Source organism: Saccostrea echinata, unplaced genomic scaffold, assembly GCF_033153115.1.
Source record: "Saccostrea echinata isolate AGI-Se365-2 ecotype Australia unplaced genomic scaffold, CSIRO_AGI_Sech_v1 ptg000055l, whole genome shotgun sequence".
NCBI lineage: Eukaryota > Metazoa > Mollusca > Bivalvia > Ostreida > Ostreidae > Saccostrea > Saccostrea echinata.
The window spans coordinates 925,714-997,802 of record NW_026889804.1 but is presented as its reverse complement, the minus strand read 5'-3'; the positions used below and the strand labels follow the sequence as shown (position 1 = coordinate 997,802).

The 72,089-nt window shown below is 34.1% G+C and overlaps 1 long non-coding RNA gene across 4 annotated transcripts; it reads right to left on the bottom strand.

The window, feature by feature from the left end:
* Nucleotides 1–42,628: 42,628 nt before the first annotated feature.
* LOC133172872 (uncharacterized) lies at nucleotides 42,629–70,632 on the bottom strand. Of its 4 annotated transcripts, none has more exons than XR_009718973.1 (7): nucleotides 70,384–70,632; nucleotides 50,650–50,757; nucleotides 45,860–46,143; nucleotides 45,281–45,482; nucleotides 44,643–45,004; nucleotides 43,617–43,765; nucleotides 42,629–42,994 (listed from the first exon to the last, which is right to left on the bottom strand). It is a non-coding gene; the product is annotated as an uncharacterized LOC133172872 (long non-coding RNA). The 4 variants fall into 4 exon arrangements; XR_009718975.1 differs by having other exon boundaries at nucleotides 45,281–45,479; XR_009718974.1 differs by lacking the exons at nucleotides 50,650–50,757; nucleotides 70,384–70,632 and adding an exon at nucleotides 49,026–49,570.
* Between the last annotated feature and the right edge of the window lie 1,457 nt (nucleotides 70,633–72,089).

The window sequence follows — 72,089 nt, the reverse complement described above, 5'->3', positions numbered from 1 at the left end:
CTGATCATATTTTATGTAATAAGGGGTCATAAGGGGCCAGAATACTAAATTTTTGATGTTTTTTATCTCGAAAGGGGGGAATATTTTGAAAAGCAATACTGAACAAAATATGGTCAGAATAATGTTCTAAACAATATGCACCCTTTCAATTTCTGTCAATCGGCCCCATTAAGGACTTGGAGGGTTGGCCCCTAAATATTTCCATTCAGCATATTTCAACAACGAAAAGAAATCTCTGAATAGTTGTTGAACAAAAAGTCTTCAAAATCATAAGACCTTTCAATTGATATCAAGAAAAAGGGGCTGACCCCTCAAACTAGGGGTTCAGAGGGGCCAAAAGCAATCCATCGATAGCTCTTTGATAATGTATATAAATCAAAAGATTGAAATTTAATTAGGGAAGTCTCTATACATTATTATCTTTTAACAAAGATCATACTCAAAATCATATCTCATCTTATCGAAAAATCGGACGGAAGACCTACTCGTTGCTCGCAACGAGATCTCATCTAGTTATTATTCTTTTTTTCTGCACAAATTTTTTGCAGACGATTTCTCGGAGATGGATCGATGGATTTGCTTCAGATTTTAAGGATTGCTGCTATGTTATCTGAAGTTAATTCCGGCTTAACAATTTTTAGAAATTCACTTCCGGTCCGGAGTTATCGCCCTTTTATTAAAATTTAGAGGACCTCCTTGTCTGCGATGGAACTCAAAAACGGCTTAAGCTAGAGCGCTGAAATTTTCAGTGATGATAGAGGACATGTTGCCATTTTGCACCTGGGTTTAGATATTTTCCGGAAGTGCCTAGTATGGAAGCTCGGTAGGGGTCGAAATTTAGGACACGAATCATGAATGAATTTTTGAGACATTTTGTGTCATATATTTTAAAGTATAATTATTTTGTAAAAACATACTGAACAATATTTGTGCAGAATGACAAAATCTTTAATATGATATCAAGAAAAAAGGTCTTACCTATCATATTAGGGGCCGAGAGGGGCCGAAATTATTAAATCAATAACTCTTTAACGATCAATATTTTGGTTTACATTACTGAAGCAAAAATGTTTATCTTAACAATTTACAACCATATATTATGATATGTACATCATATGTTACATAATTAAGGTCCATAAGGGGCCAGAATGGGAAATCTTTGGCACTCTGTATCTCGAAAGTGGGAAATATTTTGATAAGCAATATTGAATAAAAGATGTTCAAAATAATGTTTTAAACAATATCTAACCTTTCGATTTTTGCTAAGCGTCCCCATTAAGGAGTTAAAGGGCTGGCCCCTAAATATATCTTTTGCATATATCTCGGAAACGAAAAAGAATTTCTGAAAAGTTGTTGAACAAAAAGTGTTCAAAATCATAAGAGCTTTAAAGTGGTATGGAGAAAAGGGGCTGGCCCCTCAAAATAGGGTCCGAGAGGGGCCAAACGTCTTTAATCAATAACTTTTTAACGATCAATATTTTGCAATTCATTACTGAAGCAAAAATGTTTATCTGAACAATTTACAACTATATATTATGATATTCATATCACATGTTATATAATTAGGGGCCCTAAGGGGCCAGAAGGCCAAATATTTGGCACTTTATATCTCGAAAGTGGGAAATGTTTTGATAAGCAATATAGAATAAAAGATGTTCAAAATAATGTTCTACACAGTAAATAACCTTTCGAGTTTTGCTAAACGTCCCCATTTAGGAGTTGAAGGGCTGGCCCCTAAATATATCTTTTGCATATATCTCGGAAACGAAAAAGAATTTCTGAATAGCTGTTGAACAAAAAGTGTTCAAAACCATAAGAGCTTTAAAGTGGTATGAAAAAAAGGGGCTGGCACCTCAAAATAGGGGCCGAGAGGGGCCGAAAGTCTTAAATCAATAACTATTTAATGATCAATATTTTGTAATATATTACTGAAGCGAAATAGTTCATCTTCACACTCTTTAACTATATAACATGGTGTTTACATCATATCTTATGCAATAAGGGATAATTAGGGGTCAGATTGTATAATCTTTGGCGCAATAAATCTTGAAAAGGAAGAATATTTTGATAACCAATATTTTAACAAAAGACGTTCAAAATAATATTCTTAACTAGATGTGATCTCGTTGCGAGCAACGAGTGGGTCTTCCGTCCGATTTTTGATTAGATGAGATAAGAATTTGACTGAGACTTTCATTCAAATATAATGATATAAATAAATTGTTAAGACGAACAATTTTGCTTCAGTAATCTATAACAAAATGTTGATCATTAAAGATTATAGATTAAAGACGTTCGGCCCGTCTTGGTCCCTATTTTGAGGGGCCAGCCCTATTTTCTTGCTATCTTCTTACAGCTCTCATGATTTTGAACACTTTTTGTTCAACAACTATTCTACTTTTTTTTTTCGTTTCCGAAATATCTGCAAAAGAAATAATAGGGGCCGGCCCTTCAACTCCTTAATGGGAACGTTCAGCAAAAATTGATATGTAACATATTGTTCGGAACGTTATTGTGAACATCTTTTATTCAATATTGCTTATCAAGATATTTCCCACTTTCGAGATATGAAGCGTCAAAGATTTAGCATTCTGGCCCCTAATGTCCCTTTTTAACGTCAAAGATTTAGCATTCTGGCCCCTATTGTCCCCTTATAACGAAACATATGATGCCAACAACGTTATATAGTTAAGGAGTGTGAAGATGATCTATTCTGCCTTAGTAATGTATTACAAAATATTGATCGTTTAAGAGTTATTGATGAAAGACTTTCGGCCCCTATCAGACCTTATTTTGAGGGGCAAGTCCCTTTTTCTTGATATCACCTTAAAGCTCTTATGATTTTGAACACGTTTTGTTCAACAACTATTCAGAAATTCTTTTTCGTTTCCGATATATGTGCAAAAGAAATATTTAGGGGCCGGCCCTTCAACTCCTTAATGGGGACGTTTAGCAAAAATTGAAAGGTTACATATTGTTCAGAACATTATTGTGAACATCTTTTATTTAATATGCTTAGCAAAATATTTCCCACTTTCTAGATATAAAGCGTCAAAGATTTAGTATTTCTGCCCCTCATGACCCCTAATTATGTAACATGTGATTTGAATAACATAATATATAGTTGTAGTTTGCTCAGATAAACATTTTTGCTGCAGTAATATTTTACAAAATATTGATCGTTAAAGAGTTATTGATGAAAGACTTTTTGCCCCTTTTGGCCCCGATTTTGAGGGGCCAGCCCCTTTTTCTTGATTTCACCTTAAAGCTCTTATGATTTTGAACACATTTTGTTCAACAACTATTCAGAAATTCTTTTTCGTTACTGAGATATATGCAAAAGAAATATTTAGGGGCCGGCCCTTCAACTCCTTAATGGGGACGTTTAGCAAATATTGAAAGGTTGCATATTGTTTAGAACATTATTTTGAACATCTTTTGTTCAATATTGCTTATCAAAATATTTCCCACTTTCGAGATATAAAGCGTCAAAGATTTAGCATTCTGGCCCCTTATGGCCCTTAATTATGTAACATATGAGATTTTTATTATAATATATAGTTGTAGATTGTTCAGATAAACGTTTTTGCTTCAGTAATGTATAACAAAATATTGATCGTTAAAGAGTTATGGATTTAAGACTTTTTGCCCCTTTTGGCCCCTAATGTGATGAGTCAGTCCTTTTTTCTTGATATCATATAAAAGATCTAGTAATTCTGCACAATTTCTGTTCAATGTGTTTTAAGAAAATATTCATAGTTTTGAAGATATGATAAAAAAATGTCTCGAAAATTCACTCCTGATTCATGTCCTAAATTTTGACCCCTACCGAGCTTCCATACTAGGCACTTCCAGAAAATTTGAAAACTGAGGTGCACAACTAGAACATGTCCTCTATTAACACTGAAAATTTCAGCACTCTAGCTTTTGTCGTTTTTGAGTTTTTGTGTAGACAAAATGGTCACTAAAAATTCGATTAAAGGGCGATAACTTCCGACCGGAATTGAATTTCCAAAATTTAGAAAAAATGAATAAGGTTTAGATCATGATACATCATCTCTGAAAATTTCAAGTGAATCCATCCAACCATCTCTGAGAAATCGTCTGCACAAAATTTGGACAGAAAAAAAAAATAATAATAATAATAAAAGTGAAAAAGAAACAATAGAATAATAGAAGGGTCTTCCGTTGGAGACGGAAGACCCTAATAATATGCAATCATTCAATCTTTGATAGATCCCCATTTAGGACTTAAAGGGCCAGCCCTTAATATTTCTTTTGCATATATGTCTGAAACGAAAAAGAATTTCTGAATAGTTGTTGAACAAAAAGTGTTTAAAATCATGAGAGCTTTAAGATGATATCAAGGAAAATGAGCTGATCACTCATATAAGGGGCAAAGACGGGCCGAAATTTTTTAATCTATAACCTTTTAATGATCAACATTTTGTTAGATATTACTGAAGGAAAACTGTTTGTCTCAACAATTTATTTATATAACTATTTTTTAAACGAAAATCTCAGTCAAATTCTTATCTCATCTTATCGAAAATCGAACGGAAGACCCACTCGTTGCTTGCAACGAGATCGCATCTAGTTAGGGTCTTCCGTCTTCTGCGGAAGACCCTTCTATTATTCTATTGTTGATATTTCACTTTTCTTATTATTAGGGTGTTCCGTCTTCTGCGGAAGACCCTTCTATTATTCTATTGTTGATTTTTCACTTTTCTTTTTATTATTATTATTCTTTTTTTTCCTTACCGATTTTGTGCAGAAGATTTCTCGGATATCGCTCGATCGATTTGCTTCAAATTTTCAGGGTTAATGTGTTGCTATCTGAAGTTTATAACGGCATGTCCGTTTTTTAAAAATCACTTCCGGTCAGAAGTTATCGCCCTTTGATCGATTTTTAGATAGACCTTGTGTCTGCACAAAAACTCAAGAACGACAAATGCTAGAGTGTTGAATCTTTCAGTGGTGATAGAGGACATGTTCTAGATGTGCACCTTGGTTTTCAAATTTTCCGGAAGTGCAAAGTATGGAAGCTCGGTAGGGGTCGAAATTTAGGACGTGATTTATGAGTGAATTTTAGAGACATTTCTTATAATAACATTTTAAATAGAAGTATTTTGTTAAAACATATTGAACAAAAAGTATTTAAAATCACAAGGCCTTTTATTTGATATCAAGAAAAAGAGGCTGACCCCTTAAATTAGGGGCTCAGAAGGGCCAAAAATCTTTCATCTATAACTCTTTAATGATCAATATTTTGTTATAAATTATTGAAGCAAAAATGTTCATCTTAACATTTTGCAACTATATATTATAAAATTTTGATCATATGTTACGTAATAAGGGGTCATAAGGGGCCAGAATGCTAAATCTTTGACACATTATATCTCGAAAAGGGGAAAAATTTTGATAAGCAATATTGAACAAAAGATGTTCAGAGTAATTTTCTAAACAATATGCACCCTTTTAATTTTTGCAAGACATCCCCATTAAGGACGTGCTGGGCTGGCCCCTAAATATTGTTATTCTATATATCTCTTAAACGAAAGGAAATTGCTGAATAGTTGTTGAACAAAAAGTCTTCAAAATCACAAGACCTTTTATTTGATATCAAGAAAAAGGGGCTGACCCCTCAAATTAGGGGCTCAGAAGGGCCAAAAGTCTTTCATCTATAACTCTTTAATGATCAATATTTTGTTAAAAATTATTGAAGCAAAAATGTTTATCTTAACATTGTGCAACTATATATTATAAAATTTTGATCATATGTTACGTAATAAGGGGCCGTAAGGGGCCAGAATGCTAAATCTTTGACACATTATATCTCGAAAAGGGGAAATATTTTGATAAGCAATATTGAACAAAAGATGTTCAGAGTAATGTTCTAAACAATATACACCCTTTTAAGTTTTGCAAGACATCCCCATTAAGGACTTGTAGGGCTGGCCCCTAAATATTGTTATTCTATATATCTCTTAAACGAAAGGAAATTTCTGAATAGTTGTTGAACAAAAAGTCTTCAAAATCACAAGACCTTTTATTTGATATCAAGAAAAAGGGGCTGACCCCTTAAATTAGGGGCTCAGAAGGGCCAAAAGTCTTTCATCTATAATTCTTTAATGATCAATATATTGTTATAAATTATTGAAGCAAAAATGTTTATCTTAACATTGTGCAACTATATATTATAAAATTTGGATCATATGTTACGTAATAAGGGGCCATAAGGGGCTAGAATGCTAAATCTTTGACACCTCGAACAAGGGGAATTATTTTGATAAGGAATATTGAACAAAAGATGCTCAGAATAATGTTTTAAATAATTTGCATCCTTTCACTTTTTTATAGACGAATATCTCTGTCAAGATCTTGACTAATCTTATCCAAAATCAGACGGAAGACCCACTCGTTCCTCGCAACGAGAACCATCTAGTTAAGGTCTGCCGTCTCAACGGAAGACCTTCTTATTATTCTGTTGTTTCTTTTCAACTTTTTTTATTATTATTATTCTTACCGATTTTGTGCAGGCGATTTCTCGTAAATGCATCAATGGATTTTCATGAATCTTTCAGCAATGATGGCAAATTACATGAACTTAAGGCTTTTTTTTATTTTGATGATGTCGCTTCCGGTCGCGAGTTATACTTGATTTTCTCTTTTTAGATTGAAATTTTGTCTGTGCCTCTTCTCAAAAACGGTTGATGATGGAGTCAAGAAACTTTTTGGGATAATAGATTATGACCTGTACATTTGTCTCCGGTGTTTTTTATTTTCCGGCGTCACTTCCGTTGTCCACCGGAAGTAGCTTAAATATATGCAAATTTTGATTTTTTTTATTTTTAAATGTTTATAACATTGACACATATAGGGTTTAAAGTCATTTCATTTTCCACCGGAAGTTGTACTTTTAAACCGGAAGTTGTCCAAAAAATAAATATTTTTCATCCAAACTTTCAGGAAAGATTTGTACACACTCACTGTGGAGTTTTAAGGCGTTTTGAGCACTTCTTGCCATACCGGAAGTGAATTTAAAGAACCGGAAATGGATTGAAATTAAAAGATATCACTCTTTCATGTGTTTCTAAACCTATTTGAATAATTCAAGCGCCTATTTTATTCAATTATACTTGTTCTTCCTTCTTTTTGCTTTTTTTTTTGAGTAAATTTTTCACAGTCAACATCGTTAATCGGACGGAAGACCTACCCGTTGCTTTGCAACGAGCTTTGCTCTAGTTATTGTTATTATTCTTTTTTTTCCTTACCGATTTTGTGCAGAAGAATTCTCGGATATCGCTCGATCGATTTGCTTCAAATTTTTTAGGGTTAATGCGTTGCTATCTGAAGTTTATAACGCCCTGTCAGTTTTTGAAAAATCACTTCCGGTCAGAAGTTATAGCCCTTTGATCGATTTTTAGATAGACCTTGTGTCTGCACAAAAACTCAGGAAAGACAAATGCTAGAGTGTTGAAACTTTCAGTGGTGATAGAGGACATGTTCTAGATGTGCACCTTGGTTTACATATTTTCCGCAAGTGCAAAGTATGGAAGCTCAGTAGGGGTCAAAATTTAGGACGTGATTTATGAGTGAATTTTAGAGACATTTCTGATAATAACATTTTAAATAGAAGTATTTTGTTAAAACATATTGAACAAAAAGTCTTCAAAATCACAAGACCTTTTATTTGATATAAAGAAAAAGGGGCTGACCCCTCAAATTAGGGGCTCAGAAGGGCCAAAAGTTTTTCATCTATAACTTTTTAATGATGAATAATTTGTTATAAATTATTGAAGCAAAAATGTTTATCTTAACATTCTGTAGTTATATATTATAAAATTTGGATCATATGTTAAGTAATAAGGGGTCATAAGGGACAAGAATGCAAAATCTTTGACACTTTATATCTCGAAAAGAGGAAATATTTTTATAAACAATATTAAACAAAAGTTGTTCAGAATAATGTTCTAAACAATATACACCCTTTAAATTTTTGCAAGATATCCCCATTAAGGACTTGGAGGGCTGGCACCTAAATACTGTTATTTTATATATCTCTTAAACGAAAGGAAATTTCTGAATAGTTGTTGAACAAAAAATCTTCAAAATCACAAGATCTTTCATTTGATATCAAGAAAAGGGGGGGGGGGGGCTGACTCCTCATATTAGGGGCTAAGAAGGGCCAAAAGTCTTTCATCTATAATTCTTTAATGATCAATATATTGTTATAAATTATTGAAGCAAAAATGTTTATCTCAAAGTGATATGAAGAAAAAGGGGCTGGAACCTCAAATTAGGGCTGAGAAGGGCAGAAATTCTTCAATCAATAACTCTTTAACGATCAATATTTTGTAATGTATTACTGAAGCAAAAATGTTTATCTCATATATTAACAACTATATATTATGATATTCACATCATTTGTTACATAATTAGGGGCCATAAGGGGCCAGAATGCTAAATCTTTGACGCTCTATATCTCAAAAGTGGGAAATATTTTGATAAGCAATATTGAACAAAAGATGTCCAAAATAATGTTCTAAACAGGATGCAACCTTTCATTTTTTGCTAAACGTCCCCATTAAGGAGTTGAAGGGCCGCGAATATCTCAGAAACGAAAAAGTATTTCTGACTAGTTTTTGAACAAAAAGTGTAAAAGATCATGAGAGCTTTAAGGTGATATCAAGGAAAAGGGTCTGATCTCTTAAATAAGGGGCCGAGAGGGGCCGAAAGTATACAATTAATAACTCTTTGATGATCAATATTTTGTAACATATTACTGAGGCGAAATAGTTCTTCTTCACACACTTTATCTAAATAACATGATGTTGATATCATATATTACGCAATAAGGGGTCTTTAGGGGTCGAGATTGTATAATCTTTGGCGCAATATGTCTCGAAAAGGAAGAATATTTTGATAAATAGTATTGAACAAAAGAAGTTCAAAATAATATTCTGAACAATATGCACTCTTTGAATTTTTGCTAGACGTCCCCATTCAGGACTTGAAGGGGCGGCCCTTAATATTTCTTTTGCATATATCCCGAAAACAAAAAAGAATTTCTGAATAGCTGTTGAACAAAAAGGGTTCAAAATCATGAGAGCTTTAAGATGATATCAAGAAAAAGAGGCTGACCTCTCACATTAGGGGCCAAGAAGAACCGAAAGTCTTTAATCTATAACCCTTTAATGATCAATATTTTGTAAAATATTATTAAAGCAAAATTGTTCGTCTTAACAATTTATTTATATCATTATATTCGAAAATCTCAGTCAAATTCTTATCTCATCTAATCAAAAATCGGATGGAAGACCCACTCGTTACTCGCAACGAGATCTCATCTAGTTATTATTAAGGTCTGCTGTCTTCATGGAAGACCTTATAGTGATTCTACTGTTTCTTATTATTATTATTAAGGTCTTTCGACTTCCTTCGAAAGACCTTATTGTTTTCCGTCTGTTTTCTATTATTATTAGGGTCTTTCGTCTTCAGCGGAAGACCCTTCTATTATTCTTATGGTTCTTTTTCAAGCTTCTTCTTATTAGGGTCTTCCGTCTTCAGCGGAAGACCCTTCTATTATATTGTGAAATTGCAGGCAGGTGTCCAAATTTCTCTAGCGCAAAAGGCGCCAAAGCTCGGTAGGGCTCAAAAAATGTCTCAGAAACATCTCACAAAATTTTACACCTTTTCTTTCATATGATATCAAGAAAAAGGGGCTGACCATTCAAATTAGGGGCTGAGAGGGGCCATAAGTCTTTCTTCTTTAACTCATTAACGGTCAATAATTTGTAATACATTATTGAAGCAAATATGTTTATCTTAATAATTTACAACAATATATGATAAGATTTTGATCATATCTTACGTAATAAGGGGTCACAAGGGGCCAGAATGCTTAATTTTTGACGCTTTATATCTCGAAAAGGGAGAATATTTGGATAAGCAATACTGAACAAAAGATGGTCAGAATAATATTCTTAACAATATGCATCCTTTCAATTTTTGTCAAACGGCCCCATTAAGGACCTGGAGGGGTGGCCCCTAAATATTTCCAATCAGCATATCTCCACAACGAAAAGAAATCTCTGAATAGTTGTTGAACAAAAAGTCTTCAGAATTACAAGACCTTTCATTTGATGTCAAGAAAAAAGGGGCTGACCCCTCAAACTAGGGGCTCAGAGGGGCCAAATGTCTTTCATCTATTACTCTTTAACGATCAATAATTTGTAATACATTACTGAAGCAAAGATGTTTATCTTAATGATTTACAACAATATATGATAAGATTTTGATTATATGTTACGTAATAAGGGGTCACAAGGGGCCAGAATGCTAAATCTGTGACGCTTTATATCTTGAAAAGGGAGAATATTTTGATAAGCAATACTGAACAAAAGATGGTCAGAATAATGTTCTAAACAATATGCACTCTTTCAATTTTTGTCAAACGGGCCCCATTAAGGACTTGGAGGGGTGGCCCCTAAATATTTCCATTCAGTATATCTCCACAACGAAAGGAAATCTGAATATTTCTTGAACAAAACGTTTTCAAAATCACAAGATCTTTCAATTGATATCAAGAAAAAGGGGCTGACCCCTCAAACTAGGGGCTCAGAGGGGCCAAAAGCATGTCATCTATAGCTCTTTGATAATGTTATATAAATCAAAAGAATGAAATCTAATTAGGGAAGTCTATATATTATTATCTTTTAACAAAGATCATAGTCAAAATCATATCTCATCTTATCGAAAAATCGGACGGAAGACCTACTAGTTGCTCGCAACGAGATCTCATCTAGTTATTATTATTCTTTTTTCTAATTACAAAATTTGTGCAGAGGATTTCTCGGAGATGCCTGGTTCGATTTTATTCAAATTTTCAAGGTAGATGCGTTGACATCTGAAGTTAATTCCGGCAAGTCTGCTAAGGGATATTTACTTCCGGTCGAGTTATCGCCCTTTTATTAAAATTCAGAGGACCTCCTTGTCTGCGATGGAACTCAAAAACGGCTTTAGCTAGAGCGCTGAAATTTTCAGTGATGACAAAGGACATGTTGCCATTTTGCACCTGGGTTTGGATATTTTCCGGAAGTGCCTAGTATGGAAGCTCGGAAGGGGTCCAAATTTAGGACACGAATCATGAGCGAATTTCTGAGACATTTTGTATCATATCTTTTAAAGTATAATTATTTTGTAAAAGCATACTGAACAATATTTGTGCAGAATGACAAGATCTTTAATATGTTATCAAGAAAAAAGGGCTGACTCGTCATATTTGGGGCCGAGAGGGGCCAAAAGTATTAAATCAATAACTCTTTAACGATCAATATTTTATTATACATTACTGAAACAGAAATGTTCATCTTAACAATTTACAACTATATATTATAATATTTATGTCATATGTTACATAATAAGGGGCCATAAGGGGCCAGAATGCCAAATCTTTGGCACTTTATATCTCGAAAGTGAGAAATATTTTGATAAGCAATATTGAATAAAAGATGTTCAAAATTATGTTTTAAACAAGATTTAACCTTTCGATTTTTGCTACACGTCCCCATTAAGGAGCTAAAGGGCTGGCCCCTAAATATATCTTTTGCATATAGCTCGGAAAGGAAAAAGAATTTCTGAATCGTTGTTGAACAAAAAGTGTTCAAAATCATTAAAGTTTTAAAGTGGTATGAAGAAAAAGGGGCTGGCCCCTCAAAATAGGAGCTGAGAGGGGCCGAAATTCTTTAATCAATAACTCTTTAACGATCAATATTTTGCGATTCATTACTGAAGCAAAAATGTTTATCTTGACAATTTCCAACTATATATTATGATATTCACATCACATATTACATAATTAGGGGCCATAAGGGGCCAGAATGCTAAATCTTTGATGCTTTATATCTCGAGGATGGGAAATATTTTGATAAGAAATATTGAACAAAAGATGATCAAAATAATGCTCTGAACGATATGCAACCTTTTAATTTTTGTTAAATATCCCCATTGAGGAGTTGAAGGGCTGGCCCCTTAATATATCTTTTGCATATATCTCGGAAGCGAAAAAGAATTTCTGAATAGTTGTTGAACAAAAAGTGTTCAAAATCATAAGAGCTTTGAAGAGGTATGAAGAAAAATGGGCTGGCCAAACAAAATAGGGGCCAGAGGGGCCGAAAGTCTTTAATCAATAACTCTTTAACGATCAATATTTTGCGATTCATTACTGAAGCAAAAATGTTTAACTGGACAATTTCCAACTATATATTATGATATTCACATCACATGTTACATAATTAAGGGCCATAAGGGGCCAGAATGCCAAATCTTTGGCACTTTATATCTCGAAAGTGGGAAATGTTTTGATAAGCAATATTGAATAAAAGATGTTCAAAATAATGATCTGATCAATATGTTACCTTTCGATTTTTGCTAAAGGTCCCCATTAAGGAGTTGAAGGACTGGCCCCTAAGTATATCTTTTGCATATATCTCAAAAACGAAAAAGAATTTCTGACTAGTTGTTGAAGAAAAATTGTTCAAAATCATAAGGGCTTTTAAGTGGTATGAAGAAAAAGGGGCTGGCACCTCAAAATAGGGGCCGAGAGGGGCCAAAGTCTTTAATTAATAACTATTTAATGATCAATATTTTGTAATGTGTTACTGAAGCGAAATAGTTCATCTTCACACTCTTTAACTATATAACATGGTGTTTACATCATATCTTATGCAATAAGGGGTAATTAGGGATCAGATTGTATAATCTTTGGCGCAATAAATCTTGAAAAGGAAGAATATTTTGATAACCAATATTTTAACAAAAGACGTTCAAAATAATATTCTTAATAATATGCAATCATTCAATTTTTGCTAGACGTCCACATTTAAGGCCACCCCTTAATATATCTTTTGCATATATCTTGGAAACGAAAAAGAATTTCTAAATAGTTTTGTTGAATAAAAAGTGTTCAAAATCATGAGAGCTTTAAGATGATATCAAGAGAAAGGGGCTGACCACTCATATAAGGGGCCAAGACGGGCCGGAAGTGTTTAATCTATAACTTTTTAATGATCAATATTTTGGTACACATTACTGAAGGAAAATTGTTTGTCTCAACAATTTATTTATATAACTATTTTAAACGAAAATCTCAGTCAAATTCTTATCTCATCTTATCGAAAATTGGACGGAAGACCCACTCGTTGCTCGCAACAAGATCGCATCTAGTTATTAGGGTCTTCCGTCTTCAGCGGAAGACCCTTCTATTATTCTTATGTTTCTTTTTCAAGCTTCTTCTTCTTATTATTAGGGTCTTTCGTCTCCAACGGAAGACCCTTCTATTATTGTATTGTTTCTTTTTCACTTTTATTAGGGTCTGTCGTCTCCAACGGAAGACCCTTCTATTATTGTATTGTTTCTTTTTCACTTTTATTAGGGTCTTCCGTCTTCAGCGGAAGACCCTTCTATTATTCTTAGGTTTCTTTTTTACCTTTATTAGGGTCTTCTGTCTTCAGCGGAAGACCCTTCTATTATTCTTCGGTTTCTTTTTCACCTTTATTAGGGTCTTTCGTCTTCAGCGGAAGACCCTTCTATTATTCTTCGGTTTCTTTTTCACTTTTATTAGGGTCTTCCGTCTTCAGCGGAAGACCCTTCTATTATTCTATTGTTCCTTTTTCACTTTTTTATTCTTCTTCTTCTTTTTTTTTTCTTTACAAATTTTGTGCAGAAGATTTCTTGGAGACGGTTCGATCGATTTTATTCAAATTTTCAGCATTAACACCTTTTTATCTGAAGTTAATTCCGGCAATTCCGTTTCTAGAAAATAACTTCCGGTCGGAAGTTATCGCCCTTTTATCAAAATTCAGAGGACCTCCTTGTCTGCGATGGAACTCAAAACGGCTTAAGCTAGAGTGCTGAAATTTTCAGCGATGATAGAGGACATATTGCCATTGTGCACCTCGGTTTAGATATTTTCCGGAAGTACCTAGTATGGAAGCTCGGTAGAGGTCGAAATTTAGGACACGAATCATGAGTGAATTTTAGAGACATTTCTTAAGATAACTTTTTAACTATGAGTATTTTGTTAAAACATATTGAACAGAAATTGTGTAGAATTACAAGATCTGTTATATGATATCAAAGAAAAAGGGCTGCCTCATCAAATAAGGGGCCGAGAAGGGCCGAAAGTTTTTAATCAATAAATCTTTAACGATCAATATTTTGTAATGCATTACTGAAGCAAAAATGTTTTACTTAACAATTTACAACTATATATTATGATATTCACATTATATGTTACATAATTAGGGGCCATAAGGGGCCAGAATGCTAAATCTTTGACGCTTTATATCTCAAAAAGTGGGAAATATTTTGATAAGCAATATTGAACAAAAGATGTTCAAAATAATGTTCTAAACAATATGCAACCTTTCAATTTTTGCTAAACGTCCCTATTAAGGAGTTGAAGTGCCGGCCTCTTAATACTTCTTTTGCAAATATCTCAGAAACGAAAAAGAATTTTTGACTAGTTGTTGAACAAAAAGTGTACAAAATCATGAGAGCTTTAAGGTGATATGAAGGAAAAGGGGCTGGCCCCTCAAAATAGGGGCTGAGAGGGGCCAAAAGTCTTTGAACAATAACTCTTTAACGATCAATATTTTGTAATGCATTACTGAAGCAAAAATGTTTATCTCAACAATTTACAACTATATATTATGATATTCACATCATATGTTACATATTAGGGGCCATAAGGGGCCAGAATGCAAAAATTCTCACGCTTTATATCTCAAAAGTGGGAAATATTTTGATAAGCAATATTGAACAAAAGATGTTCAAAATAATGTTCTGAACAATATGCAACCTTTTATTTTTTGCTAAACGTCCCCATTAAGGAGTTGAAGGGCCAGCCCCTAAATATTTCTTACTTAAATATCTCAAAAACGAAGAAGAATTTGTAAATAGTTGTTGAAAAAAAAATGTTCAAAATCAAGAGAGCTTTGAAGTGGTATGAAGAAAAAGGGACTGGCCCCTTTAAATACGGGGTGAGAGGGGCCAAAAGTCTTTAATCAATAACTCTTTAACGATTAATATTTTGTAATGCATTACTGAAGCAAAAATGTTTATCTCAACAATTTACAACAATATATTATGATATTCATATCATATGTTACATATTAGGGGCCATAAGGGGCCAGAATGCTAAATCTCTCACGCTTTATATCTCAAAAGTGGGAAATATTTTGAGAAGCAATATTGAATAAAAGATGTTCAAAATAATGTTTTGAACAATATGTGAACTTTCAATTTTTGATAAATATCCCTATTTAGGTGTTGAAGGACCAGCCCCTAAATGTTTCTTTTGAATATATCTCGGAAATGAAGAAGACTTTCTCAATAGTTGTTGAATAAAAAGTTTTTAAAATCACGAGAGGTTTAAGCTTAAATAAAAAAGGGATTTAAAAAAACCCAAAATCTCTGTCAAATTCTTATCTCATCTGATCAAAAATCGGACGGAAGACCCACTCGTTGCTCGCAACGAGATCGCATCTAGTTATTATTATTTTTATTCTTTTTTCTTCTTACAAATTTTGTGCAGACGATTTCTAGGAGATGGCTGGAACAATTTCATTCAAATTTTCATGGTAGATGTGTTGACATCTGAAGTTAATTCCGGCAATTCCGTTAAGGGATATTAACTTCCGGTCGGAAGTTATCGCCCTTTTATCAAAATTTAGAGGACCTCCTTGTCTGCGATGGAACTCAAAAATGGCTTAAGCTAGAGCGCTGAAATTTTCAGTGATGATAGAAGACATGTTGCCATTTTGCACCTGGGTTTAGATATTTTCCGGAAGTGCCTAGTATGGAAGCTCGGTAGGGGTCAAAATTTAGGACACGAATCAAGAGTGAATTTTTCAGACATTTTGTATCATATCTTTTAAAATATAATTATTTTGTTAAAACATACTGAACATAATGTATGCAGTATGACAAGATCTTTGATATGATATCAAGAAAAAAGGCCTGACTTATCATATTAAGGGCCGAGAGGCGCCAAAAGTCTTTAATCAATAACTCTTTAACGATCAATATTTTGGTATACATTACTGAAGCAAAAATGTTTATCTCAACAATTAACAACTATATATTATGATATTCACATCATATGTTATATAATTAGGGGCTATAAGGGACCAGAATGCTAAATCTTTGACGCTTTATATCTCAAAAGTGGGAAATATTTTGATAAGGAATATTGAACAAAAGATGTTCAAAATAATGTTCTAAACAATATGCAACCTTCATATTCTGTTAAGCGTCCCCATTAAGGAGTTGAAGGGCCGGCCCCTAAATACTTCCTTTGCAAATATCTCAGAAACGAAGAAAAATTTCTGAGTAGTTGTTGAACAAAAGGTGTTCAAAATCATGAGAGCGTTAAAGTGATATGAAGAAAAAGGGGCTGGCCCCTCAAAATAGTGGCTGAGAGGGGCCGAAAGTCTTTGAACAATAACACTTTAACGATCAATATTTTGTAATGCATTACTGAAGCAAAAATGTTCATCTCAACAATTTACAACTATATATTATGATATTCACATCATATGTTACATAATTAGGGGCCATAAGAGGGAAAGAATGCTAAATCTTTGACGCTTTATATCTCAAAAGTGGTAAATATTTTGATAAGCAATATTGAACAAAAGATGTTCAAAATAATGTTCTAAACAATATGCAACTTTTCATATTCTGTTCAGCGTCCCCATTAAGGAGTTGAAGGGCCGGCCCCTAAATACTTCCTTTGCAAATATCTCAGAAACGAAGAAAAATTTCTGAGTAGTTGTTGAACAAAAGGTGTTCAAAATCATGAGAGCTTTAAAGTGATATGAAGAAAAAGGGGCTGGACCCTCAAAATAGTGGCTGAGAGGGGCCGAAAGTCTTTGAACAATAACTCTTTAACGATCAATATTTTGTAATGCATTACTGAAGCAAAAATGTTTATCTCAACAATTCACAACTATATATTATGATATTCACATCATATGTTACATAATTAGGGGCCATAAGGGGCCAGAATGCTAAATCTTTGATGCTTTATATCTCAAAAATGAAAAATATTTTGATAAGCAATATTGAACAATAGTTATTCAAAATAATGTTCTAAACAATATGCAACCTTTTGATTTTTGCTAAACGTCCCCATTAAGGAGTTGAAGGGCTGGCCCCTAAATATATCCTTCGGATATATCTCGGAAACGAAAAAGAATTTTTGAATAATTCTTGAACAAAAAGTGTTCAAAATCATGAGAGCTTTAAGGTGATATCAAGGAAAAGGGTCTTACCCCTTAAATTAGGGGCGGAGAGGGGCCGAAAGTATACAATCAATAACATTTTAATGATCAATATTTTGTAATATATTACTGAAGCGAAATAGTACATCTTCAAACACTTTATCTAAATAACATGATGTTGATATCAAATCTTACGCAGTAAGGGGTCTTTAGGGGGCCAGATTGCATAATATATGGCACAATATATCTCGAAAAGGAAGAATATTTTGATAAACAGTATTGAACAAAAGACGATCAAAATGATATCCTGAACAATATGCGCTCTTTCAATTTTTGGTAGACGTCCCCATTTAGGACTTGAAGGGCCGGCCTTTAATATTTCTTTTGCATATATCCCGAAAACAAAAAAGAATTTCTGAATAGTTGTTGAACAAAAAGTGTTCAAAATCATGAGAGCTTTAAAATGATATCAAGAAATAGGGACTGACCCCTCACATTAGGGGAAAAGAAGGGCCGAATGTCTTTAATCTATATTCCTTTAATGATCAATATTTTGTAAAACGTTATAAAAGCAAAATTGTTCGTCTTAACAATTTATTTATATCATTATATTTGAACGAAAATCTCAGTCAAATTCTTATCTCATCTTATCAAAAATCGGACTCAAGACCCACTCGTTGCTCGCAACGAGATCTCATCTAGTTAAGGTCTTCCGTCTCCAACGGAAGACCTTATTGTTTTCGTTCGGTTTCTTTTTCCCTATTATTATTATTATTTTTCTTACCGATTTTGTGCACGCGAATTCTCGGAAATGGCTTGGTCGATTTTCACCAAACTCTTAGATCTGATAGATATTCATCTGAACCTTGTCGGAAATTTTCGTCGTCGATGACGTCACTTCCGGACGTGAAATATGGACGATTTTCTGATTTTCAGAGGGTCGGCTTGTCCTGGCAATCACTCCTAAACGACTCAAGATATTGAGTTGACATTTTCAGTGAAGGTAGAGGAAGTATTGTAGATGTGCTTTTTTGCGTCTATATCTTCCCAGCGCAAAAGCCGCTGAAGCTCGCCAGGGCTCGAAAAATAGGCTCACAAGCATCTCGCAAAATTTGACAAGTTTTCTTTCATACATTTATACCTGTAAATATTTTGTTAAGATATATATAACAAAAGATATGTAAAATCAGAAGACCTTTCATTTGATATCAAGAAAAAGGGGCTGTTCTCTCAACTTAGGGGCTCAACGGGGCCAAAAGTCTTTCATGTGTAACTCTTGACCAATCAATATTTTGTTATCAATTACTGAAGCAAAGATGTTCATCTTAACGATTTGCCACTATATATTATAAGATTAAGATAATATATTGCGTAATAAGGGGCCAAAAGGGGCCAGAATGCTAAATCGTTGACACTTTATATCTCAAAAAGGGGGAATATTTTGATAAGCAATATTGAACAAAAGTTGTTCAAAATAATGTTTTGAACAATATGCACCCTTTCAATTTTTGTCAAACGGCCCCATGAAGGACTTGGAGGATTGGCCCCTAAATATATCTATTCTACATATCTCGAAAACGAGAAGAAACTTCTGAATAGTTGCTGAGCAAAAAATGTTTAAAATCACAAGTCTTTTTATTTGATATCAAGAAAAAGGGGCGGACCCTTCAAATTAGGGGCTCAGAGGGGCCAAAAGTCTTTCATCTATAACTCTTTAACTATCAATATTTTGTTATCAATTACTGAAGCAAAGATGTTCATCTAAATGATTTACCACTATATATTATGAAATAAAGATCATATGTTGCTTAACAAGGGGCCAAAAGGGGCCATAATGCTAAATCTTTGACGCTTTACATCTCGAAAAGGGAGAATATTTTGATAAGCAATACTAAACAAAAGATGTTCAGAATACTGCTCTGAACTATATGCACCCTTTAAATTTTTGTCAAACGGCCCCATTAAGGACTTGAAGGGGTGGCCCCTAATTATTCCATTCGGCATATCTCCACAACAAAAAGAAATCTCTGAATAGGTGTTGAACAAAAAGTCTTCAAAATCACAAGACCTTTCATTTGATATCAAGAAAAAGGGGCCGACCCTCAAATTAGGGGCTCAGTGGGGCCAAAAGTCTTTCATCTATAACTCTTAAAATATCAATATTTTGCATCAATTACTGAAGCAAAAATGCTCATCTTAATGATTTGACACTATATATAGTAAAATTAAGATCATATGTTACGTAATAAGGGGCCAAAAGGGGCCAGAATGCTTAATTTTTAACGCTATATATCTCAACAAGGGGAAATATCTTAATAAGCAATATTGAACAAAAGATGTTCAGAATAATGTTCTAAGCAATGTGCATCCTTTAAATTTTTGCAAAACGGACACATTAAGGACTTGAAGGGTTGGCCCCTAAATATTTCTATTCTACATATCCCGAAAACGAGAAGAAACTTCTGAAAAATTGTTGTTGAACAAAAATTTTTAAAATCACAAATCTTTTCATTTGATATCAAGAAAAAGGAGCTGAACCTTCAAATTAGGGGCTCAGAGGGGCCAAAAGACTAATATGTAACTCTTCAATGATCAAGAATGTGTTATAAATTACTCAAGCAGAAATGCTTAACATAACAATATGCAACAATATGTTGTAAAATTTTGATTCTCTATTGCGTAATTAGGGGTCATAAGTGGCCAGAATGTTAAATCTTTTACGCTTCATATCTCGAAAAGGGGAAACATTTTGAAACGCAATATTGAGCGAAAGATTTTCAAGATATGTTATATAAATCAAAAGAATGAAATCTAAGGAGGGAAATCTATATATCATTATCTTTCAGCGAAAACTTAATCAAAATCACCTCTCTTCTCATCGAAAAATCGGACGGAAGACCTACTCGTTGCTCGCAACGAGATCTCATCTAGTTATTAAGGTTTTCCGTCTCCAACGGAAGACCTTATTGTTTTCGTTCGGTTTCTTTTTCCCTATTATTATTATTATTAAGGTCTTCCGTCTTCAGCGGAAGACCTTCTTGTTATTCTTAGGTTTCTTTTTCACTTTTATTATTATTATTGTTTTTTTTTTCCTTACCGATTTTGTGCACGCGATTTCTCGAAAACGGCTCGATGGATTTCCATGAAACTTTCAGGACATATGTAACATCAGTTGAACCTTATGCGTTTTTTTCTGTTTTGATGACGTCACTTCCGGTCCGGAGATATTGCCGATTTAATGGTTTTCGAAGAGTCGGGTTGTCCGCAGATGTTCTCATTTACGGCTTTAGTTAGAAACATGAAACTTTCAGGTATGGTAGACCTATCTCTGTAGATATGCGGAAGGCGTTTCATTTTTATCGGAAGTGCCGCGCGTCGGCGCTCGCTATGGCCCGAAAAAAGACCTATCGGGATTTTTAAATTTTCTAACACTTTTTCAATAATATCTTTTTACCTGTAAATATTTTGTTAAAACATATAGAACAAAAGTCGTGTAGAATGTTACGATCTTTCAAAGGATACCAACAATAAGGGCCTGGCTCCTAACATTAGGGAGCTAGAGGGGCCAAAAGTGTTTTCCTGATATCTCAAAAAGTTTTGAGAATTTGTATAACATCATAGAAGCAAAGTTGTTCAAAATGATAAGTAGCAGCTAAGGAGACCATTAAAAGTCGTCAAAATGACGTCACTTCCGGTCACACCGAGAGTAATGGTAAATGGCTCATTTTTTGCACATATGACCGTAGAAGTCTCTCGATCTCAATCTCATCTCCTTCAAATTTAGACGGAAGACTTATTTGTTGCTTTGCAACAAGCTCGTCTAGTTACTATTATTATTTTTCTTCCAACCGATTTTGTGCACGCGATTTCTCAGAAACGGCTGGGCCGATTTACATCAAACTTTCAGATGTGAAAGATAGTCAACTGATCTTGATAGATTTTTTTGTTTTTTGATGACGTCACTTCCGGTCGTGAGATATGGACGATTTTCTGATTTTCAGAGGGTCGGCTTGTCCTGGGGTGTTCTCCTAAACGAATAGAGATAAAGGGATAAGATTTTCAGTGAAGATAGAGGAAAGATTGTAGATGTGCCATTTTACATCTATATGTTTCCAGCTCAAAAGGCCCTGAAGCTCGCCTGGGCTCGAAAAATAGGCTCACAAACAACTCGCAAAATTTGACACGTTTTCTTTTATATCTTTTTACCTGTAAATATTTTGTTAAAACATGTAGTACAAAAGATGTGTAAAATGTTAAGACCTTTCATTTGATATAAAAAAAAGGGCTAATCCTTCAAATTAGGGGCTCAGAGGGGCCAAAAGTCTTTTACGTATAACTCTTGAACGATCAATATTTTGTAATAAATTACTGAAGCAAAAATGTTCATCTTATCGATTTGCAACTATAAGTTTTAAAATTTTGATCATATGTTACGTAATAAGGGGCCAAAAGGGTCCAGAATGCTAAATCTTTGACGCTTTATATCTCAAAAAGGGGGAATATTTTGAAAAGCAACATTGAACAAAAGTTGTTCAGAATAATGTTCTAAACGATATGCACTCTTTCAATTTTTGCAAAACGGCCCCATTAAGGACTTGAAGGGCTGGCCCCTAAATATTTCAATTCAGCATATCTCGAAAACGAAAATAGATTTCTGAATAGTTGTTGAACAAAAAGTCTTCCAAATCACAAGATCTTTTATTTGATATCAAGGAAAAAGAGCTGATCCCTTAAATTAGGGGCTCAGAGGGGCCAAAAGTCTTTCATGTATAACTCTTGAACGATCAATATTTTGTAATAAATTACTGAAGCAAAAATGTTCATCTTATCGATTTGCAACTATATGTTTTAAAATATTGATCATATGTTACGCAATAAGGGGCCAAAAGGGGCCAGAATGCTAAATCTTTGACGCTTTATATCTCGAAAAGGGGGAATATTTTGATAAGCAATACTGAACAAAACATGGTCAGAATAATGTTCTAAACAATATGCAACCTTTCAGTTTTTTGTGAAACGGCACCATGAAGGACTTGGAGGGGTGGCCCCTAAATATTTTCAATCAGCATATCTCCACAACGAAAAGAAATCTCTCAATAGTTCTGGAACAAAAAGTCTTCAAAATCACAAGACCTTTCATTTGATATCAAGAGAAAGGGGCTGACCCCTCAAATTAGGGGCTCTGAGGGGCCAGAAGCCTGTCATCTATAGCTCTTTGATAATGTTACATAAATCAAAAGAATGAAATCTAATTAGGGAAGTCTATATTTTATTATCTTTAAACAAAGATCATAGTCAAAATCATATCTCATCTTATCGAAAAATCGGACGGAAGACCTACTCGTTGCTCGCAACGAGATCTCATCTAGTTATTATTATTATTCTTACCGATTTTGTGCACGCAAGTTCTCGGTAACGTCTTGGCCGATTTTCATGAAACTTTCAGATCTGATAGGTATTAATCTGAACCTTATTGGAAATTTTTTTCGTTGATGACGTCACTTTCCATCTCGAGATATTTAGGATTTTCTGATTTTCAGAAGGTCGGCTTGTCCTGGAAACTCCTCCGAAACGACTTAAGATATTGAGTCAAGATTTTCAGTGAAGGTAGGGGAAGGTTTGTAGATTTGCAGGCAGGTGTCCAAATCTCTCTAGCGCAAAAGGCGCCGAAGCTCGGTAGGGCTCAAGAAATGTCTCAGAAATATCTCACAAAATTTTACACCTTTTCTTTCATATCTTCATACATGTTAAGAATTTGTTAAAACATATAGAAGAAAGGTTGTGCAGAATGATACGACCTTTCATTTGATATCAAGAAAAAGGGGCTGACCCTTCAAATTAGGGGATCAGAGGGGCCAAAAGTCTTTCATCTATAACTCTTTAACGATCAATAATTTGTAATACATTACTGAAGCAAAGATGGTTATCTTAACGATTTACATGGTCAGAATAATGTTCTTAACAATATGCAACCTTTCAATTTCTGTCAAACGGCGCCATTAAGGACTTGGATAGGTGGCCCCTAAATATGTCAATTTAGCATATCTCCACAACGAAAAGAAATCTCTGAATAGTTGTTGAACAAAAAGTCTTCAAAATCATAAGACCTTTTATTTGATATCAAGAAAAAGGGGCTGACCCTTCAAATTAGGGGCTGAGAGGGGCCAAAAGTCTTTCATCTTTAACTCTTTAACGATCAATAATTTGTAATACATTACTGAAGCAAAGATGTTTATCTTAACGATTTACAACAATATATGATAAGATTCTGATCATATGTTACGTAATAAGATGTCACAAGGGGCCAGAATGCTAAATCTTTGACGCTTTACATCTCGAAATGGGGGAATATTTTCCTCAGCAATACTGAACAAAAGATGGTCAGAATAATGTTCTAAACAATATGCACCCTTTCAATTTTTGTAAAACGGCCCCATTAAGGACCTGAAGGGGTGGCCCCTAAATATTTCCATTCAGCATATCTCCACAACGAAAAGAAATCTCTGAATAGTTGTTGAACAAAAAGTCTTCAAAATCAAAAGACCTTTCATTTGATATCAAGAAAAAGGGACTGACCCCTCAAATTTGGGGATCAGAGGGGCCAAAAGTCTTTTATTTCTAACTCTTTAACGATCAATAATTCGTAATACATTACTGAAGCAAAGATGTTTATCTTAACGATTTACAACAATATATGATAAGATTCTGATCATATGTTACGTAATAAGGGGTCACAAGGGGCCAGGGGCCCGTTTTACAAAAGAACTTACGACTAAGACCAAAATTTAATTCTGCTAATAACTTTCTTAATTACATTAAATAGAAAATGGTTTTAATATCTTTAAAAAGTATGTAAAAAGATACTTTTACGATTGCAATTTTAAACAGAATCAGTAATTTTGCAAAATTGTACAATCAACTGAAGTTTTTGGTCTTAGTCGTAAGTTCTTTTGTAAAACGGGCCCCTGAATGCTAAATTTTTGACGCCTTATATTTCGAGAAGGGGGGAAATTTTGATAAGCAATACTGAAGAAAAGATGGTCAGAATAATGTTCTAAACAATATGCATCCTTTCAATTTTTGTCAAATGACCCCATTAAGGACTTGGAGGGGTGGCCCCTAAATATTTCCATTCAGCATATCTCCATAACGAAAAGAAATCTCTGAAGAGTTGTTGAACAAAAAGTCTTCAAAATCAAAAGATCTTTTATTTGATATCAAGGAAAAGGGGCTGACCTTTCAAATCAGGGGCTCATAGGGGCCAAAAGTCTTTTATTTTTAACTCTTTAACGATCAGTAATTTGTAATACATTACTGAAGCAAAGATGCTTATCTTTACGATTTACAACAATATATGATAAGATTCTGATCATATGTTACGTAATAAGGGGTCACAAGGGGCCAGAATGCTAAATTTTTGACGCCTTATATTTCGAGAAGGGGGGAAATTTTGATAAGCAATACTGAAGAAAAGATGGTCAGAATAATGTTCTAAACAATATGCATCCTTTCAATTTTTGTCAAATGACCCCATTAAGGACTTGGAGGGGTGGCCCCTAAATATTTCCATTCAGCATATCTCCATAACGAAAAGAAATCTCTGAAGAGTTGTTGAACAAAAAGTCTTCAAAATCAAAAGATCTTTTATTTGATATCAAGGAAAAGGGGCTGACCTTTCAAATCAGGGGCTCATAGGGGCCAAAAGTCTTTCATTCTTAACTCTTTAACGATCAGTAATTTGTAATACATTACTGAAGCAAAGATGCTTATCTTTACGATTTACAACAATATATGATAAGATTCTGATCATATGTTACGTAATAAGATGTCACAAGAGGCCAGAATGCTAAATCTTTGACGCTTTATATCTCGAAAAGAGGGAATATTTTATTAAGCAATACTGAACAAAAGATTGTCAGAATAATGTTCTAAACTATGAGCACCCTTTCAATTTTTGTCAAACGGCCCCATTAAGGATTTGGAGGGGTGGCCCCTAAATATTTCCATTCAGCATATCTTCACAACGAAAGGAAATCTCTGAATAGGTCTTGAACAAAAATCTTCAAAATCACAAGACCTTTCAATTGATATCAAGAAAAAGGGGCTGACCCCTCAAACTAGGGGCTCAGAGGGGCCAGAAGCCTGTCATCTATAGCTCTTTGATAATGTTATATAAATCAAAAGAAAGAAATCTAATTTGGGAAAGTCTATATATTATTATCTTTAAACAAAGATCATAGTCAAAATCATATCTCATCTTATCGAGAAATCGGACGGAAGACCTACTCGTTGCTCGCAACGAGATCTCATCTAGTTATTATTAAGGTCTTCCGTCTTCACGGAAGACCTTATAGTGATTCTACTGTTTCTTATTAAGGTCTTCCGTTCCAGACGGAAGACCTTATAGTGATTGTACTGTTTATTATTAAGTCTTCCGTTCACAACGGAAGACTTTTAGTGATTGTATTGTTTCTTTTTATTATTATTATTATTATTATTATTATTATTATTCCTCCCAAATTTTGTGAGCGCGATTACTCAGAGATGGTTGGATAGATTTTCACAATTTTTCACATGATAGTAGGCTGATATATGAAGTTTATATAAAATTCCGTTTTTTGAAAAATTCACTTCCGGTCCGAAGTTACGGCCGAATTTCCAATTTTTAAATGGACTTTTGTCCGGAATTTTTCTCGGAAACGGTTTGAGGTAAAGATGTGAAATTTACAGGGGTATTAGATCATGACATTCTCTTTGTTTCGAAGTTGTTTTCGTGTGTTTCAGGTACTTCCTGTCCGAACCGGAAGTGAACTTGTGTTTGGTCAATTTTCAACTTTTTTTGTTTTTTAATATTTTTTCAAGATATTATTATGTATAACAGAGGTTATTCTACAAATACTAAATATATAATTTGTTTTGAAATCAGATTCCACATTTTGCAGATTTTCGGTACCCTCATTTTCCCTATTTACCTAGTGTGTAGACAATGGGCAAAGAAAGATAACTCTGACTTGTAAGTGAGAATAGAACTTTCGAGATAAAGGCGGAAACAGTATCGATGACGTTAGAGACACATACACTCTCCATATCAAAATATTTAGACGTTCTATATTCACTCTTCAAAATTTAAGAGGACGTTGGTTACCGCTTCCAGTGCATGTAAAGTTTGAAGTTGCCAGTGTAGTGTAAGTCTGTATTGACAGTTAGTTAATTTACACATGAATATATCTAAAAAAAATTAATATATATATATATGCTAGGTAGCTAATTCAAGTAAATATATTATAAGCACTGAATATACATTTATAGTGATGGACAGGCATGCAGTTTTATCTATTTCGTATATTAAGTTCAGAATACGATAGTTATAAGCCTTCTATAATGCAGACGATTTATTATTCTCTATGATCTGAATGCGAAATTATCCCGATTTCCGAGTTTTACTTTCGATATTAAAAAATATTACATACACTCAAAAAAGGAATTAAGCGATAGAAAATTGTAATACAGTACTGTTTTAAAGCCTTTATAAATAAATTGATATCTGCCACTGAAAAGAAAGAAAATCAATCTATAGATTAGATTTGGTTATTACATATATATTTGATAAAAGGTTAAATTATTTATGACACATGATCTATACTCTATATACCCAAGGAATTATAAAAGATGTGAAAAGGCGATTCTTGGATTCTTGTGAAATACTTGTTAAAGAGTGTGTGAAATAATGGTACGCTATATGTTTCTTTTGAAAAAAAAAAACATGATAAAAAAATTGTACAAGTCTGTTGATATGTGGGATAAGTATATCTGAATGAACACAATTTTATGCAATGATATATAATCATGTACATGCAACTGACGTCCGTACTTTTCCTTGTAATTCATAGAATTATCTAATTCCTTTGAAGCCCCCCCCCCCCCCCCCCCCACCGTCTTGAATTTGAATTATATATTCGTTTTAGATTTAAATCTGGAACATGTGAATAACATTACCATTTACATGTATACAGAATTTCATATTTTATAATTATGAAATGTTCAATTTACATATCTGAGAGAGAGAGGAGAGATTCCCTCTTAATCCCGATCCAGACCAAAAATTAGTTCTTTATCGGTCACACCCATTCTTTATTTGATGTTTTCTGATTTCATAGTCAGTCATGGTCACATCCTGTATATTTTTCAGCTTAAAAAGTATCACACGAAGTGCACGTGTGTTGACCTGTCAATCAAAATCACTTGACGCTGTATGCACTGCAATTAAGTAGCCTGAGTTCGAAATGATCTTGAAGTATGATCTTTAAGTAAATCTGCTGCAACAAACTTGTGAAAAAAATAGAATAAAATAAAAAATAAAATATCTCGGTATTATGAACTTCGACTGTGGGACGTGGAGACCGGTCCTTTGGATGAGATCGTATAAATCGAGGTCCCTTGTCGCAGAAGATGCTGGCATAAAAAAGATTCCCCACTGCTCAATTGCGATAAATGCCAAAGTATAGGACAAAAATTTACAGTCTCCACCGGCGAGTGGTGGCGTCTCCATGTGAGTGAAAAATTCTGGAGAGGGACGTTAAACAACATACGTATAATCAATCAATCAATCAATCAATCAATCAATCGATTGCTGAAGAATTACTGTAATTGAATAATTTGTCTTATAGGTATGTTGTCAAATCTTGATATTATAACTTTACAAAACTCAGTGACTTTACGTTTAATGTGATACTAACTTAATTCATTATATTTTTTTATAACACCATCACAATTATGCCAAAACATACACACAGTGAAGTTTATGATAGTACGGTGTTCGTTCGTCTGTTTGTTTGTCTTAGAAATGATTGCAAACATTTTTTTTTAATTGCTAATGATATACGTATATCTCTTATAGGTGCCAAATGTATTATACAAGATTGATAATGAAAATCAAAGTACCTTAAGTACTGAAAGGACTTTTTTCCAGTTATTTTTTTCTTTCACAGTAAATATGATATGTATGTTTTTTACACAGAAAAAAGCAAATTCTTACAGATTTAGAAGAACGGAAGACTTTTTTGTTGCCATGGCAACAAGAGTCTAGTTATTATTATTATTTTTTTCCCCTTTTTTGTCGGCAGGATTTCTCGAAGATGGCTGGATGGATTTTCCTGAAATTTTCAGGGTTGATAGAGAATAAAAATACCCCGAGGCGTTTTTTTTCATTTTTTCGAAATTCACTTCCGGTCGTCAGATATGTCCGATTTCCGTTTTTTTCAAAAATATTTTTTCCGAGTGAGATCTCAGAAACGGTAAGAGATAAAGATACCAAACTTATATGAGTAATAGATCTTGAGGAGTAGGCAAGCCCATTTGGGTTAAACGCGTCAGCCGTCACTTCCGGTCGTCACAGGAAGTGATCAAAGAAATCGAAAATTTCAACTTTTCTTTTTTGAATCTTTTTTTGCATCACCTTATTGCATCTTATTTGTCGTTTCGAAATATGTTGGTCCCACCGGAAACAAAATCGTCAACTTCCGGCTATAAGCGAAAAACTGCATAATTTGAGTATTTTACTTTCCCATAAATATTTTTTATAGATAAAGTATTTGAAATGATTTTTAGATATGTTATCAAGACTGTAAATGTCTAGAGTAACGTCAAACGTCTTAGTAAAATTCACTTCCGGTCGCGCGTTTGAATGTCCGTAAAATGAGAATTTGTCTGAGCCACATCTCAGAAACGGTAAGAGATTAAGACACCAAACTTTTATGAGTTATAGATCTTGACAAGTAAACAAAACCATTTGGAGAAAGAACGTCAGCCGTCACTTCCGGTCGTCACAGGAAGTGATCAAAGAAATCAAAAATTTAAACTTTTCGTTTTTAAATCTTTTTTTGCATCACTTTATTGCATCTTATTTGTCGTTTCGAAATATGTCAGTCCCACTGGAAACAAAAACGACAACTTCCGGTTATAAGAGAAAAACCACATAATTTGAGTATTATACTTTCCCATAAATATCTTTTATAGATAATTAATTTGAAATGATTTTTAGATATTTTATTCAGACTGCAAATGTCTAGAGCAATTTTAGATATCTTTGTAAAATTCACTTCCGGTCGCGTGTTTTTCTGTCCTGAAAATGAGAAGTTCTCTGAGCGAAATCTCGGAAACAGTAAGAGATTAAGACACCAAACTTATAAGAATAATAGATCTTGAGGAGTAGACAAAACATATATGGTTAAACGCGTCAACCGTCACTTCCGGTCGTCACAGGAAGTGATAAAAAAAAATCAAAAATTTTAAGTTTTCTTTTTAAAATTAAAACTTGCATTACTTTATTGCAACTCTTTTGCTGTTTTCTGATATGTTAGATTCCACCGGAAACAAAAACCTAAGCTTCCGGTTTTATGAGATCAACTATGTTATTTCTACGTTTAACTGTCTCATAAATATCACTTAGAGATAAAGTATTTGAAATGTTTTTTATATATGTTGTAGATACTACAAATGTCTAGAAGAATTTCAGAGATTTTTAAACAATTCATTTCCGGTCGCGTGTTTTCCTGTACTCAAAATTAGAATGTGTTCTCAAAATTACTTCCGATCGTGACAGGAAGTGATACAAAAAAGTGAATTTTTGCAAGTTGTTTTCTTTCTACATTAGTTTTAGGATAATACCGAAGTTAGAAAGGACATGTCCACGCAAATTATTTCCGCTAGAAGTACCGGCCCAAAAAACCGCTAAAACACTGTGTTACATAGGCGACTCCCAACAGGAAGTGGTATAACGGAAGACCTTCTCATTACTAGTAATGAGTTTCTAGTTATTATTAATATTATTATTATTCTTTTTTTTTTTGACAAAATTTTGTGCACGCGATTTCTCGAAAAGTATTCAGTCGTTTTCAATGAAACTTTCAGGAAAAATCAGTCATTGTATGATCTTTGTTCATCACAAGGAAAATTTGGAAAATTCCATTTTGGTTCCAAGTTACGGGCAATTTCCTGATTTTAAAATGAAATTTTGTCGCCCCTTTTTTTCAAGAATGGCTAAAGATATGAACTGGAGACTTATTGGAGAGCATAGAACGTGACTTCTAAATTTGCAGAATCGCCTTTTCGTTCGTCGTCGGCACTTCCGGTCGTTTACGGAAGTGATCAAAGAAATCGTAAAATTTCAACTTTCTTTTTTTAAAACAATACTTACATCACATTATTGCATCTCTTTTGTAGTTTCAAAATATGTTGGTCCCACCGGAAACAAAAACGTCAACTTCCGGTTATAAGAGAAAAACTACATAATTTGAGTATTTTTCTTTCCCATTAATATCCTTTGTAGATAAAGTATTTGAAATGAATTTTAAATATGTTATTTAGACTGCAAATATCTAGAGCAACGTCAAATATCTTTGTAAAATTCACTTCCGGTCGCGTGTTTTCCTGTCCTCAAAATGAGAACTTGTCTGAGCAAGATCTCGGAAACAGTGAAAGATTAAGACACCAAACTTATATGAGCAACAGACCGTAAGATGTAGGCAAAACCATTTGGGTTCAGAGCGTCAGCCGTCACTTCCGGTCGCAACAGGAAGTGATCAAAGAAATTGAAAATTTCAACTTTTCTTTTTTAATTAAAAATTGCATCACTTTATTGCATCTTTATCTCAGATTCGTAAGATGTTGGTCCCACCGGAAATAAAAACGACAACTTCCGGTTATAAGAGAAAAACTACATAATTTGAGTATTTTTCTTTCCCATTAATATCCTTTGTAGATAAAGTATTTGAAATGAATTTTAAATATGTTATTTAGACTGCAAATATCTAGAGCAACGTCAAATATCCTTGTAAAATTCACTTCCGGTCGCGTGTTTTCCTGTCCTCAAAATGAGAACTTGTCTGAGCAAGATCTCGGAAACAGTGAAAGAATAAGACACCAAACTTATATGAGCAACAGACCTTAAGATGTAGGCAAAACCATTTGGATTCAGAGCGTCAGCCGTCACTTCCGGTCGTAACAGGAAGTGATCAAAGAAATCGAAAATTTCAACTTTTCTTTTTTTAATTAAAAATTACATCACTTTATTGCATCTGTTTCTCAGATTCGAAAAATGTTGGTCCCACCGGAAATAAAAACGTCAACTTAAGGTTTTAGGAGATAAACTACGTTATTTTTATATTTAACATTCTCATAAATATTGCTTATCAATAAAGTACTTGAAATAATTTTATGTATGTTGTAGATACTGCAAATGTCTGGAGAAAAGTCAGAGATTTTTATAAAATTTACTTCCGGTCGCGTGTTTACCTATCCTCAAAATTAGAATTTGTTCTAACAATATTGCTCGGCAACAATAAAAGACTGAAGTGTAAAACTTTCAGGACTGATAGTCAGTCATCAGGTTATTTGAATCGTGAGAAAATCTTCTATCGCCGTTACTTCCGATCGTGACAGGAAGTGATGGAAAAAGGTGAATGGTTAATGGTTAGCACGTTGGATTTTCACGCTGACGACCAGGGTTAAATCTCCAGGATGTCTGAATTTCTTTATCACTTTTTAAGCTTGAATTTTCGTTTTTATTTTCAGAATCGGACGGAAGACCTCTCATTGCTCGCAATGAGTTTCTAGTTATTATTATTATTATTATATTTTCTCCTTACAAAATTTGTGCAGAGGATTTCTCGGAGATGGCTAGTTCGATTTTATTCAAATTTTCAAGGTAGATGCGTTGACATCTGAAGTTAATTCCGGCAAGTCTGTTAAGGGATATTGACTTCCGGTCGAGAGTTATCGCCCTTTTATTAAAATTCAGAGGACCTCCTTGTCTGCGATGGAACTCAAAAACGCCTTAAGCTAGAGCGCTGAAATTTTCAGTGATGATAGAGGACATGATGCCATTTTGCACCTGGGTTTGGATATTTTCCGGAAATGCCTAGTATGGAAGCTCGGTAGGGTCGAAATTTAGGACACGAATCATGAGTGAATTTTTGAGACATTTTGTATCATATCTTTTAAAGTATAATTATTTTATAAAAACATATTGAACAATTTTTGTGCAGAATGACAAGATCTTTAATACGATATCAAGAATTAAGGGCTGACTTGTCATGTTAGGGGCCGAGAGGGGCCAAAAGTATTAAATCAATAACTCTTTAACGATCAATATTTTGGTATACATTACTGAAGCAAAAATGTTCATCTCAACAATTTACAACCATATATTATGATATTTACATCATATGTTACATAATTAAGGGCCATAAAGGGCCAGAATGCCAAATCTTTTGCACTCTATATTTCGAAAGTTGGAAATATTTTGATAAGAAATATTGAATAAAAGATCTTCAAAATAATGTTCTAAACAATATTTAACCTTTCAATTTTTGCTAAACTTTCCCATTAAGGAGTTTAAGGGCTGGCACCTAAATATACCTTTCGCATATAGGTCGGAAACGAAAAAGAATTTCTGAATAGTTGTTGAACAAAAAGTGTTGAAAATCATAAGAGCTTTAAAGTGGTATGAAGAAAAAAGGGCTGGCCCCTCAAAATAAGGGCCGAGAGGGACCGAAAGTCTATGAACAATACCTCTTTAACGATAAATATTTTGTAATGCATTACTGAAGCAAAAATGTTCATCTCAACAATTTACAACTATGTATTATGATATTCACATCATATGTTACATAATTAGGGGCCATAAGGGACCAGAATGCTAAATCTTCGACGCCTTATATCTCAAAAGTGGTAAATATTTTGATAAGCAATATTGAACAAAAGATGTTCAAAATAATGTTCTAAACAATATGCAACCTTTCAATTTCTGCTAAACGTCCCCATTAAGGAGTTGAAGGGCCGGCCCCTAAATACTTCCTTTGCAAATATCTCAGAAACGAAGAAAAATTTCTGAGTAATTGTTGAACAAAAAGTGTTCAAAATCATGAGAGCTTTAAAGTGATATGAAGAAAAAGGGGCTGGCCCTTCAAAATAGGGGCTGAGAGTGGCCGAAAGTCTTTAAACAATAACTCTTTAACGATCAATATTTTGTAATGCATTACTGAAGCAAAAATGTTCATCTCAACAATTTACAACTATATATTATTATATTCACATCATATGTTACATAATTAGGGGCCATTAGGGGCCAGGATGCTAAATTTTTGACGCTTTATATCTCAAAAGTGGTAAATATTTTGATAAGCAATATTGAACAAAAAATGTTCAAAATAATGTTCTAAACAATATGCAACCTTTAATATTCTGCTAAACGTCCCCATTAAGGAGTTGAAGGGCAATATGCAACCTTTCATATTTTGCTAAATGTTCACATTTAGGAGTTGAAGGGCTGGCCCCTAAATACTTCCTTTGCAAATATCTCAGAAGCGAAAAAGAATTTCTGAGTAGTTGTTGAACAAAAAGTGTTCAAAATCATGAGAGCTTTAAAGTGATATGAAGAAAAAGGGGCTGGCCCTTCAAAATGGGGACTGAGAGGGGCCGAAAGTCTTTGAACAATAACTCTTTAACGATCAATATTTTGTAACGCATTACTGAAGCAAAAATGTTCATCTCAACAATTTACAACTATATATTATTATATTCACATCATTTGTTACATAATTAGGGGCCATTAGGGGCCAGGATGCTAAATTTTTGACGCTTTATATCTCAAAAGTGGTAAATATTTTGATAAGCAATATTTAACAAAAGATGTTCAAAATAATGTTCTAAACAATATGCATAGTTTCATTTTTCTCTAAACGTCCCCATTAAGGAGTTAAAGGGCCGGCCCCTAAATACTTCTTTTGCTAATATCTCGGAAACGAAAAAGAATTTCTGAATAGTTGTTGAACAAAAAGTGTTGAAAATCATAAGAGCTTTAAAGTGGTATGAAGAAAAAAGGGCTGGCCCCTCAAAATAAGGGCCGAGAGGGACCGAAAGTCTTTAATCAATAACTCGTTAACTATCAATATTTTGTATTGCATTACTGAAGCAAAAATGTTAATATTAACGATTTACAACTACATATTATGATATTCACATTGTATGTTACATAATTAGGGGTCATAAGGGGCCAAAATGCAAAATCTTAAAAACTATATATCTCAAAAGTGTGAAATATTTTGATATGCAATACGGAACAAAAGATGTTCAAAATAATGTTCTGAACAATATGCAACCTTTTATTTTTTGCTTAACGTCCCCAATAAGGAGTTAAAGGGCCGGCCCCTAAATACTTCTTTTGCTAATATCTCGGAAACGAGAAAGAATTTCTGAATAGTTGTTGAACAAAAAATGTTCAAAATCATAGAAGCTTTAAAGTGATATGACGAAAATGGGACTGGCCCCTCAAAATAGGGGCTTAGAGGGACCTATAGTCTTTGATGAATAACTCTTTAATGCTCAACATTTTGTAATTCATTACTGAAGCAAACATGTTTATCTCAACAATTTACAACTATATATTATAATATTCACATCATATGTTACATAATTAGGGGCCACAAGGGGCAAGAATGACAAATCTTTGGCACTCTATATCCCGAAATTGGGAAATATTTTGATAAGCAGTGTTGAATGAAAGATGTTCAAAATAAGGTTTTAAACAATATATAACCTTTTCATTTTTGCTAAATGCCCCCATTAAGGAGTTGAAGGGGCAGCCCCTAAATATTTCTTTTGCATATATCTCGGAAGCGAAAAAGAATTTCGGAATAGTTGTTGAACAAAAATGTTCAAAATCATGAGAGCTATGGGAAGATACCAAGAAAAAAGGACTGGCCCCTCAAAATAGGGGCAGGACGAGCCGAAAGTCTTTAATCTATAACTTTTTAATGATCAATATTTTAATACACAGTACTGAAGCAAAATTTTTCTTAATTTATTTTTATTATTATATTTGAACAAAAATCTCAGTCATATTCTGATCTCGTCTTATCAAAAATCGGACGGAAGACCCACTCGTTGCTCGCAACGAGATCGCATCTAGTTATTATTCTTTTTTTCTGCACAAATTTTGTGCAGACGATTTCTCAGAGATGGATCGATGGATTTGCTTCAGATTTTCAGGATTGTTGCTAGGTTATCTGAAGTTAATTCCGGCTGAAAAATTTTGTGGAATTCACTTCCGGTCTGGAGTAATCGAACTTTTATCAAAATTTAGAGGACCTCCTTGTCTGCGATGGAACTCAAAAACGCCTTAAGCTAGAGTGCTGAAATTTTCAGTGATGATAGAGGACATGTTGCCATTTTGCACCTGGGTTAAGATAATTTCCGGAAGTGCATAGTATGGAAGCTCGGTAGAGGTCGAAATTTAGGACACGAATCATGAGTGAATTTTTGAGACATTTTGTATCATATCTTTTAAAGTATAATTATTTTGTTAAAACATACTGAACAATATTTGTGCAGAATGACAAGATCTTTAATATGATATCAAGAAAAAAGGGCTGACTTATCATATTAGGGGCCAAGAGGGGCCAAAAGTATTGAATGAATAACTCTTTAACGATCAATATTTTGGTATACATTACTGAAGCAAAAATGTTTATCTTAACAATTTACAACTATACATTATAATATTTATGTCATATGTTACATAATTAGGGGCCATAAAGGGCCAGAATGCTAAATTTTTGACACTTTATATCTCGAAAAGGGGAAATATTTTGATAAGCAATATTGAACAAAAGATGTTCAGAATAATGTTCTAAACAATAAACACCCTTTTAATTTTTGCAAGACATCCCCATTAAGGACTTGGAGGGCTGGCCCCTAAATATTGTTATTCTATATATCTCTAAAACTAAAGGAAATTTCTGAATAGTTGTTGAACAAAAAGTCTTCAAAATCACAAGACCTTTCATCTGATATGAAGAAAAAGGGGCTGACCCCTCAAATTAGGGGCTCAGAAGGGCCAAAATACTTTCATCGATAACTTTTAATAATCAATACTTTGTTATAAATTACTGAAGCAAAAATGTTTATCTTAACATTCTGCAACTATATATTATAAACTTTTGATCATATGTTACGTAATAAGGGGCCATAAGGGGCCAGAATGCTAAATCCTTGACACTTTATATCTCGAAAAGGGGAAATATTTTGATAAGCAATATTGAACAAAAGATGTTCAGAATAATGTTCTAAACAATATACACCCTTTTAATTTTTGCAAGACATTCCCATTAAGGACTTGGAGGGCTGGCCCCTAAATATTGTTATTCTATATATCTCTAAAACTAAAGGAAATTTCTGAATAGTTGTTGAACAAAAAGTCTTCAAAATCACAAGACCTTTATTTGATATCAAGAAAAAGGGGCTGACCCCTCAACTTAGGGTCCTGGAAGGGCCAAAAGCCTTTCATCTTTAACTTTTTAATGATCAATATTTTGTTATCAATTACTGAAGCAAAAATGTTCATCTTAACATTCTGCAACTATTTTTTATAAAATTTTGATCTTATGTTACGTAATAAGGGGCCATAAGGGGCCAGAATGCTAAATCTTTGACACTTTATATCTCGAAAAGGGGAAATATTTTGATAAGCAATATTGAACAAAAGATGTTCAGAATAATGTTCTAAACAATAAACACCCTTTTGATTTTTGCAAGACATCCCCATTAAGGACTTGAAGGGCTGGCCCCTAAATATTGTTACTCTATATATCTCTAAAACTAAAGCAAATTTCTGAATAGTTATTGAACAAAAAGTCTTCAAAATCACAAGACCTTTCATTTGATATGAAGAAAAAGGGGCTGACCCCTCAAATTAGGGGCCTGGAAGGGCCAAAATACTTTCATCTATAACTTTTTAACGATCAATATTTTGTTATATATTACTGAAGCAAAAATGTTTATCTTAACATTCTGCAACTATATATAATAAAATTTTGATCATATGTTACGTAATAAGGGGCCATAAGGGGCCAGAATGCTAAATCTTTGACACTTTATATCGCGAAAAGGGGAAATATTTTGATAAGCAATATTGAACAAAAGATGCTCAGAATAATATTTAAAAAAATATTCATCCTTTCACTTTTCATAGACGAATATCTCAGTCAAGGTTTTGACTAATCTTATCCAAAATCAGACGGAAGACCCACTCGTTGCTCGCAACGAGAACCATCTAGTTAGGGTCTTCCGTTTTCATCGGAAGACCCTTCTATTATTCTTCGGTTTCTTTTTCACCTTTATTATTATTATTAAGGTCTTCCGTTTCAGACGGAAGACCTTATAGTGATTCTACTGTTTCTTTTTATTATTATTTTTTTTTCCCCCTTTTCTTGTAAATCGGATTTCTCAGAGATGGCTGGACGGATTTTCCTGAAATTTTCAGGGATGATAGAGAATGAAAATACGCTCAGGCGTTTTTTTCATTTTTTCAAAATTCACTTCCGGTCGTCAGTTATGTCCGATTTCCGCTTTTTTCAAAAAAGTTTTGTCCGAGTCATATCTCATAAACGGTAAAAGATGAAGACACCAAACTTATATGAGTAATAGATCTTGATAATTAGGCAAAACCAATCGGGTTAACATCGTGCGCCGTCACTTCCGGTCGTCACAGGAAGTGATCAAAGAAATCGAAAATTTCAACTTTTTATTTTTTGAAACTTTTTTGCATCACATTATAGCATCTTGTTTGTAGTTTCGAAATATATCAGTCTCACTGGAAACAAAAACGACAACTTCCGGTTATAAGAGAAGAACTGCATATTTTCAGTATTTTTCTCTCCCATAAATATTTTTTATGCGTAATGTATTTGAAATGGTTTCTAGATATGTTATTCAGACTGCAAATGTCTACAGTAACGTCAAATATCCTTGTAAAATTTACTTCCGGTCGCCTGGTTTCCTGTCCTCAAAATGAGAAGTTATTATAGCTAGATCTCGTAAACGGTAAGAGATAAAGACACCAAACTTAAAGGAGAGATAGATCTTGATGAGTATGCAAAAACAATTTGGATAAGATTGTTCGCCGTCACTTCCGGTCGTCACAGGAAGTGATCAAAGAAATTAAAAAAATCAATTTTTCTTTTATGAAACTTATTTTGCATCAAATTAAAGCATCTTCTTTGTAGTTTTGAAATGTAGCAGTCTCACCGGAAACAAAAACGACAACTTCCGGTTATAAGAGAAAAACTGCATAGTTTGAGCATTTTTCTTTCCTATAAATATCTTTTATACAAAAACCATTTGTAATGATTTTTGGATATGTTATATAAACTGCTAATGTCTACAGTAACTTCCAATATCTTTATGAAATTCACTTCCGGTCGCGTGATTTCCTGTCCTCAAAATGAGAAGTTATCACAGCTAGATCTCAAAAACGGTAAGAGATTAAGACACCAAACTTATGAAATAATAGATCTTGATAAGTTGGGGAATTCCTTGTTATAAGATTGTTATAAGATTGTCCACCGTCACTTCCGGTCGCCACAGGAAATGATAAAAGAAATCGAAAATTTCAACTTTCCTTTTATGCAACTTTTTTTGCATTACTTTTTAGCATCATATTTGTAGTTTTGAACCATATGAGTCCTACCGGAAACAAAAACGACAACTTACAGTTATAAGAGAAAACCTATATGATTTGAGTATTTTTCTTTCCCATAAATACTTTTTATAGATAAAGTATTTGAAATGATTTTTGAAGAAGTTAATCAGACTGCTTATGTCTACAGTATCATCCAATATCTTTGCAAAACTCACTTCCGGTCGCGTGATTTTTTGTCCTCAAAATGAGAAGTTATCATATCGAGATCTCGAAAACGGAAAGAGAAGAAGACACCAAACTTAAAGGAATACTAGATATTGATGAGTGGGCAAATCCAATTGGATTACAGCTGTCACTTCCGGTCGTCATAGGAAGTGATCAAATAAATCGAAAATTTCAACTTTTCTTTTTTGAATCCCTTATGGCATAACAGTTTTGCATCTTATTTGCTGTTTCGAAATATGTCGATCACTCCCACCGGAAACAAAAACGGCAACTTCCGCTAATATGAGAAAAACAACGTAAATTTGAGTATTTTAATCTCCAATAAATATCTGTTATAGAAAAAGAATTTGAAATATTTTTAGATATATTATTCAGACTGCTACTGTCTATAGTAAGGTCAAATATCCTTGTAAAATTTACTTCCGGTCGAAAGATTTCCAGTCCTTAAAATAAGAAGTTATCATAGCTTGATCTCGAAACAGTAATAGTTCAAAAAACCTAACTGATATTATTAATAAACCTAGAGGAGTAGGAAAAAGATATAAGATTAAATGCATCAGCATTCTGGTTTAAAGAGATAACATCTTTATTTCGATGTTTAACTTTCCCATAAATATCACTTATAGCCGAAGTATTTAATATATATATATATATATATATATATATATATATATATATATATATATATATATATATATATATATATATATATATATATATATATATATATATATATATATGAATAGCTGCAGAACTGTAGCTCTCTGCTTGAGAAAATTCGGACAGATAGAGCAGAGAGCTACAGATCCAAGCGTTGTAAAAACCTTCGATTTACGCCGACCTTTTTTCGTCGCTCATTATGGGTATTTTTTTGTGTATTTTATACTTCCCCAAGCTTTGGAAATAATTTTAAATGGTATTTAATAATTATTCATACATTCAACTTCAATTCCTGATCATTTAATTACTTACCTCTCAACGCTAACAAATGGCTGTTTGTGGTTACGGACGTCGAAATGGAACTCTTTAACCGACATTACAAAACTATATACAGGACTGTTTCGGACCGTTAAAAGGTAAACAAAGGTCAAATATAAGAGTTAAAATACGTGGACTGTTATAGGATACCATTCTAGAAGCATGAGAAAGATTAATCTACACGAAATAAATACCTAAAGTAGCGACAAAAAATCGTCGGCGTAAATCGAAGGTTTTTACAACGCTTGGATCTGTAGCTCTCTGCTTTATCTATCCGAATTTTCTCAAGCAGAGAGCTACAGTTCTGCAGCTAATATATGAAAGGTACTCATAATCAAAATTCGATTATCGTGTAGACTTGAAAATTGAAGAGTTGTGAATTACCTGCGTTTTCATCACAGCGCGAAAATATATATTCCGTAAAACAAGTTTACAACATGAAAGATATACACATTCGTTATAATTATATACTTAATGTCAACAGTTTTATATTCGGAACTACACATTTGGATGTTTGACATATCTATATGAAGAAAATGAAACTGATATCACTACAAATTTCAATTATTTGGATCTACAATTCAAAAAATCATGTTTACAAACATACAATTTGTACAAGCCTGGATTTATGAAGACGATTACCCTCATTACGAAAATTATTATTCTTGTCATTATGGGTATTTCCTGTGTGGACAGAGTGGTGGATCTGTGTGGTTTTTATGTCACGTCATATTAAAATAGCAGGTGCGTGCTTAAAAAGATAACAAGGAATAGATATGTAAAGTATGAAAGCTTAACCCTTCATATTAAAAGTTAAGGTCAAGTTTTTTTTTTAAGTAGGTCAAATACAGAAGGTCAAAAATCTTGTTATCCAATGAAATGTGTTGTCACAAGGAATAAATGTGTGACGTATGAAAGCCCTGGCTCTTACCATTCAAGTGTTTTTTTAAAGTGGGTCAAACTCCAAGGTCAAAGGGTTTAAGTGCTTGCTATCTAATGAAAGGTCTTGTAACATTACATATGTGAAGTATGAAATCCCAAGCCATAACTCTTCAAAAGTTATAGCCAAGGTTAATTTTTATAAAAAGTGGGCCAAACTCCAAGGTCAAGATCAGAAGTCAGAGTTCTCCAATGAAAGGACTTTTCACAAGGATTACATATGTGAAGTATGAAAGCTCTAATTCTTTCCGTTTTAAAGTTATGGCCAAAGTTTTTTTCCATGAGATGGAAATCTCCCAAGTCATTGTCAAAGTTGTTGCTATCAAATGAAAGGTATTGCCACAAAAAAAAACCTAGGTGAAATATTAAAAAGATAGTATTTACCACTCAAAAGTTATGGCCAAAGTGAAAATTAAAGATGTATGCGTAAAAAGTGGGTCAAACTCTATGGTCAAGTTCAAAATTGGTGGTACCTAAAGAAATGTCTTGTCACGAGGAACAAACCTGTGAAATATGAAACTCATAATTCCAGTAATTCAGAAGTTATGGGCAAGGTTTAAATTTTTGTGATGGACTGACAAACTGACGACTGAGATTTAATGTCACCACGCTTTTGGTTACGATGTTCCCTGCGCTAACAAATTTCGAGAAAACTCGCATATAGATCACAGTCAAGGTCACAAGGTCATTGACCTTGGTGTCTATTTAAAGAACTTAAGGAGGAATGCCACACCAAATTTTAATTTTATAGATCTATTAGTCAACCTTTTTAAACAAAGGTTTCAGCATTGAAAGGCCGATTTTAGCTCTTAATTTTTTATATGATTTTTTTGATATTTTTCCAAAGAAAATGGAAAAAATATGTATGAAAATAAAACATGTTATTTGTGAATATTTTTTAAACTTGTGGATAAAAATCTTTTGAAAACCAGTCATACATGTAACTGGGGAAAACATGTCTGTTAATCATATTTATAAAAGAAATTGAAACGAAATAGCCAAATTTTAAATAAATTAATCATTTAAACTTTGACCAAACTCGATCAAAATTTAACCGACTCCAACCATGAAAGTACAATTAATGGAAATAAATAACATTTCCCCAGCAACACTAATCTTATTAGGTGTAAAAAGGGTCAAAGATTATTGAGCTTGACAATCAAGTAGATTTCTTCATTGTAGCTACATGAAAGAGGCAATAAATTAGTATTTTATTCATTCTGTGTTAATTTTGATCGGGATCAGTTTTATTTTGATTGGGTTAGTCCAAATATTAAAAAAAAAATGATTCTCTAGAATTTCTCAATTTCTTTTCAATTTCATTTTAAAATATGATTAACAAACATGTTCTCCCTCGGTGCTTAAAAATATATCTAAATCCAGGAATCCATTTTTTGTTTGCGTCATCTCATTTTTCATCTGCCCTTAAGCCTTTGGTGCAGGTGACAAAGCTAAGTTTAATAGAAGTACAAGAGAAAAGAATGTCGTGTCTGTAATCCCAATATACATCCCAATTTGGCTTTGTTGTTCTTGAGAAGATTTTTTCATGTATATTCCTTTGTAAAATATTGTTAACTCATATATATTCACTACCTGTGGATGCTTTCATATCAAATGGGTCAAACATCAAGAAACTCGATTTTCACCAATATCTTAAAACATTCCAGAATATAAGGACCATAACTTTCATAAAAAATACAAACTTGAAATTGATGTGCAAGTCATCTTTATTAAATTAGCATATTATCTATATACATGTATAAAATCCAGAAAACTAATTACATATAATAGTATGTTGGAAAAATAGAATGACTAACAAAAATGGTTATCATTATAAGCCTATTCCTTTTTACGACAGGGTCATTTCTATGTTTAATTAGCACCATAAAATATGGCAAAAGTGAATGGTGAACTTAAAACATCTGCCATTTAATTAAAATCAGAAATCTTTTCAAAAGTTTAACTCTTTCACTCAATGATATTCATTCATTTCACTTTGAAGAAAAGTGGGAAAGATAAAGTTGGTTCAAGGGAGTTGTTCAACATCAACAGCCGTTTCCTTTTTTACTTTTCTTGAAAAACAGTTCTGAAAATAAATTGGACAGATTATTCACAAATAAAGCCGACATTTATTTGTTCGTTTTTTTTTTTTTGTTTTGTTTTTGTCTGATTTCAAGTATTGTATTTGTTATATTATGTTTTTTTTTTAACTTATAACATTGGTGAATATTGGCATAAATTAGCAATACAAATGCATGAGCTTGCAATTGGTCAATACCAGGGATGGCATGGGAATTACAATGCATTTTTTATTGACAGGTAACAATTTACATTCAATATAGAACAAACTGAAAAACAATATAAAATTCATTATGTACGTTATAAAAAGTTTTCATTTGCAATAACGAAGGTTCACTTTTGCCTTTTCTGGCCCTGTGAATATCTGACCCCCCCTTTCTAGATCCGCCAATGAGAATCACTTATAATGTAGATGTCTTATATGCAAATAGAGGTTACAGTATCATAAATATTTTTTGCGATTTTTAAAACTTTTTTCTCGTATCCAGGTAAAACATTTTATTTCGAGTATATTAATAAAAGAACTATTTATTATATAAATAAAAAAAACATGCCAAAGTTCAAAAAGGGTCATAACTATGGTTTCAAACCTCAAAATGTGCCCCATAATAAGGGAGTGAAAATTTTACCTGCACGGTACAACAGACTGTCCCAGCAGATGCATCAGATGGTTTCAGAAACTCCTATAGCTGCGGAAGGGCAGGAAATGCTCGTGCGGCGCATGTGCCACTATCTCCTTAGGCCGAAGGGACCGAAAGTTGAAAGCCCTCCAAAGTGCCTAAATACAAATGAATCAGAACAGTAAGTCAAATTTTGTATAAAACATTTATAATTGAGCAATAGTTCATAAAAATTCTAACAAATCAAGTCTTACTTACCTTTCATATAACTAAATATGGGAAAAAATGGACAATACTAGGGTAGGATACATATTACATACTATTACAAGTAAATAAATGTAAATTAATACATGCAAAGTAAAATGTAATACATGCAGTTGAAAGTCATATAGGTACATAAGAAAAGAAATCAGAAGCATTCATTTCAAAGAATTAAATTTATATGATGTTAAAATTTCTTATGTCTTGTCAGACAGTCTAAGGGAAGTAACTCTAATATGTGCTCTCATGTACTGAAAACTTCCATCTGTCTCAAGCAAATGAAAAATGGTATATTTAGGCTATGTAAATTTAATTCCTTGGTTCTCAGGCCAACTTTCTCCAAAACAGATGCGGGAGGGCGGCATTTTATTTTTCATTTAAATGGCAAAAAATTAGATGAGGGAGGTATTTTTTTAATTTTTAATTTCCGAATTTTCTTAAACATAAAGATAATTTTTTAAATTACAGATATACTTTCCATTTCTGGTCAAAATTACTGCTTTATCCATTGCTTAACAACGTAAATATCGTAGGTAATGTCCTTGAATGTATTTTCAAGCGAAGGAGCCAAAATCTCATTGTAAATTGCTACCGGAAGTGATATTTGAATACTAAACTACAAAACAAATGAGGTCGGAAATTATTTTCCCGGATTGGTCTCCGCAATATCAACTTTTTATTTTATCAAAAAAACAATAAAATCAGCAATGCGGTTACCTCAAAACAGATGCGGGCGGGCCTGAGAATCAAGATTTCAATTTTATTTGGCCTTACTAAGATTGGCTAATCAAAATTCCTATTTACTGCTACACCTTGAGAAAACAGCCGAGATCTGGAATGAGGTGATCTCTCTCCACCTGCAAGGGAATACGGGGTGCGATGGAACGCTTGAGTGAGATCTGGCATTTGATGAGAGGCGTGGTCTGGGAAGCCGGATGGGCCTTCAATGTACCAAGTGTCTATATGTATCAAGGCGGTACAATCTGTATGAGGAGGTAGAGACCAAATCCCCAGGTAGGAAAGCTGCCACTGTTAACTATGTGCTTCAAGTTGGCCTTAGTCAAACCCCTATAGGCAATGATGGAATGAGGAAAATCTTTCCTTCTACCAACACTCCCCCTCCTACGAGAAAGTCTCTACAAAAGACATCAAACAAAATTATGCCAATTATTGGAAACCTTAACGAGGCTGACATGAGTAACCGGCTGGTGGATGTCAACACTCTAAGGGGAAGTGGCTCCCCACATGCCATCCCTGTACAGTGCGATGGCATGTACAATAACCCCTTGTACTCGGGGGTGGGTGAGACACCCTTCCAGTCAGCGACACAGACTGTATACTCATTTGCCGAGAATGTCACAACAAGACATCAGATGATAAAAAAAAAATTTGTTCAAAGCATGGACACTTACTTGATGAGGGCACTTCAAACCATCAGTGTAGTCCTGGGGGGTGTGTGGGGCAAATCTACCCATGCACCATACCATTCAGGATGACTTCACTTGGACTCGGGAGGGGATGGCGGAACTCCTCTGCAAAGATGGACTCAAGGTAATCATTGACATGGACAGCTCTGTTGGTTGAGCTGCAGATTCCCTCTATAAGGACAATCTGCTGCAAAATATCCCAGTTCACTATATTGACACTCGACACTTGTCCAAGTCAATCAGAAAGTCAATTAAAATAGATCAGAAACTTTCAGAGGTTATGCCAAAGAGAACCAATTAAAGCAGAAAAACACCAAACTTTTGCATAATTTTGCCCTAGATGCTGTTGACAGATGTACAGCTGAGATTAATCAAGCTCATGCAGTACATATGCTGGAGATGCAGATAAATTAAAAAACAAGCTCTCATATGCCAAACTTGCAATTGTGAAATGTTACATGGGAGACCATGCATCATGCAGAAAACATTCTCTGGTGTGCAAAGGGAAAGTAATAAATAACTGGGTTAGCAAGATTTCTTATTTAGGTCAAGGTTTTACAATACCGTCTTCCACGGAAAATGAGGCAAGGCTCCATGCCTGCATCTCTAAGAGGTTGTCTCCAGCTGTACTGGACAGGACGATCAAAAACACCAACTCGCAAAAGGTTGAAAGCTTCAACAGAACTCTGCGACGATCCCTGCCTTGAAATGTTACTTTCACAAGAAACTTTGCTGGTCGGACCCACAGTGCAGCTCACTCATCAAATCATGGTCTGGGCAGCCCACTCCAAAGTCTCTGTGCAGGGGTTGGTGTCCCCATCCCCACTGGTGGCCAAGTGGACCAGACCCTGAATAAAATAAAAAAATGAGCATGAATAAAATAAATCGTATCAGAAAACTCAATCGTATAAAACAAAAAGGGTAATTAAACGTAAGATATTATATAAACTTTAAGAAGAACATCAGGAAGAAGTAAAATACAAGAAAAACATGATGTTAGCTGAATGCCCGAGGCAATAAGAGAAATCCCCCTGAACACAATTATTCGAAAACAGGAAATAAACAAGTTGATATTCAAAAAATATATTTTAAATTACTATAAAAAATGCATTTAAGGTGGTGAGCCCCACAACAAAACCCCTGGTCCTTGCAGTGGATCCTCTCCTGGTTAGTTGCATGCGGCTCCAGAGTAAGGTGCATCGGGTCGATGCATAACTTCTCATGGCAGAGATAACTGACCTCCAGGCCTGCAAGTGCAAACTGCGACCTAGTCTGTCTCTTCTCTTCCATAAGAGCTACCTGATGCATCCTCTCGACTGTACTGCCCTCCTCCGGCCAATTTACCCTCATCTTCCAATACCCATTTCTAGCCCTCCCCCTTGTCCAAAGCCAGCAACCCCCAACCTTTTCACTTAATGAGGCTAATTTCTCCTTCAGGGTCTCAAATATATCTGGCATTATTCTTAGCTTACTCGATAGGGAAAAGAGTACCAATTAATTTCCTACAGAACTCAATACAAATCTTAGGCCCTCTGAGTACTTACCTATTGTAATTTCAGACATATCCTTGGTATCATTGGAAAAATTTTTCTTTGCACTTACAAAATATACTGAAAACAAGAGGTCCAGGGGCCACAGCGCTCACCTGAGCACATCAGCTAGGAAAAAACACATATCAGATCAGAACTGAAAGTTAATTTAAATTGGGGGGGGGGTGAATTTTAACCCCCAAGGGGATCATAATTTGAACGAACTAGAATCTACATTACCCGAGGATGATTCCATACAAATATTACTAATCCTGGCTTTGAAGTACTTGAAAAGAAGATTTAAAAGGGTTTCCCTATATATTTCTATGTAAAACTTTCGTCAGCTATTTTTGCCACACCCTTACCCCGGGGTCATGACTTGAACAAACTTGAATCTACACTACCTGAGGATAATTTCACATGAGTTTCATCTTTCCTGTTTTAATGGTTCTTGAAAAGATTTTTCCTATATATTCCTATGTAAAACTTTGATCGGCCATTTTGGCTCCGCCCTACCCCCGCGGGTCATGACTTGAACAAACTTGAATCTACACTACCTGAGGATGATTCAACATGAGTTTCATCTTTCCTGGCCCAGTGCTTCTTGAGAAGAAGATTTCTAAAGATTTTTCCTATATATTCCTATGTAAAACTTTGAACAGCCATTTTGGCCCCGCCCTACCCCCGGGGGCCATGACTTGAACAAACTTGAATCTACACTACCTGAGGATGATTCCACATGAGTTTCATTTTTCCTGGCCCAGTGGTTCTTGAGAAGAAGATTTTTAAAAGATTTTTCCTATATATTCCTATGTAAAACTTTGATCGGCCATTTTAGCCCCGCCCCACCCCCGGGGGTCATGACTTGAACAAACTTGAATCTACTCTACCTGAGGATGATTCCACACGAGTTTCATCTTTCCTGTTTCAATGGTTCTTGAGAAGATTTTTAAAAGATTTTTCCTATATATTCCTATGTAAAACTTTGATCGTCCATTTTGGCTCCACCCTACCCCCGGGGGTCATGACTTGAACAAACTTGAATCTACTCTACTGAGGATGATTCCACATGAGTTTCATCTTTCCTGTTTCAATGGTTCTTGAGAAGATTTGTAAAAGATTTTTCCTATATATTCCTATACAAACTTTGAACGGCCATTTTGGCCCCGCCCTACCCCCCGGGGCCATGACTTGAACAAACTTGAATCTACTCTACCTGAGGATGATTCCACATGAGTTTCATTCTTCCTGGCCCAGTGGTTCTTGAGAAGAAGATTTTTAAAAGATTTTTCCTATATATTCCTATGTAAAACTTTGATCGGCCATTTTAGCCCCGCCCTACCCCCGGGGGTCATGACTTGAACAAACTTGAATCTACTCTACCCGAGGATGATTCCACACGAGTTTCATCTTTCCTGGCCCAGTGGTTCTTGAAAAGAAGATTTTGTTAAAATGCCATTAATTTTTTTAAAAATCATGATTATCTCCCCTTAGAAAAGGGCGTGGCCCTTCATTTGAACAAACTTGAATCCCCTTCACCCAAAAATACTTTGTGCCAAGTTTGGTTGAAATCGGCCCAGTGGTTCTTGAGAAGAAGATGAAAATGTGAAAAGTTTACGACAACGACAACGACGACGACAAAGACAACAACAGACGACGGACAAATTTTGATCAGAAAAGCTCACTTGAGCCTTCGGCTCAGGTGAGCTAAAAATATAGGGTCCCATGGCGTTTATAGGTCAAAATGGCCCTTTTCTGCAACTTTGAGAGATCGGCAGTAAATAACATGTTATGTCAAAAATCAATCCCCACTCCTAAAACTTCCCCTGGCTTTTCTATACTTTCTATAATATTTCCCCATTCCATCATTCATTTCAAACATTAATATTTTTACTTTAAAATTAAGATAATTACTTACCTGAATTTAGCCAATCAGATAATGCCTACCCATTCAGTACTCGACTCTACATGCGCCACAAATAAAGCCATGTGCACATCCAAGGTTTGGTACTCTCACTCCTATACTCACATTGTTACCTACCTTGGAATTAGTCAATTTAGTAATTTTTAAAGATTTTAAGCTTACCCGAGTACATGTATGAAATTTGAGTCCTGCAACCTCAGCGTCTTGGGTACTGTGACCTTCTGAACTGATGACACCCTACTGCGGCCAACTGTGTTAGACTAAGATAATTACTTACCTGAATTCAGCCAATCAGATGATGCCTACCCATTCAGTACTCAACTCTACATGTGCACATCAGAGGATTTGGTACTCTTATTGAAAGAAAGCAAAGAACCAAAGATCCATAGCTACCTTACAGACGATTCGGCCTACTCAAGTATTAAAAGAAAATCACTTGTTTCTACTTATAGATTATACACAAAGCTTTTCAATTCAAAATCAAACTCCATGTATGTAATCATTTGTGAACCAGTGTTATATTTTCAAAGTTGCAAGTTTGTTGCATGACAGTAATTTTACTTGCTCTAAACAAGATTGTTTGAAATTTTAAAAATAATACAGGCTAACAGCTATGACTTTGGGTTATTAAAATAGTTTAAGACTGTTTTCCCCAAGATACTTTCAATATGCAATGTTGTATTATATATCTCTTTTAAAAATTATTTATACATGTATTTATAAAATGAAAGAAAACATAGGAAAATGCACACAGAGAAAAAAAAAATCATAATTAAGTAACACGCACTGTGAGACTCGAACTCAAGATTGTTATGTCATCAATCCAGCATTTTTTTTTTTTATCTTTTATGCAATGTTGTATTATACATATCTTAAAAATTATTTAAACATGTATTTATTAAATAAAAGAAAACAAAGGAAAATGAACACAGAGAAAAAAAAATGAAATCGTAATTAAGTAACGTGCACTGTGAGACTCGAACTCACGATCGTTATGTCTTCCGTGCAGCAATCATACCACCACGCCAGGAAGTCTTGATAACCAAATGGATAAAATTGAGACAGATGTGTTTTTCTGGTTAAGGGTGGTCTTTTCGTACAGTTTGTCATTGTTTAGGGGGGTACCTCAGTATTTACTACATTCTCCATATAAACTGAACAATTTTTATAACTATTATATTAGGGAACTATTAATAATTGAGTATTATTTTTGTGTGAGTTGCTTTAAAGCATGTATAAACTAACATTGTATGACAAAATTTTGGTTAAGGAAAGTATTTAAAAAATCACTACTAGAGTAGGCGAAAGTGACTATCAAATGAGCTATGGCTCTTTGATCTTAAATGGGCGACCAAAAAAAAAGTTATTGGGAAAAGCCAGAAAATTTGTGGAAGGAAGAATGACAGACAGACAGACAGAGTGATTACTATAGGGCACCCACAAATCCTTGCGGTGTCTTAATTAAAATTGAAAATTCTGTAAATTTTATTAAAAACTACTCCTTTAGTTGCAATCTTATTGCAATATGTATATTGCCAGAAAAAAGTGACTTAATCAAGGATTATTATTCTAATTGCTGTTTTAATGTTTGAAGAACAAACTGCTACTTTTCTCTTAGTTTGTTATAAGTATAAACCAGTAAAGCTACAGTCTCAACAGACACTTATGTCTCAACAGACACTTTGTAAGTAGGGCAACCTGTTCAATTTTTTGTGTAGTAAATCATCAAAAAGTGGTGTAATGAGCCTCCTTTCACATGTATGTTTGATGAAATATTTAATAAAATTTTCCTTTTCAGTTAAATATCTTTATCATGTTTATATCTTGCAAATAAACCCTCTCGAAATACTACACTGTACTACATGTTAGACATTCATCAAAACTTTATGTTGATATATTACCTTCAATTTGTAGATGTTTTCTATCTTCAAAACATGTAGACTTTACTGCATGGAAGTCTGATCATTGAAAATGGATGTGGAATCTAATCTTGATCTCAACGAAGATTTCTAAACACAAAAAAAAACACAATCATTACCAACATATGATACATGTTATCACATAATTTCAACACTATACTCTTCTTTAACAAAAAATTTGCTTTGTATTTATTACTGATAAATTATTTATACTAATTTATATTACCGGTAATTAAATCATTCCAATAATGTCACGTTCTTTCAACCAATGAAAAGGTACCAAATAATTTTTTCATTGATTATAAAAAAGAGCTTAACTTATTATGAGGACCAGTGACTTTGAAATTAAGATTACTAGTATATGTGATAATAAACTAAATCCATTTTTCATCCAGGAAGATGACAGATAATTCCCGTTCAAAATAATGTCAACTCAAAATTAGTCTGAATCTTTATTTTTTTGAGTTCTCACATGAATTTCTATAGCTTCATGATAACTGAAAAACAACGATTTTTTGTGCACACAGGCTTCCAGAGAACCAGTAACATATACATGATCTAAAGTTGTTCCACCCTCTGTTGTGTAAAACTGCACCAACTGCATAAATCCCATAGATTCTAAGAATGTTTGTATGGGTCCTTGGGCTTTGGCATCTTCATTCATGTCACCAATAATGAACAAGTTGCTAAAACGCTTCTTGTAAAAATCCACCACTTTTTGCAATGTGTCAAGAAAATTGTTTACAGGTAGTACACTCGGTCGGTAGAGTACAATGATTGCAATATCCTCCTCATGGATTTCTACAGTTAATCCCTCTATATTCTTGTATTCCAAAGCATTGATCAAGATTGTCTCATTGGTTTTCTTCTTGTACACTCCAACCCCACCACCTTTAGCTGTTTTTAGTCTTGTCATCACATCTTCACTATCATCGTAACACTGGCTACGTGGAATATGGTGAAAGTCAAACCCTGAAATTTCAATATCTCGGATGTTCTCATTTTCTCTCAGCCATGTTTCTGTTAAACATACAAAATCAGCTTTCATCAACCTGCTGTCACAATTCATCTCCTGAAAGTGTCCTCTCAAACTCTGCACATTAAACAATAGAATTGTTTTGTAATTTTCAAACTTTGCTACATTGCATGTCAATTCTTCATCTAAATTGTATCTTACCATTCTATTAAGTGCTAACTTCACATCTAAATCAGCATAAATTTTTTTCTGCAGGACACTTTCATCATTCATCTCAATGAACAGACCATCTTTTGAAGTAACACGGCTGACTGCTACATATGCTTGACCAGGAGAGAAAGTCCGATCTAAGTTCACAACAACACTCTTGGCGGTCATGCCTTGAACTTTATGTGCTGTGCATGCCCATGACAGTTTCAGTGGAAATTGATGTCTGACAATACTCTTTATATTTTTCTCATTCATCTCTTCCTCCACTCTTTTAATTGGGACAATATTCCCTTTGGGTGTTTTCTTCCCTTGTATTTTACCAATACTTGAACTATCAAAAATGACTTCAACTACTTCTACTGCTGGTGCAGGCTGTTTTCTTTTAAACACAAAATTTGAAATATATCCCATTGCACCATTCACTAGTCCATCTTCAACACATACATTTCGTGTCAGCATTACTCTTGCATTCACAGCCAAAAGTAAGGTAGCAGAGAGGCCATCAACTCGGGTACTAACCAAAGGTTTGTCACGTAAAGTTAATTTCCCCGTTGTCTTATCTTTCTGATAATCATCTGCATGCACTTCAATTAATTCCTCACAATTCCCATGCAGCATTTTAAGATTGAATTCATTGGCCTCTTGGTTAGTAGAATAAACATGAAGAACATCATCTGGTCCTTCTCTGATGCATTCCCGCAGTGTTTCCAATGCTTCATCTGATAAAGGTTCTTCACATGTTCGAACACGCAATGAATTCAGAACAGTTGCAAATGCTTTATCTTCACGTTGTCGCATAATTTCATCTAATTCTACAATTTTAAAAAAATCTAGCCAGAAGTCAACTGGATATGAACCATTTTCTTTGTACAATCTTTCATCTTTTCGTTGTTTAACAGGTGGAAGTTGATAAAAATCTCCAACTGCTATCACAGATACACCACCAAATGGATCTTTACATTTTTTGATTTGGACAAGTCGTTCATGAATGTAATACAACAATCTTTTGTACACCATGGAAACCTCATCAATGACCAAAATCTGCAAATGTTCTAATCTCGTTCTTATCCCACTCAAACTTTGTTCCTTCAAGGGTTGATATGGAATTGGTAAAGCTTTTGTTAAAGAAAACACATGATGAATGGTATTTCCTCCAATATTGAATGCTGCTGTTCCTGTAAAAGCTGTGAGAATCACCGATACTGCATTTGGAGAAGGCAATGATTTTTCAAAGAGACGAGAAGCTTCATAGTGTATTGTCTTAATCAGATGGCTTTTCCCTGTCCCTGCTCCTCCAGTTATAAAAATGTGCATAGGTTTTACATTCTCTCCAGTCATTTTCTTGACACACCATTCATGAACAGCATAAAAGATGAGCTTCTGTTTGTCATTCAAACTGCACAGTAAAGGAAGCATCTCTTTTCTGGTGCTTTGAGTCTCTCTTAAATGATATATAGCATCATCAGAGCCACTACACTCAATTTCATTTGTGACCTCTGATTCTGTATTCTCCTGATCATTTCTTAATTTTTCATTCAAACATTCTCTTCGATTTAATTCTGTTTCTGGACATAAACTTGCCCATGCGTCCTCTGGTTCACCAAGCATTTCTAATGCATCCTGGGCATTTTCAATATCATCCTCACTTTTTGAGAAGTAAACATGATTACTGTCCACTATGCTTTTAACTTTTTCCAAGTTTGTGTTTGGTTTCACCCTCACATGTCCACTCTCATAAAATGTCTGGTACAAATCAAATCCAGCTGGTCTCAACTGATTCAGATTCCAGTATGGAAGGAAAAGTTGTAGCAGACACTGATAATATTTCTCAGGTGCGTTATCTCGATGGAATCTTGGATATCGTATTACAGCAGGTTTGCCTCTACTTCTCTTTTGAATGTAACCCTTTCCATTTCTCAATTCATACACACCATCTTTTTTGCCCGTAGGGATCTGAGATTTACTAAGCACTCTGTACTCTGAGCAAAATTCAGCAAGACACATTTTATGGAAAATATTTAACTCTGGGCGGTTTTCATACCTTTCCACAATATTTGTCATCCACATACTATCTTCTTCCTCATCATTGTCATCTGCATTTAAATCATTTTCATCAACCTCAATTTCCCGATTTTTTTTTATTTGTGCAAGAGGCTTACTCAGACGAGTTGGATTTTCCCCCACAGGAATGAAAATGACTTTTCTTGAACTTTCTTTCATCTTCAGATTGCACACCCTGTATACTGCTTCCTGTGCACTGACCTCTCTGTGATTGAGATAAGCTGATCCTACTCTCTTGATGGTATCATGTGCACTCAAATTTCCCTCTGCTGCTTCAAGTTGAGTTTGTTTTAATAGCATTCCCATCTCCCTTTCAGACTTTGAAATGCATGATATAATGTAGACAATGCAGCTGAAAGGGTCTAATACATACTGTATATCCATATTTGCATCCCAGCTTTTGAGCAGGCATGGGTTGTACTGATTTGTCCACATTTCTGTTGGATTTCGTTTCAAAACAGTCAATGTTTTAGAGGCCAATACTCTGTGTGCTTTTTCATACAAATCCTGTGATAAGTTTATATTGCTGAATATTTCCTCTGTTGTTTTAAATGCCTTTGCATCATCCATTACTTCATTCCACACCTTCAACAAAATCTCCTTTGCCTGCACACTACCTAACTCACTACTTGACTCATCCACATTTTGTTCTAATTGTCTTGAAATGAATGTGCACTCTGAAGGCGGTCTTGGAAAGTTGAATCTACATTCTGTTCCTTTCTTCCTGCATGATTTTGAGTGTCCTTTGCTGTCTTGTTGTACATCCAATACAATTTGTCTAAGTTCTTGGTCAGTGTCATTTGATGGCAGAGCACATGTGATATGCCTATCAATGAAGTGACAAATAGTCTCCTCACTGTCCTCATCTAATTTTGGAGCATTCTCAACCCAGTACAAGCAGTGCATATGAGGAGAACCCCTTTGCTGAAACTCAACTCTTACAAAGTAATCTACAATGGTTCCTATTGGTTTTGCTGGTGACATTATTACATTTTTCTGGAATATATGGAACCTGTGTTCAAACATTCTAGCAACAGTTACAGGATTGCTTCTTAGAATTTCACTTTTCTCAGACCAATCTAGATCAGAAGGATTTCTGCTGTCATTCATATGTAGCATAATTGAACCCAGTATTTCATTCCACCTATATTCTGCTGCAGAAAAAGAACAAAACCATGTGGGGATTCCAAGTTGTCGAAGCATAGCAAAAAGATCTTTTTGTGTACTTGACCAATATGCAGGTGTTCCTCTAATTGGTTGCATAAATCGCATAGCCTCATCACTCCTAAGCAGCTTGGCAAGTACAACAGGATTCTGTAACATTTCTGTTGTGACTTGTATCCCTCCATCAAGTTTCGATACAGATTTGCGAATTGAAATTTGTGTTTTCTCAATAACCTGGTTCAATTCAGATAGGTACTGACAAAAGAAAATGTAATTGGTATCCTTTGCAAATCTGTTATCTGCATTCATCAGCCTGTTGTTAAAATATCGAGAAAGAGTAATCCTTACATCTCGACTTTCATTCCATGAATATTTTCCAGTTGGAAATAAATGAGGAAAAGTTTTTGCTTCATTGCCCTCCTCTTGCAACATTCTTACAGGATTCTGTCCTTCACCCGGAGCAAGATTATAAACATCATCAAAGTAGTGATCAAGAACTTCCTGCGCAATATCTACAGGTTGTAAACACGTATCTGTAGCAACTTCTTGCATGGCACTGTTCTGTTCTTCACTTATTTCTTCACTGTCAAATGCTTCTGGCTGACTGAATAAGGTACTTTGGTCATTATCATTTTCCCATGTTGAGTTGATTTCGACATCATGATACCACTGATTGTTTTCTTTCAGGTAGTTAAGGGCTATCTTAATGTGATTTGGGTTCACAAACTGATATTCATAATATCCCTTGTATGACAACTTTCGTTTGAGTTTCACTCGTAACAAGAGATTTTCATTTTCATTCAGAGGTAAACTGCTTGTTTTCTTTACATTTGATGGCACACATACAACAGGCCCATGTACATTTTGTTGACCGCCTTTTGGAAGCATGGTTACTTTCATGAAAGGTATATGCAGAGCAATTAGATGCTGCTCTAAAGTATTCAGGTCATTGAGCTCTGGTGGAATATCTTCTAAACACATGTTGTTAAATGCTGCTTCAGCTGGAACATTTCCACTCAGAATTTTTCTATGGCATGTAAAACAAATCCATGTTCTTGATTTGGGACAATTAGGAGAACATCCAGATGCACAAGTATGAACAAACTTCTTATCAATGCATAAATTTGCAACATGAACTGCCTTCATACTTTTCTCATACATTTTAAGTGTACATCCTTGCACCTGGTTTTCAAACAAAAGGCGATGGCAGCAGCAACATACATATTCTGGTCCATGTATCACACATGCTTTAAATGATTTCACTACTTCATCAATATTTTCAAGCATTTCATGCAGTGCTTGTCTTTGTTTTTGTACCAATTCCTTTTTCTGTTCCTTTATTTCTGCACTGGAATGATATCTAACTTTACTGGCTGTTTTAACCTTCTCTTGATGCTGTTTGTTTGTTTTATACTTTTGTCTGCCTCTTTTTTTTGACATCCTCTTTGTGTGTCTGGTTTGTTTTATATTTCTGTCTACTTCTTTGTTTGACTTCTTCTTTGTGGGCCTGGTTTGTTTTATACTTCTGTCTACTTCTTTGTTTCACATCCTCTTTGTGAAGCATGTTTGTTTCATACTTTTGTTTACTTCTCTCTTTGACTTTTTCTTTGTGTAGCTTGTTTGTTTTGTACCTATTAACACCAAGCTGTTTTAAATTTTCACGATACTCTTGATCATTTCTGTATCTGTTCCTAGCATCTGCAATGCATTTTATTTTGAATTTTGGTTCAGTTCTGTACTTTGCATTTTTCTTACTCAATTTCTTCTCTTTAGCACTTAAACCTGATTTTTGAAGTTTGCCTCTTTCACTTTGTTGTTGTCGTTTCTGTTTTCTCTCTGCACCAATTTTCCTTCCTTTTTCTTTCAAACATAACAGATTTTGTAATGAAGTCAGTGTACTATTTTCTCCACATGTAATAGATGTAACAACATTATAATGATTCTGATTTATATGATCTAGATAAATGCCACCAAATGAAGTCACATTTTCTTCTGAATTTACCATTTGTCCGGAATAAGTAACCCATCTGTTCTGTGAGTATGTATGAATTTCACTTTTCAGTAAATGGGATAGTGCTAGAATCTCTACTTCAGTTGCCCATTTTCCGTCCCTAAGCATGCCTGACAAGGAAATGTGGTTTTCTACAGATTTTTCACCTGGCCTTAAGAACGGTGAGAAAAGTAAACCATTTTCCAAGAGGTGATTGCATACTGCTAAACGTATTGTCTGATGGTAGTCTTGTATTCCCGTCAAACAGAATGAGATTGCTCGAAAGAAACAATTTCCATCTGGCTCAACTGGTACACTGTTCATTGGTACTGTAATTTCCTGTCCATACTGATGTTGATTTTCACACTGATTCACAGAAAATGGTATTCCTAAGATTTCACAGTGTGTTTTCTTTTGATCACTTGAAAGTGGTAAAAATCTTATCTGATGGTTCTCACTCCCAACAAATTCTATCTCATTATCATTTTGTAATCTTGAACTACTACATTGAAAGTCGGCAAAATCATTTAATTCTTTTTCTACATCACTGAACTGTGATTCTTTATCAGTGCCTTCTTCATTTCCAAATGAAAGCTGTCTAGCAGAGCATTGCACTCCAGTTATTTCACACTCAATTGCTTCAGTATAACCCATTGACCTAGCTAAAGACACAATATGATTGCATAAATCTTGAACAGTTTTGTACAAAACTCGTGTACTTCTACCGTTTACACTCTGAAATCCTGCAGAAGACCTGGAGTGGGAATCAAATGTGAAAAAATTATGGTGAGATTTCCCAATCAAAAATGTATTTCCACCAAAACATACAAAACACCCGTCACTGTCATCAAGGGCTATTTGAAGTGCCTCTAACAATTCATGAGCATTGAATACAGCATAATCCATTACAACATTTGCTAAGTTTATCAAACTTGGTAAAGACTCGTTTGCTTTAAACTCATACAGCCTACCAAAGCATTCGAAAAACTGAGGTAACTCACTTACTAAAAGGTATCTGCTTGCAATTGTAGAACTACACTGTAGATATGAATACAACTCATCTCCTGTTGCCAATATTTTGTTCATATCTGCTGATTGCCATTGTTCACAATTCTTCAGTTGATGATATGCCAGTGCTGTTAAAGAGTTAGCTACACACTGAGTTCCTGCATTTTCACCAAACATTGGATCTCCCTGATGAAATGAACCTTGAACAGACAAATTCTGATTTCTTGAACATTTACCTTCACTTGCTCTAACATCTTTTCTATATTCCTGGACAGATTTTTTAGATTCTCCGTCACATATTTCTGATTTCTTTTCAAATTTCTCTGATATCTTTTCAAATTTCTCTGATTCCTCTATTATTTTCTTAGTTTCCTCTATATTTCCTTTGTTTTCCTCTATATTTCCTTTGTTTTCCTCTACATTTCCTTTATTTTCCTCTATATTTCCTTTGTTTTCCTCTATATTTCCTTTGTTTTCCTCTCTGTGCCTTACATCTTTTTTTAAAGCCCTGCTGACCTCTTCCCCCTTGGGAGGTATCAGCTGCGCCTGACCTGCTGAACCAGACATCATCCAAATGTCCGATTCAGGTACTCTCGGTGGAGTACAAACCCACGCTGGGGAGTCAGGGGATGCTACCTTGTCCTTTGGGACAATCAGACGACTTCCCCGAGGAGGTGACAACCTCGGGGCTGAGTGCATTTTCTCACTAGGAGAGGCCTGCACCCTGGCCAAGGGTTTTAGCGAAGTAGGTGGCAACCCTATAGAGCCACATTCTGACCTAGGAGCAGCTGCATCCACTGTCAGTGTTTCTTCTAATGGAGGATCAGGGCAGGACTGAAGTCTCTTTTGCCTCTTCCTCATAGCATCCCTCTTGCGCTCTTTATTGCCAGTGAGTGACTTTCTCTTAGGCATCTATCAAAAAATTAACTCATTAACTAACAAGAGATGTTTGTAAAACATTTATGCCCCGTCCCCCCAAATTGGAATTCTTCCAAGTCCAAGGGGCATAAATCTGTCAACAAGAGGCCCACGGGCCTTATAGGTCACCTGAGTATTGTTTTCTATATAAAATTTTGATTGCCAATTTTCACCGCGCCCTACTCTCGGAGGTCAAAATTTTAACAAATTTGAATCTACACAACCTGAGAATGATTCCATATAAATACTAGATGTTGTCATGAGACAGTAATACTGAGACAGTAATACCCGCACTAAAGTGTTTGCCTCTAAATACACACTCGTACATATTGGGCGGCTTTCCAAGGAAAAGTCAAAATAATTCTAAAATTTACACAAACATATATATATTCGTTAAATTGACTATGAAAATTCTCAGACCCTGTGACATATGACTCAGAACCTCTTATAATATGTATTTTACATGCTTAATTCATTACCACTTTGAATTTAATTAATGACATAAATTAGATTTTGATAAATGTTTTGCTCATAATAGGACCTTTTAAAATTTACAAATCCCCCCCCCCCTCAACACCACAAACACACAGCACATACCTTTTTTAGAATAGGCTTAGATATGAAAAAGTTTTGTTAAAACATCATTTGTTATGAATTAATTTAAAATTTGTTCTTGTACTTTACATGTTCACATGGTTAACATGTGAACTCCTTTTGGAAAAATTCTACATTACATTGGGTTGCATCATCCATTATCATATTTTTAGATTAAACACCATTCGGCCTACCTCTGTCGATTCCCACTTCATCTAATAAGGTGACTGAATGGATGAAGGTTTGCCGAATGGGATAGCATAAGCACATGCTGCAGTCTGGTGTGTATTGGATTAATTCATTTTGTGTTATAATTGGATTATATTTCATGGAGTTGACGAGACCAGTATGACAGTCAGTAAGTACAAGTTTAAGTATAGTGGGGGTAAAATAAATTCAAATGATTATAGGTTAAAGTTCAAAAAGGGTCAAAGATCATCGCTGCTACACTAGACAAATTTCATATAGTGAAGTTATCTGCCGTTGTCGATGTGACATTCAGTTACTGCCAATACTGATGCAGATCCAGAATTTTTTTTCAGTACTGGGGAGGGGGGTTCACATCTCAGTAAAAAAAATCCAGCCCACAATTTCCTGACAAACAGGAGAAAAAAAATGAAAACAAATGAAACTAGGGCTTTACAGATGTTCCCCAAACGCTCCCCAACTCCCTTTTGGTGCTATATTCCCTTTAAGCTCTATTAAATATGACATTATGTCTATCTTTATTTTAAATCCCATCCTATTTGGTTGGAAAATAAGGGCATATAACCATTCAAAGTTTAAGCCAATCAGATTTCAGCGAACATGCATGCACGTGATTTCATGAAAATATTATATATCATATTGTAGGATATCTTAATGCATGACTATGTTTAAATTTTAAAACATTTCGTCAAAAAACAAAAAAGATATTGAGATTTTTGTTTCAGCCAATCAGAGCAAACTGCACGTGCACGCACGTGCATAATGACTATATCTTCTTGTAGGAGCTTCTTATATCTATCTATGTTCTAAATCCCATCCTGTTATGTTGAAATGTAAGGGAGTTATAGCCATTTTAAATTTCAGCCAATCAGATTTCAGCGCACGTGCATGCACGTGATTTCATGAAAATATTATATATCATATTGAAGGATATCTTAATGCATGACTATGTTTTAAATTTCAAAACATTTCGTCAAAAAACAAAAAAGATATAGAGATTATTCTTTCAGCCAATCAGAGCAAAGCACACGTCCACGCAGGTGCATGATGACCAAACCTTCTTGTAGGAGTCAACTATGTCTCTCTATGTTCTAAATTCTATCATGTTTGGTTAAAAAACAAGGGAGTTATAGCCCTTTAAAGTTTAAGCCAATCAGATTGCAGCGCATATGCACGTGCATGTTTTCATGACAATTGTTATATATCATATTGTAGGAGATTCTAAAGTATGCCTATATTTCAAATTTCATAGCATTTCTTAAAAAAAAAAAACAGAAAAGATATTGAGTTTTTTGTATCAGCCAATCAGAGCGAAGCGCACATGCAAGTTCGTGCTTATTTGAGTGTGTCATTTTATCTACGCTATTCATATATCCTTATATAATGAGTTTCACATTATTTCATCAAAAAATATAAAAGTTATAGCTATTTTAAGGATATAAGAAATTTTGCGTGTTGCACGCGCCTGCACGTGCATGCGTATGCGCGCAAAAATGACCTTCCCTGCGACCACCTACACACACACCTATTAACCCTAAAAAGGTTTTCGCTTTTCGCTCAGTTGGATGAACAGTTTCTGAGAACATTTGCGGACAAAAAAGTCCGGAGAAGAAATAAGAAAAAAAAAATAAGAAGAAACACAGTAAAAACAATATGTTCCCAAACTCTGTTTCGGGAACATAATAAAAACAATGATAGTGGGGTCAAATCCGTCAATGTTTTTTAAGTTTTAGGGAGGAGGTCCAAATTTTATACTTTATTTGCTTCAGTAAAGTTTATTGTTTATTTTCTTCCAGTGACCTTCAATTTCCCAAAATGACCTTGGGTCAAGGTCATGACACACCCTTGGGTCATGGGCAATCTTTGTTTGAAATGAGAACCTACCAAGTTTATCCATAAGAAAGATATGGACCGGACACAAATTATGAAAATTTTCTTCCAGTGACCTTGAACTTTCCCAAATGACCTTGGGTCAAGGTCATGACACATCCTTGGGTCATGGACAATCTTTGTGTGAAATGAGAACATACCAAGTTTATCCATAAGAAAGATATGGACCGGACACGAATTATGATATTTTTCTTCCATTGACCTTGAAATTTCCCAAAATGACCTTGGGTCAAGGTCATGACATACCCTTGGGTCATGGGCAATCTTTGTGTGAAATAGAAACCATACCAAGTTTATCCATAAAAAAGATATTGACCAGACAGGAATTATGAAAATTTTCTTCCAGTGACCTTGAACTTTCCCAAATGACCTTGGTTCAAGGTCATGACACATCCTTGGGTCATGGACAATGTTTGTGTGAATTGAGAACCTACCAAGTAAGGGCAAAACGATTACACGTGTAAACGGAGACGTTTCGATTATATGCTCTAAACGTTTACAGTTTCAGTAAACGTTTACACGAAGGTCATTATCAATGTCTTCAGAAAAAATGTTGACCACAAACAAATTGTTTTATTTCAAAATTTACAAAAGAAACACTGAGTTTGACAATTTGATAAGCAACAATCTAAACTGGAAACATATAGAATGAGAATATCTAAAACCCGATATGGGCTAACATAATTCATATTTCCGAGTTGCTAATAGGAGCGATGTTTTACGACACTTAAAATATAAAACTTGATAATTATATTTTGAATATATTTTTTGAAAGTCTTTGAAAAGTTTAAATATAGTCAGCAGGTCTTGTTTTACTTCTTTCATGATTAAAAGATCCATCTTTACTACGTCCGGTAGCCAAACAAACCAAGCAAATGGGTGACGAGGTCGTAAGTGAATGAATTTAATGCGCCTCAAATTCTTACGGTTAAATCACAATAACAAACAATAAATTTGTAAAAATAACTCAAACTTATATTAAAGTGAAAGAATTGATTATCAAATTCGACTTTCATGAGTAAGTAGCCATTAAAATCCAACATAGAATATCTCTCGTTTAAACGGAATCGTTTCAATTACTGCTATCCGTTTAAACGTTTACAAAATTTAGTAAACGTTTCACCCTTACTACCAAGTTTATCCATAAAAGATATGTATCAAATTGATTTATGAAAATTTTCTTCCAGTGACCTTGAACTTTCTCAAATGACATTGGGTCTAGGTCATGACACACCCTTGGGTCATGGGCAATCTTTGTGTAAAATGAGAACCTACCAAGTTTATCCATAAGAAAGATATGGACCCGACATGAATTATGAAATTTTTCTTCCAGTGTCCTTGAACTTTCCCAAATGACCTTGGGTCAAGGTCATGACAAACTCTTAGGTCATGAGCAATCTTACTGTGTAGTAGTACATTCTAATGTCCCTCTGTAAGAAAGATATGGACCGGACATGATTGCACAGACAGACGGACGGACGGACAGACGGACAAGGTGATTCGTATTTACCCCCCCAAACTTCGTTTGCGGGGGGTATAATTAAAATGATAAACATTTTTAGACTGAATTTAACAATTAATGGAGATTTATGAACAGTGTGCATGAAATTATATGTATAATACAAAAAAAAATACTTTATTATGATATATTAAATCACCATCAGGCGACCATAATTTGATTTTTAGTTTTACGGATTTTTTTTTCAAGAAAGGTCAAGTCGGAGGACGAAAAAAAAAAAAAAAGACAAAAATCATTCTAGCAACGACCTTTTTCACATATAAAAAGTCATGTCCCATTTCACTGTAATATAAAACAAAACAAAAAACAACTTACAAGATATTTTTTTTTTTTAAATATTAATATACATTGCATGTATAAATGTTGTTATTTATAAAAACTACAACTTTTAATTCAAACATTGTTTAATATGAGTACCATGTAATATTTGAAATTATAAAAATTTAATTATGTTCTTCACTGTATAGTTTGCACTTTCATTTGAGCGTCATTTGAATAATATTCAGGGTAAATATCGAAGTTTAACTTGGCAATTAAACGAATTAATAAAATTCTGCAGATGCTCTGAGTTTCCAGCTTTCAACTGATGGATGAATGGATTTTTCTCATTATAAGAAACAAGAGATCTGTTTCCTGGATTTAATAAAGATCTGAAATTGAAGGAACTGGATGTACCTGTTAGCCAAACTTAAAACTTAAAACATTTTTAAAAATTACATCTGTAATCTATTGAGAATGAATTAGATAGATTCTTAGATCCTGCATTCTTTTTTTTTTTTACTCTAAGTACATATGATATCAAAGCATTATTGTAGTCCTGTTCCAATCTGCTAAAATTATATTTTGAAATTCAGAAACTTTATTACCCTGTTTAGCTACATAAATTCAAAGAAGTCTTCTAGAGGTACTGTCAAGTTGCTCTGCAGTTTCAAGGGTTTTTATATACTGGTCTTGATGTAGGATTTGCTAAGTCACTGAATCTCGTAATCCGCGGTGTTCCCTCTGCAGACTGTCACTCTTTATTAGTTACCATGTACTTGCTTTCATTTCCTCTTTAAATTAATAATAAAGTAATCCTACTGTATAGCTGGGTTAGCTTGGGTAGAGTTCATGTCTTTCCTGATCACTGTATTATTTATGGAGGAATTATTGTGTTTTAGGCGCATATAAACTTGTTTGCAGCAAAGTATCAAGTAAATTCATATCGTTATTTACCATCCTTTTTGTGAAATTTCCACATCTAGTATCTCTGTCTTTGAAAAACAACACTTTTTATGAGGATAATGAGCAATTAGAACTGCAATTACATCTGGTAGCACAGTTAACATCTTGATTATTACCTGTTATCAGTGGCAATAAGCAGATTAGCTACCAGTAAACACTGCATGACAGCCATTTTTGTTTTGACTTGTCAGTATTTTACAAATCGAAGAAGGTAAAAAATCCGGATTTTTTCGAAATTGGTAGAAACAGCAATTAAAAAAATAGAGAGAGACATGCAATGGGGAGGGTTCAGAATTTGTAGACTCTCGATAAAATCATAGTTGACAGCTCACCTTCTTCTACCATTCGGCACATGTGTTTTTTTCTAAGTTTCTGTGATTTGCTTTTATAAACACAGGTTTGACAAAAGCGGATTGAAAATTTCCGATTTTATTTTTTTTTTGAAATGCAAATTTTTAGAGTCGGCGGATCCGTAAAATTAAAAATCAAATTATGGTCGCCTCACCTTCATTCACTTGAGAGCTTACTAAGGCGAAATGGGAATACTTAATTTTACAGTTTAGGCAAGATGGGAACAAACCCTTTAACCTTGCTGATACGTTTTAAGTGGAATGGGCTATACACACGGCTTCCACATTTCATAGGTTTATTTCTTGTGACAAGACCTTTTATTTGGGTACCATTAATTTTGACCTCTTGATTGCTTGACCTAGGATTTACACATTTTTACAAGAAAAATACCAAACTTTAAACTTGGCCTTAATTTTGATCAGTAGGTGCTTTCATGTTTAACATGTGTATTCAATGTGGATTGTCAACAGGTATAAATATGTTTGATCTTGACCCTAGAGTTTGAACCACTTTAAAGAAAAATTTAACCTCGTCAATTTACTTTGGAACAGGAAGTATTAGGGATTACTTATTTTACATGTGTATTCCTTGTGACAGAACTTTCTTCTCATACCTACAATTTGAACCCTTTGACCTTGACCTTCGAGTATGACATATATTTGAGAAACTTCAACTTTGCCTTAGGCTTCTATACAGGGGCATCAGTGTTTCACAAACACATCTTGCATTATTATTTGGTGGTGTCTCGATCCATATGAGGGCAAAATTCCCGAGAGAGATGTTTTCACAACAAACAAACAAATTACTTAAGAAAATATAAAACATGAATATCTTGGTCATGCACATCTCTGCATGAAAAAAAACAGCTTTTCAAATACTGTAACCATATTTTAACCCTTTCAAAACACTCAGCTTTTCTGGTTTCCTTATCATATAACATCTGTCGTGACGTGTTGTCCACCTGTTTGTCTGAAAACTTTTTACATTTTTAACTCCTCTAGAACCACTGGGCCAATTTTACCCAATTCATATAGAAATATGTACTTTTGTATGTCAGACTGTCCATCGGTCTCAATATAAATATTAATCTTGGTCATCACGATCATATCTACTGAATGAGAAGAGACAAGGTATTCATATCAAACATGTATTTCTATTTACCTGTGAGAATGGCATTGTTTTTTTTTTTTTTTTTTTTTTACACATGACCTAAAAGTTTGACGTACTTGTACAAAAATTAAATTGGTATAAATTCATCATTCTGAAAGATAAAAGTTACGGTATTCATATTATAATGCATGTATATTATTACCTGTCATAAGACCTTTCAAATAAATCATGACTTTTGACTCTGTGACCTTTGACCTTGAAGCTTAACCTACTTTTCAAAAATGTTGCATTTGCTTATAATTTTTGATTGAGAAGAGATATATGACTCTCATATTTGACATGCACATCAATTACTCATAAGAATTGAGATGTTTCCCAGCATGCGATGCTTTTTTTTTTACCCTTTGACATTGATGTTTTACATAATTTTAAAGGACTTCAGGGCTTTTTGCATAAAGAAAGTTCCACGCCACAGCAAGATACGCCCGCAGAAAATTACAATTACAACATATCCTAAGTGCAGGAAATCATTTCAATCTTGATTTTAAGATTTCAATGATTTTTACACATCTTAAAAAATTTGTTTATCCATCTCCTGTGGTGTATGCATTAATTATAACAAATATTGCATCATTCATAGATTTCTATACTGGTTGTGCAGGGTTTAAACTTAACTGAAATTTCCACGAGCCATGTGGGCTCCTGACATTTCAAATTTAGGAGCCCACTGCTAAATTTGTTAGCCCACAGTCTCTGTGATTTTTTTTTTAAAAGCATAGATACTGGGACAAAAAGTAGATACAAATGAAATACATATATAAAGTCATCTGTTTAAAATTGGAGTTCTTACTTTATAAAAATCAGATGTCATATAAATATTGAATCAAAAGAAATGAATTTGTATTCAATAAACATTTTTACTATCTTTTTTTTTTTACTTGGTAATACATGTATATAAATACGTAGCTGTGGTACATGTCTTCAACTGATAAACTGACAATGACACAATAAGATTTTATAGGTTAAATATTTTAAATACAACATATCTAAATAGGTGAAAACACTTACTATTCATATGACTGAGTAGTTGGGAGTTAGTAAAATTGTATATCTCTCACGTATCAACCATTTACAGAGGGTTGGAGGAAATTCGGATTAGGAAAAAAGACGATCGTTTTAGGGAATTTCACAAATCCTGTAGTACTTTAAATGGAAAAGATGAAGGATATTTACGAACAATAGGACCATACTGCTGTGATTTATTTCATTTTTCTGTAGTTTTAAATCAAAAACCTGCATGAAATATCTGTTTTTCAGCAGATTTTCAGTAAGGTGACTGGGAATGAATTCGGCCCCCTGCAGAATTTTTATTCGCCACGTGGGCGAGCAACTTACAAATTTTATGAGCCCACACCAATTTTTACTCGCAATTTGCGAGTGGGCGAGCGTTAAGTTTAAACCCTGTTGTGTTAGACCTTGCCAAATGCCTATCATATCAAACACTATCAAATTAGTCTTCACAACTTAATTTATACCTAATTAATTTTGAAAATAAAAGACTGGTTATCAAATATAAACTGACCAACAGTTCTTCTGCCTAACTCCCAAAGGATACAGATAAGACCATTCTATGAAGAAATGAAAGAGCCATGCAGCTAGCCTTCCTACATTGAACACATTAATTAATCTTTAACTGGATGCTTTTCTACTCATTACTCCCAAAAGATTGTTGGATCTCCACTATCTACCATAAAACATTTTCAAAACTTATAAAACATCAATGATTTTTTTTTAGATATAATGTCACACAGTTTTCAATATGAAATTCATATGGACATGCTGATTTCACCCCCACCCCCATAAAATTAGTTTTTAAGTTCATAATACTATGTAATATCAAAATAGTTTAATAGGCAATATCAAATTAGTTTTCATTACTTGTCATAAAATTCATTTTAAAACTTGGGCTAGCCAACAAGTTATTTTTAATCCAACAGGCTTACCCATTTGGCCCAATACTCAAGGAATATAGATAGCACCGATGCTGTTACAGGCAGCTACTCCTCACACTAAACTCATTAATTTCTCTCTCTAATTTGACGATGCTTTTACAGCTACTCCTCACTAAAAAAAACTCATTAATTTCTCTCTCTAATTTGACATGCAATTTTCTGTTATCGAAATTCTTCTTCACCAGTGCTTGAAAATTACGTACACTCATGCGAGTGGTGGAATTTCTCTTAACATACATAATATTTGTTATAGATTGCTGTCAAGTATATGCTAAAAAAAAAAGTATTTTCTTGATTTAACATTTTTCTAATAAGGATAGTGCAAAAGTTTTAGATTTTTTGAATGTGTAAATGAATAGAAAAAGACATTTAAAAAAAAAAAAAAATTTCACTTAAATTAAAGGTCACAGTGAAAATGAAATAGGTCACGACACACCTTCTACCTTGAAATGACCAAGTTTAATGATTCTAAGTCTACTAGTTTTCTAGTTATGGACCAGACAGGGTTTTTCCATATTTGGCTATAATTTTTTAATTATAGGTCAGAGCGACCTACTTCTTGTGCGCAACACACCTTCTACCCAATATGTATAAGCTGACAAAGTTTGATAACTCTAGACCTTATAGTATTAAAGTTATGAGCCGATATGAGAAAAGCTAACAGACAGACACAAACCCTATAACATATTATTATATAGTCTATCTATAGTCCCTATATAATCTATACAAACGCAAACAGTTCATAACACTACATATTCACTGGATTTTAGGCCGTATTCACCGGAGGGTCAATTCGCATGCAACAGCATTGTGACGTCACAATCAAAATATCAAACAACGTTGTAAACAATGGATGCAACGGCCGCAGCGAGCTACGTATCTGTGCAGGAAAACGATTATTCAAACCTTTTTCAGGATTATTTTTTAACATCTGAACGTCTTACACATAGCCAAAGTCAGAAAGGAAAACACAGAGGTTACAAACAGTAATCTGGAGATTTTTTTTATTTTCAACAATGGAAGATCGCAAATGAAAATGGTGTCGTCATACAGCCTTGAATGTCTTATCTATACAAATCCCGACTATATAATAAAACAATTATGGACTCTTTTAGTGTTGAATATGGTTTGTTATTCACCAGAAAAATATTCATATTGACCGAGGCGAATTTCTACGTCCAAGGGGCATAACTCTAACAAAAAGGATGCGATCATATTCAAAACAGAACTTGGCCTAGATATTTATCTAATATACCTGTATGCTAAATTTCATTTCAATATGTGCAACCTCTGCAAAGAAAATGAACGGAAACTGCAAATAAGTGGAAATTTTCTAAGTCCAAGGGGCATCACTCTTATAAAAATGGTGCGATCGTACCCAAAAGAGAACTTTACCTACATATTCAGCTCATAAATCTGTATACTAAATTTCATTTTAATATGTGCCACCTCTGCAAAGAAAATGAACGGAAACTGCAAATAAGTGGAATTTTTCTAAGTCCAAGGGGCATAACTCTTACAAAAATGGTGCGATCATACCCAAAACAAAACTTGACCTGTATATTTACTTGATAAACCTGTATAACAAATTTCATTTCAGTATGTGCAACGGTTGTGAAGAAAATGAACGGAAACTAAATGGACCAACAGACCGACCGACGAACAACAGCAAAGCAATATGCCCTCCCTTCTTTGAAGGGGGGCATAAAAAGTTTTACCCCAATTTTCAAGCTTAGCCCTCTAGCCCTTCTGGTTCCAACACCTAAGGCATAAGCAGTTGAGAATGCCAACTATTAATGCAATGATTTATAGCACTAAGCATTACAATGCAATGCTTCAAGATTTATTTGTCTACTCTCTTATTAAGCAGGTCTTATCATTAGTTGCTTCAATTTAAGCATGTAAGTCTTAAGGCCAACTTTTTATCTATGTTAAGCATCCACAAACAAATTGTTTTAGTTAAATATTTGTGAAATTAAAGAAAAACACACATTAATGTTGAAATGTCACAAATGTAAAACTTTAAAACAGGTTGTTCTCTTTTCGGATCAGCATCTCTCTTTTCTAGAATGGTGGAGTGCAGTTATACCATTTTTTTTTCAACATGTCCATTAACTAAATAATAGTTTAAGTTAATCAGTTAATAACAATGACAGAAAATTTCTCAAATGACTGAGAAATTTTACAACTGGACATAAAATGTGCCTTTTCCCTGTGGGTTTGTGTGTCTATTCAGCTTAGAAAGATAGCTTTTCAAATTTGGGGTGGATGCTACACAAATACAAAATATTGGAATGGCCTAAATAAAACAAAATAATGATATTTTAATTCAATTATTTGACGAGTCGACAACATCAATTTCCATGCGTTTGTGGCAATAGTTCTTAAATCAAGAAGACAAGAACTAATCCATCAGTAATTCCCTTGGTCGCCATATTTGACGAACGAAAATTTTCAATATATGCCTACACCAAGTACTTACTTTAAATCTCTTTGATCAGGCTCGAGCAGCAAGTTGGAATTAATAACAATCTTATCTCTAAGGATCTTTGAAGACTTTCTTGAAATCTTTCCAAAAACGATGTCAGATTGCTGTCTATAAAGTGTAACCTGCAAGTCTCTGTCTACTGCAGCTGCAAACACTGGAAATGACAATGACGTCACATTCGGGCAAGGGTAAAAGTAGACTTCCCGACGCCCGACTATCTACAGCCCCGGAACGATATGCACATAGCGCGAGACGAACGTGAGATTACATAAATGTTAAATATGATAAAAAAAATTGATCAATATAAATTGGAAAGATATTTTTTTCTCAAAAAAAGGGATTTAATATAAATATATATAATGCCCAAATGATTTTAAAGCCATTTTATCTGTCATTTGTATGTGTATATATGTACATGTGTTTTTGCATGTTAATTTATGCTGTAAATGTTTTCTTGTGATATTTTAACTGTGATAGTCGGTCTAAGAGCTCTACAGAGCTCATGTTTCTTGTTATGTATTGTATACAATGCCGACTTTAAATAAAATTTACTTACTTACTTACTTACTTAGGGGTTTGTAATCATATATATAGCATGTTAATGAAGACAATAGTCAATTGTCACATTTGTTACTTCAGTATATAAACAGTGTCACCCCTTGGGTAAAATATTTTTTTTTGATATGGTCAAAAACAGTAAAGGGAAAGACACCTCCCGTCGTTTTTGTGTTAATCCTGTTATTTTAAAATCACACTTTAAATTGTATTTTATAAAATTACTTTGGTATAAATAATTTATTTCTTTCACATATTTTTATAACGTATTTCATTTAAAAAGTATATATATCTTTCCCAATTTATCTTTTTAAGTTATTGTTAACAGTACCGTCATTTAAACGCATTCACTAAAATTCACAATGTTTAATGGAAAAGATTGTTTTAATAAAAAAAAACTCTCCACTAGGCCCTAAATATCCAATTGTCAAAGGTTATCAGAGAAAAACTGCATATTATGACCATTTAATTTATGAAATTCACATTCATATCGCTTACAGATAATTATATATAAGGTATTTAAAATTATTTTTACATAATTATTATGTTATAAAGCTTGACACTAAAATGTATCATTTCTTCATCTTTTTTTATTATTTTTTTTTTTATTATTATTTGTCCGTAATCTTTTCATCTCCAAACATTCGGATGGCCTCAGCTGACTACATCTTATAAAATTCACAATTTTTCGGTACTTTCCGACAAGCGGATAAACCACGAGGTTGTTTAGCCTGGTTCCCTGTCCCTATTTTGCTTCGTACACTCCGCGTCACTGTAAGGATGAGCCAGTGGACCAGGTTAGAGGTTGTTTCACCGACCTCCGACGGAAGGACCCGAATGGTTTTCCCGCCGCACGTGCAGCGTCAGATTAATTCCCGCGCTCAGATCAGTGAAACGAATGATGGCCAGAAATATGCTAAGAACAAAAGTCTACATTTTGACAGAAAAGATTAGGCGGAAAAACGACCGGGGCTCTTTCCTAATCACCATGGCCTATGTAGACCTTGAGAAATCCGTCAAACAAATTACATTACCACAGCTGAAGCACTTTGAAAACAGCCTTCAAAAAGGAAAATATTATTTGTGCTCTAATGTAGCAGCCATCGGCGACACTGTCCGCCTTACAGAATCCTCAAAGGTAAGAA